We start from the raw sequence: 72089 nt of genomic DNA, 5'->3' as shown, positions 1-72089 counted from the left end.
AGAAAGATTAGAGTTGTGTTTTCCCTGTCACGGATGTAAGCAGCAGGAAAAGTGGATGAATCCTATTGAATGGTATTAATTTAGATAATTTGACAGCTCTGAAAATATTGTGGCCTTTTTCTTTGAAAATTGTGACTCCACCACCATGCTCATGTGGAGACTCTTCCATCTCATAGCAGGTCTGAGTTTGATCTGCAGGAAACATAGTATTAAACCCTGGGAAGACTGAAAGCATTTGGCCGTGCAAACGAATAGAGAAGGAAATAACAGCTTCCTTTAACTTCTCAGTACAACAGCTTTGAATTGGTGAAGAGGTGAAGTTGAAAGGTGTGTCTTTAGGTTTCAGTCCAAGGAATTTCATTTATTACAGTAAGTGTGGTGCATGTAAGATCACTGAATTCAGCAATCACTGAGACAATAGAATAAATCTTCTCAAGCTCATTCATGCAAAACAGATGGAACGAAAATATATAGTTTGTAAATGAGGTAAAAAATATAGCAGTATCCAAAGAGAGACAAAATTAATTGAAGCTTTTTGTCAGTTCTTAGAGCAATAAAAGGCTCCTTGTCATGTACTTTCTTGTATTCTCAGATACAAATTCACATCTGCTGGTGATGAAACAATATGGAAATCTAGAGGTGTATATTGCATACAGCTTCCTTCTACACACACTAAAACACATTATCACGGGTCAGGCTTCTTTAGGTTCAGTAAACCAGAGCCTTAAAAAAGCTATGTGTTTCAAAATGTCAGAATAAGCATTATTACCTTCTAGCAATAGGTGTGAGAGCAATACAGAATACCTACCCTGACTGCTCTGGTTGGTGTCACAGTCAAAATTTAAGTAGCAGTTCCATCATGACTGTGATGCCTTTTTTTCAGGTTGGAGATCTCTGGATGCTGGGTGTGGGGCATGGGGGGCTTTGCAACTAGATTTTTGTTAAGGCTAATTAGAAAAGTGTGGTGATACAGTAGCAAAATGTCCCTTGAGGGACAGATCCAGCAGATAAATTGTTTGTTATTTTAAAAATGTTCACACAAATTAGTAAAATGTTCATAAATTAGAGACTAAAACAGTGTTCCACGTATAAACCACTACATTCTTAACTTCCTGAAAGAAAACTGAAAGGGAAAGCCAGGATGTTTTTCATCTGAGAGCATCTACTTCTTAATGTCAAGTAAAATATATATGACACCACATTTCAGCGAAGCCCAGAAGTATTTCGTCCTTTCTGGAAAATGTTAACATTAAAGAAAACCAGTTTCTGACATTGAACAGTTAAAAATCAAGTCAGTTCCTCACTTCATTCTTTATTTTCCTGCCCAGTTTACATTCTCTAACTAATATGGACTTTATAAATTTTAAAAGATATATGTGGAAGTTGGAAAAACACTTGATCAGAAGAATACTGTGAAAACCAATCTTCCTGTAAAGAGAGAAGTTCACAGCTGTCTAGTAGCTTGTTATTTGATTTTTAAAAATATTTTCAAATTTCAAGGGGAAGATTATGGTCAGATGAACAAGGAAAACCAGATGGAGTAAATGATCATAAGTACAAATGCTGTTATGAATCTTGAAACAATTACAGGAGAGACTGATTTTTTTAGGGTTTTAAGTGTTTTATAAAGGAAGTGGTCTACATCTGTTCTCAAACTTTCTAATTTTTAAGTCTTTTTAAAACAAATTTCTAATTAGGGATGGATGTCACTGTATTTAGATGTACATATTGTAATTGTGTATAATTCATTACATCATATCAATAGATTTTGTCTCTCAGAGGAACAAAATACTACAAAAGTGACAGAAACATAGGAGTAATTTATAAATAATCCTAAACTTCTTGTTATATTTACAGATTTTTCAGGTGAAAAACCTGTAAAATGGCACAATATTCAATATGCCAATTTGCAAGAGGTATGGCTTCATCTGGAGGTGCTCAGTCAGGAGGTGATTCTGGGATTCTGATGTAGATGTGACTTCATTCTTTATTCATGTTCCTTCTTACTTTACACTTTTTACAAATTGTCCTTATAGATATCAAATAATAGTTGTCTTGTGAATAGTGGCCATATATTATCTGATTTTCTCCTTTCTGAGCTCTAAAGGACAAAGGCAGTGAAGAAGGAAGTTTTTTATAGAGCCACGTTGAGATTTCTGTGTTTATAATAATTACTGTATAAAGGCTCTTGCCTCCCTTCTCCATAAATGTGCAGCTGATCTTCATCGCATTCTTGCTTCTGGCATAATCTCTTATTTAGATCTGTTGTCTGCCTTGGTTCTGTGCTCAGTGGCACCCTCTCATTGTATCTATGCATTGTTCAGGAGTCATTCTAGCAACTACTACTGCATCCTGAAGTCTTCTGTTTCCTCATTATTGTAAATCTCTCTCCTGCTCAGTGACCTTGGACTTCTTGCAGTCAAGGGCTCTGGGTTACATTGCCATTGTCCTCTCTTTCTTTAATTATCTATGTTGTGATGGCTGTCCAAGTGTTCTTAACCTTCCCTTCTCCTTTCCACTGCTTCTGTCTATCCAAAACTACCCTTTCCTCCAGCTACAGTGTCCAAGTTCTTTTCTCTTTTGCTGCTATCAGTGGATGGTTTGTTTTTCATATCACTTCAGCTGATTCAAGCTGGTTTTTAAACTCAAAGTTGTCTTTCTGCTCATTTGTGTATGTGGGTAAGTACAGGTGGCAACAACCCAAGCAGTTAAGCTGAGTATCCTTCGTGAAGAGTTAGGAAATAAGAAATGGACTTCCATCTAAGCGGAGATCAAACTGTTCAAACTCTTCAAATATTATTTCAGTCCGAGTGGGACTTTTGGTCAAATACTTAAAACCAACTAAATATAGAGCTGTTATTTTAAATTGTGTAGACAAAGAAAATTGCTTCCCAACTATTGTTGGAGCCAATAGTGTGTTTTCAAATTTGTGCAAAGGATAAACTGTACAAGACAAAAACTGAACATACTTATTTCTGACAGCTGGCAGTGTTAGTCATGAGCTGAAGTTGGAACTTCTGAAACCTATTTAGGAATTTAAAGATATCTGCTTATCTAGATGCCTTTTATGAATATTTTACAAGAAACAATTGACCAACAATTAAAACCTAGGCAGTTAAACTTTATTCATGTGTGCTGAAGCTTATTAATATAGAGTTGTAGTACTTTTGATAACTGATTCTGCTTTGTGGTGTAACTCGCACGTTTCGACCTCAAAAAATCAGACACGAAATGTACTTCAAACAGAGTCAAGAAAACAAAAACAAATTGTTAAAAGTGTCCATGAAGCACAAGAAAAGAGTTAAACTGAATCATAAAACTGTTGGAGACTCTAAAGCTGATACATTTTAATCGTTACATGTATATAGCTAGCTACAATATATATAAGAGAAGGCAGGAACCAGCGTACTCCTGGTGCAAACACTGACTTCAAGTATGAATACTTCACAGGGGCAGTGTGAATATTCATGTGATTTTTAAAAATTCCATTTTAAAATTATCTAATTGAAGAGCAGACAGGAAATACCCAAGCTAACAAATACAATTGCACTTTGGAATTTTAAATATCAAATATAACACGCTCTAGAAGATCAAAGTCAACTTGACCACATTGTGACAGCATATTTTTAGTAGGTAATTTTTTGTAGAATATTTTCTTAAATTTTCTGTGTGAACGTGATAATGTAAATTTTCCTCTATTTTGGATTCTCCCCTTTTTAAGTAGATGTAATGGGTTTTGCTTCTCTGTACCCTTTACTTTCAGATCCTGTCATGAAAGAACTTAGGTGAATTAAAGCAATGAAATAAAATAAAAAGCCTTAAAAAAGTGTTGAGGTAAAACCACAATCCTGAAAACTCAAAGCAGAAAAAAAGCACTTAACAGTTGCACATAAAGAAGATAATTAGAAAATAAGTATGCAGGTGTATTATTACCTTTGACCTTTCTACATATTTGAGTTTATCTGAGTATTATAATAAACAAGAAGCTCAATTTTTAGCGGGATAAATGGGTATGACTTCATTAATTTCCAGGGAAATTTTCCTACCAACATACAGCATAAGTAAGGTATGAAAATTGGAATATTTAGCTGAATAAAAAAAAAAACCTGCAAACCATTACTGCCTGTTTTGCACACTGTAGAAGAAAATAAGAACTCCAGATTAACTTTGATTTAAAATTCTCAACTAGTAAACCCTATTACAACATGGTCATGAATGTCAGCAGAAAATTCAGTATTCCTGAGCCATTTTTAAATACAAAATTTGGAAGTTCAAATTGATGAGGAAAGCTGAAGTTACAGTGTCAGTCACTTTATATCATACCAGATTTCGGCTTTACAAGGCAGCCATATTAGGGCTGTAATTCAGCAAACAACTTTAGCATATGCTTAGGTCTTCTTCACATAAATGAGACTTAAGCATGAGCTTATGCTGTATATACAGATGCACATGGACTTTAAAACTCTGTCAAATTGGGATGACATGTTGAATTAGAACTAAATAATCATTATTCTCTAACATTTTTCAAGTTTTCATTTAAATTATATTTTTTTCTGACCTACATTTTACAAATTATTTTTAGGATGGGCTGATTTTTCTAGCAGTCTGCTAGCAATAACAGTTAGAATCTGATGTCTTTACTTGCACTGAATAGTAGATTTTCTGTTTTATTATTATAAATGAAAAGTCTGACTGGGCTAGAAGTATTTTTTATGGTGTAAGACTGCTGTGCATTTATCCACATGCATTCTATGACTGTCTTTCAAAAAACTCTGCACAACCTATGCAAAATGATATGTAACATAAACCTGTTTCATATAGAGTAATATATATTTTTTTGCTTTATTAGAAAAAAAAAATATAACTGTGTAAATATTTGGCACCTGAACTGCAGTAATTTATACTTTCGTTTTTGTGATCTGTGTTCAGAAGGTATGTATAGGGGCATTGACAAAACTTTTTCAGAGCTATGACTTTTTATAACGTTAGTAGATAATGTAAAGTTATATATTTGAGAGTGAGAAGGGAAGTAAGCCTCTAATATTTGCTCCTACTAGATGTCCTGTGTTCAGTATTAATTGTGTAAGAAAGGTTTTTTATCTTACAAACCCTAAACCTGGATTAAAAAACAAAAAAATACAGTCCCAGTAAATGAGAAAAATATTTTTATTCCACAATGAAATCATAGCTTTAGTTAGCAGTATTAGAATTGACATTTATAACATATCATACTACCTTTTTGAATTAGACTAAATAAATATAATATTTTCATCAATTATACATGTGGTTGTATGGCAGATCTGCTGATTATTCTGCACTTGTCTGGAAAAAACCTTAAGGAAGTTGATATGGAGCTGAAACAGGCATAGAGACAAGTAAATTGCCAAATGTAAATTTTTTTGCCAGCAGCTTCCTTAGTCAAGCAAATCAAGTACCATTCTATCAGCACTAAAATCAGACAGCTTAAGACACTGCTGCCATTTTAAAATTTTCCCTAAGCAAAGACACAGTAGTGGAAAATCCCCAGCTTGGAGGAGGGGATAGAGAAAAAGTAATCATTTACCTATCACCATGTGTGCCTGTAACCAGCACCAGCTTTCCAGGTACTCCAGCCCCCGGTTACAGAATTCAAGTGTGGAAAAGGATCAGAAAAACATGAACTAGAAGATTAGAAATGTGATTTTTTTTTTTTTCCATAAAAGCTCAGAACTGCAGCATAACTACCTTGTAGCCCTCAACAAACAAGATATTGTTAATTTTTGTGCAAGGAGGGGAACAATGAGGTTACTGTGCATGCACCTTTCACTCCCCTCTGTGATGTAGTATTTGGTCCCTCTGAAACAGTTGAGACACAAAGAAAAGCTTTTGGACAAGCATCACTGGGTAAGGTCAGGGCATGACTGATCTCTGTGGCACATTACTGTGACCATGTAGTATAAATACTTAGAAGACCCATCTTGTTAATGCATTGGCTCATTTAGATGGAGGTCCATGCTCCTCTCATGTTCTGAGGCTCAGGTGGTTGCCTTAAGCCCAGAGAGCAGAAAGCGACGCAATGCTACACTGAAGCCAAGGAGTGAGACTCCAAGCAGCACCCATTTCACCATCCTACCCCAGCATTACAGTCCCTTCCCTGTTTTGTTGCTCTATATGTCATACACGCACCTTCTTCATGTTTCCAAATGTGTAGTTTCCACCTGGTGAGATACTTCACGTCTTTTAGTCTCTGTGCTCTACTGAAATAGATATGATATTGAACAAAAGGGGACACCTGAGGCAAAATTTCTCTTATCGTCATGGTCTCCATTATTTCTGGAATTAAATCCCAATATGTATTTTCTTGAGAGACATTTTACTTCACTGGGTTTATCTTCACTGCTGAGTTCATTAGAATCATAAGGCACATCCCTCTCCATTCACTCAGAAATCTTAACTCTTCTTTCAGCTCAGGGTGAACTGGCTGAGAGCTGAAACCAGCACAACTCACCAGCAGCCAACACAGTTGTTCTGTGGAACAGTTAGTGAATCATTTCGTTTGCCATTGCTAGGCCTTCTACCAGTAACGGCATGAGATCTTCAATGGTTCACTAGGAAGGATTGTGTCGAATGGTTTGGTTACCTGTAGTGCCAAGAACGTGGGGATTTCTTTCCAGAAGGGAAACTTCTATGCAAAGGATGGTAGCAGCAGCACAAACAGAGCAGCTCAATGCTTCCAAGTCACAGCCAGACTCAGCTGAAGTAATTGGAGCCATCAGTCTTCTGCTCTGTCGGGCCAACAGAAATCACTGCCTCAGTAGCAGGACTGTTGTTGGTTGCTGAATAGAACTGTTTTATTTTTTTCTTAGCTGCACTAGTCCATAGGCCACTGTATTAACACAGTCACTGACTCAAGTTTGCATTAATGCATGAACTCTGGACTGTGGTTGCTGTGTTCAAATACCAATTGGAGAATTCCTGCACAGCCTGGGCAGCTACAGTGGGGTGTTAGCCACAGCTGGTAAATCCCTTTGCAGCTTCCTCCAGCATACTTAGAGTAAAACCATAACTGATTTCAGCTTTTTGTAGAGCACTGTAGTGACATGAGTCAGCTGTTTTATGGAACAGCTGTTTCATTAACAGTTCAGCCACCTTCATAGCATGAATGGGCCAAAACAAAGATGGAGATAACTTTGTCAGCTTTCTCTATTCATTGGCTTGAGGCCCAAGGTAAGCAAGTTAACATGACAAGATAATCTCATTCTGGACTTTAGCGGGGCTAACTTTGGCTTTTTCAAGAAATTGCTGGGGGAAATCCCATGGGCAAGACTGCTTGAAGGAAAAGGGGCCCAAGATAGCTGGATTGCATTCAGAGATTGCTTCTTCCACGCTCAGGATCAGAGCATCCCCACACGAAGGAAGTCAAGGAAGGGAGCCAGGAGGCCTGTGTGGTTGAATAGGGATCTGTTGGGTATGCTCAAGCAGAAGAGGAGAGTTTACAGGACATGGAAGCAGGAGGTGGCCACTTGGGAGGAATATAAGGCTGCTGTTAGAGGATAGCCAAGGCCTCCTTAGAATTACAGCTGGCGAGAGGGGTCAAGGACAGCAAAAAGAACTTTTTCAAATACATAGCAGATAAAACTAATACCAGGGGCAATGTAGGCCCACTGATGAACGGGGTGGGTGCCCTGGTGGCAGAAGATACAGAGAAGGCAGAACTACTGAATGCCTTCTTTGTCTCTGTCTACTCTGCTGGAGGCTGTCCTGGGGAGCCCTGTACCCCTGAGACCCTGGATGAAGCCAGGTCAATGGAAGAGTTTGCTTTAGTCGATGAGGACTGGGTTAGGGAGCAGTTAAATAGTCTGGACATCCATAAATCCATGGGTCCAGATGGGATGCATCCGCGGGTGCTGAGGGAGCTGGCTGAAGTCATTGCTGGACCGCTCTCCATCATCTTTGCCAAGTCTTCGGAAACGGGGGAGGTGCCCGAGGATTGGAGGAAAGCAAATGTCATTCCAGTCTTCAAAAAGGGCAAGAAGGAGCACCCGGGTAATTATAGACCGGTCAGCCTCACCTCTGTCCTTGGGAAAGTAATGGAACAGCTTATCCTTGGTGCCATCTCAAGGCATATCAAGGATGAGAGGGTTATTAGGGGCAGTCAGCATGGCTTTACCGAGGGTAAGTCATGCTTGACCAACCTCATAGCCTTTTATGAGAATGTAACAAGGTGGATGGATGATGGCAGAGCGGTGGATGTGGTCTACCTTGACTTCAGTAAAGCCTTTGACACAGTCTCCCACAGCATCCTCACAGCTAAGTTGAGGAGGTGTAGTGCAGACAATAGAGTAGTGAGGTGGGTTGCAAACTGGCTTAAGGAGAGAAGCCAGAGAGTGGTAGGCAATGGTGCGGAGTCTAGTTGGAGGCCAGTATCTAGTGGAGTGCCTCAGGGGTCAGTGCTGGGGCCAGTATTATTCAATATATTCATTAACGATTTGGACGAGGGAATAGAGTGTACTATCAGCAAGTTTGCTGATGACACTAAGCTGGGAGGAGTGGCTGACACGCCAGAAGGCTGTGCTGCCATCCAGAGACCTGGACAGGCTGGAGAGTTGGGCGGGGAATAACCTGATGAAATTTAACAAGGGAACGTGTAGAGTCCTGCATCTGGGCAGGAACAACCCCAGGTTCCAGTATAGGTTGGGAAATTACATATTAGAGAGCAGTGTAGGGGAAAGGGACCTGGGGGTCCTGGTGGACAACAGGATGACCATGAGCCAGCACTGTGCCCTTGTGGCCAGGAAGGCCAATGGCATCCTGGGGTGTATTAGAAGGGGGGTGGCTAGTAGATCGAGAGAAGTCCTCCTTCCCCTCTACTCCGCCCTAGTGATACCACATCTGGAATATTGTGTCCAGTTCTGGGCCCCTCAGTTCAAGAAGGACAAGGAACTGCTGGAGAGGGTGCAGCGTAGGGCAACAAAGATGATTAAGGGAGTGGAGCATCTCCCTTAAGAAGAAAGGCTGAGGGAGCTGGGTCTCTTTAGTTTGGAGAAGAGGAGACTAAGGGGGGGCCTGATTAATGTTTATAAATATATAAAGGGTGAGTGCCATGAGGATGGAGCCAGGCTCTTCTCGGTGGCCAACAATGATAGGACAAGGGGTAATGGGATCAAGCTGGAGCACAAGAGGTTCCGCTTAAATTTGAGAAAAAACTTCTTCTCAGTGAGGGTGACAGACACTGGAACAGGCTGCCCAGGGAGGTTGTGGAGTCTCCTTCTCTGGAGACATTCAAAACCCGCCTGGACATGTTCCTGTGCGACCTCACCTAGGCGTTCCTGCTCCAGCAGGGGGATTGGACTAGATGATCTTTTGAGGTCCCTTCCAATCCCAAACATACTGTGATACTGTGTGATACTGTGTAATCACCCTTAACAAGACAGACACAGGGACTGATCTTTTCAAAATATGGCTCCTATTAGCTGCATGAATTTGCAGGCTTGATTGCTGTCCTGAAGACAATATAAGAGCTAAAGAACTGCCAAGATCTATGCTTCAGGCATTTCAAGTTTTACATACACACGGGTACAGTCAGGTTAAAGCCTTTGGAAAAGCAAAGTAATTAAAGTGGTACTGAGCAGGTGCTTTCCAGGTAAACCCATCCCACTATATGTTAAGTTGTGTGTTATAGAAAAAAAGAAAATAACAACAACAACAACAACAACAACAACAACAACAACAACAACAAACCACCACCCCCCCACCCCCTCATCCCCCCGAAAAAACACCAAAAAAAAACCAAAAAAACCCAAAAAAACCACAACCAAAAACAACAACCAAAAAAGGAACCATCAGTAAGCCTGACTTATTACCAGAAGTTGCTGATAGCCATTTCTAAGTGATTTATCAGATCACTTTTCCTTCCTTCACAGCACCTCCCTTGTGAAGAAAGGCTGAGGGAGCTGGGTCTCTTTAGTTTGGAGAAGAGGAGCCTGAGGGGTGACCTCATTAATGTCTATAAATATATAAAGGGTGAGTGCCACGAGGATGGAGCCAGGCTCTTCTCAGTGACAAACAATGGTAGGACAAGTGGTAATGGATACAAGCTGGAACACAGGAGGTTCCACTTAAATTTGAGAAACTTCTTCACAGTGAGGGTGACAGAGCACTGGAACAGGCTGCCCAAGGGGGTTGTGGAGTCTTCTTCTCTGGAGACATTCAAAACCTGCCTGGACACATTCCCGTGTAATCTCATCTAGGTGTTCCTGCTCCAGCGGGGGGATTGGACTGGATGATCTTTCGAGGTCCCTTCCAAACCCTAACATTCTGGGACTCCCACCACCTCAGTAAACTTAGTCTTACTGATGGGTATGACTATTTAGTTAGTTAATGGCAGAGTGTAAATAAACGAGCATGAGACAGGCTTTGCGTCTTTCTCTTTTTCTGATGTGTGTTATGCAGTAGATTCTATTATCAATCAGAGAAGAAATACTTTCCTAAGTTTCTCAGGCATAACCCACAGAGATGTCCTATATAAAAAGCAGTGATATGGAAGTCACATAGAAAAAGAGAGAAATGCTTTGTCATTTTAAGGGTACAAAACAGAATGGCATACAAAATAGATCAGGTCAGATAAAACTAGTGTAGTTACTTAAACTTCAACAGTTGATTTAGGAATAATATTAAGTAGGTATTAGAATTCCTAATTCTCAGCTGAAAATTCTTTAAGTTCAATATCTATTTAGATCCTGTAATAATATGTACTAGTCATTCGATATATACACTGACTTCAACAATAAGCTTGAATAAGTCACTATGTGGCATCTTCTGACCTCCATAGTCAGGAAGACAAGCAATCAGCCAATCAATTAAAATTGCTTATTGCTCCTTTGATCTGCAAAGTGTCAATATGCTTCAAAATATTTGTAACCTTTTCTGACTGGAAGGAGATATCTCCCTGTCTTCACAGATTTGAGCCCCAAAACAGATAGGTTAAGAATGTTATGAAAAGTTCAGTTATGAAAAGACAATCCCAGAGTGTATTACAAAGTAACATTTGTTACATTTGTGTATGTGCTTGAACAGGAAAAACCGTCACAGGACTTCTACTTTGAATGAGCTCACTGTGAGTGATTGATGTTGTGCCTTCTTATATTTAACTGCACGAGTCAAGATTTTTCAGTATTTGAGGCAGCACAAATAAACCATTGTTTCTAGTAATGTATATGCTACCACAATACAGCTGTATCAACAGTCTTGTATTTCTTTGCTTCTCTGTCTTTCATTGGAGAACACAATTACAGAAAAACATGGTGTTATAGATACCTGGGACCCTGGGCAGTGGAAGGCCACAAATCAATACCTTAAGCCAGTAGCAGCTAGAAGGAGAACTGAGGTTGCAAATTCCCAGTTCTCAGCAACAGAAAGTAGTAAAAGAACGTTATTGAAAAATACACTTTTTGGAGTTAAATTTATATGGAGGTCATGTACCCGAAGTTATGCAATAATCTTATTGTGAAACAGTGAATCATCCTGAATTCAAGCAAGACTTATGAGTAGCAGAAGCATGTAAATTTGGCATCAGTTTCTTCCTGTCATTCAAATATTTATATTTGAAAAATAATCAGTAGGCCAGAAGGAAACAGGAAAACATTGAAGATGTTACCTTGGCTCTCTTTATCACTGACATTCTCTGGAATAAACAAAGACACTGGAACTACTGATATGATCAAGGAATAGATATCATCCACATTTATTAAGCACATTCAGCTTTTTAGTTAAACTTGGGCAATACTCACAGGTAACACTGATTCCCTTTAGAGGAACCTAAGTTTACAGGTAGCATTTAGAACCCCATAAATCTGATTAAATGTAAATGACAGAGGAATGATTAAATGAATAGGAAAAAAAATAGTACAGTGAAAGTAGCACAAATGTAAAACTAGTGAAACAGTAATAGTAGGAGAGGTGCATATGAAATCACATTAAAAATAGCAAAAGGAGGGAATTCTTTAATAACTGAGGTTTTCTAAACATATGTGCAAACCTAGGTTGTAGAGTTTTGTCAGAGAACATAAATAGTCGTACTTCACAATTAACTGATCAGTTTTGGTGCCTGTTGATGTCAGAGGGGATTTCTTCAGTGATACCCGAGAGACTTGAACTATTTCCTAAAACTTAAAACTGACAAATAAAATGGATGGTGTGTATTAATGAATGGCAGATCATAAAGGGATGAGTCTGGTAACGATCTTTTGATGTGAATGAAACACTGCTTAGCAGATGTTATAACATATACTTAGAGCAGGTGTTCTATAATACTTCTTTTCCTAATGATTAATGATTTTATTAATATCAAACCACTTTGCAGTTACTACTTAATGTGATTATGGAGACAACTGAACATTCTTTCCACTTCACATGTGGGATACTGAGACAGGAAGCTGATTCACCAGTGAAGGCCAAGAAGAAATGTCAGAGAGGAGCAGAACATAAAATTGTTTAATTTGTTTAATTCTCTGCAGAAATCTCTCTCCACAGGAGTGAGTGAACAAATAAAAATATCCCTCCTTTATGCCCCTTTGAGTTTGTATCTTTTATTGCCCTTCCATACCCATGGGTATCTTTCCTGTAAAGCTGCTCACCTTGCCAACTTCCAACCAGGCAAAAAAAAATACTGGGTTAAATGATAACATTGACTAGACAACAGTTCAGTAAGGAGGGGAAGATGTGGCTGTATGCCATAGTGTAGCTGCCAAGGAGAGCATACCTCAACTGATGTCCTGTACAGACTTCTTCCATTCAGCTGTATTGCTCATTCTTCAGAAGTAAATTTGAGGAACTATTTTTACATTACCTGGGAAAGTCCTTTTTCAATATTGAAGAGCTATAGGAAGGGAAACATTGCCTAAAACTGCTAGTTTGCTACCATTGTGTAGAAGGTCATGATTTAATTCCTCATCTTTTAACACAACAATGTACCATTCTGGATACGGGAGTTTGAAATAGCACTTGTAAGAGCTGTTATGGAGCAAAAGAGATTAAATAGCCTCCCATAAGCAAAACAGTATGAATGACTCAAAGTATGATTCTGCGGTTTCTGGTTGTTATCTAAAAGTCAAATACTGGCAAGCAATCAAGCCCCAATGGTCAAAGCTCATCTATTCTATTGTAAAATAATTGGGACATCTTTGGCTACAGCTAAACTAATGTATTAGATCACTTCCAAGGACTGTCCCAGGGGTTTAAGGCTCTTCCAATTGCCCTAGTCACACCCACACAACACACTGTCTCAAATGCCCTTGGGTGCCCTATTTTATCCAAAAGTAATTTGACCATCTCAGCAAGGCCCTTAAATACTCATCTTGATCCCACTTCATGTGCACATTTGAAAGGTGACAACCTTGTTGTCACATATAAAGAATACTACCTGACTCAGTTCATCTACCAGACTGATGTACCAAAAAGCAGAAGGGCTGGCTCAGCTGAGAAATCAGCCTTCTGCATTCTGCTCCCATCCCAATCTTGTCTGCCATGGCAGACCACATGGGGTAGGACACAATATCAGGAGAGAAAAGCTTTGTTATCTAAAACACACACTTTATTGGTGAGACCCAGAATGTGTTACCGTTATAAAGGACAAAGGATCTTTTCCTCCCATCAGTGCCTACTGTGAGAGCAGAACAGAGCTCTAAATCATGTAAAACAGGTACCAAAGGTGAACATTTCCAGTTGTCTCACTTGAAGTTGGCCTCCAGAGGAAGATCAAAGGCTGCCCAAAAGTTACACAGTTTGGGGAAAACAGTGCAACCAATCTTTAAAAAAAAAAAAAAAAAAAAAAAAAATTACAAATAAAATAAAAAAATGCCTACTAGGCAGGGGACTTCTGCTTGTCTTCCTCTCTTACCCAGAACTCATGGTCCACCTCCATATCAAGTCATCAGATGGAAAGACTTTAAAAACTGCCAAATTTGGTCTACAGAGAAGTTTTCCGTCATTCATTTCAGTCACCTCCAACCCTTCACATTACAGCTGACTGTTTAGGACAGACACAGCTTGCAGGTTCCTCATGGGACCACCAAAAACTCTCAGCAGTGTGTCATTCTCAATCCTATTGTGCCATGCTTTGGGAAGGAACAGGCCACCAAGGCACAGGCAAGAGTCCTTCCAAGACAGCCTAAGACTCAGAGATGGATTGTTTATTAATAAAAGGCAATAGGTAGAGGAAGGAGCATGAGCATGAAGGGGGTAGAGGTTGTTAATCTTATAAGCACCCAGGGAGGGAGGCATCTATCTAGATATCTATGTACCTAGTAGAGATCCTGAAACCACTGGTTGCAAGGCTGAAGTGTCACATCTCAGAGTGCCAAAGAGAAGCAGTGACCTGGCACGCAATATGAGCAGGAGAATGAAAGGGTGTTCACAGAGCAGCTTCTGCCCAAGTTCAACATTCCTGCTCTAGCTTCACTTCCACACAAGATGTGGCTGCTTCCAGGGCAACCTGGAAACCGGGATACTTTCACCTACAGGTGCTTGGATAAACATGTAAGAGGATTTACAGTCCTGCTGACTACCAGCTTCTCATTACCTCGCCCCTTTGTTACATTTGTTTATTTTACATTGTCTTCTTTAATTTCTCCTATTATTTACTTTTTTAACGGTTCTCCCTATTATTATTCTTTCATAACTTGGGTATAAATGTGGTTGGTCTTTCAAATACAAATAACTGCCATATGTTAAGAATTCATATAATGCATAATTATAAATAGTATGAATAAAGATACTGCATTATTATGAGTGTTTATAGGTTTTTAATATTTCTTTATGTACAGAAAGAAATATTTCCTATTTATTTATTTATGTAAGCAGTGAGAAAATAATCTTAACAGCTTTTTCAGTTTTTAGAGGATATACAAGACATCCAGCTCTGGATCACCAAGATATTTGTAAAACTGTGCCTCTACATACGTAGCTTCTTAGGTAGCTTTGTTGTTTGTTTTTTTTTTTAACCGGGTCTCCTCTTCTGTTGTCTAGGTTAAAAAATCCTTTGCAAATTTCTGAAGCCTCTGCCCACTTTTTACTAATCTTTTGTCTTTTCTGTAGTAAACTCCCAATACAAATCTGCTAGATATTCAGCAGACGTTTATGTTATTGGAGTAGGTAATATAAGTAGGTAATATTTAAGAAACATATTTTTAAATTTTATTTTAAGAAGTTTACATTAAAAAGATGAGCCTTCTGTAGAGTTTAAGTATAGACCCTTGATTGCTTTGAAAACTCTGGAGGAAAGATGTCTTGTACATGTATATCCTGTCCTGGGATAAGCATAGTCTGATTTCCAAATCCTACAGTTGAAATGCAAGACAAATATCAACAATGTTATTGTAAAATCAAATAAAAGTGTCTCAATTCAATACTATGGAACTCCTGAGAAGAATAAAACTCATAAATCTCACTGTTTTAATTACCAATAAATATATTTTCATCTTAGGTCTACCTTAGGCTTTTGTGTATGAGCTCATTGTCAACGTCAAGACTGAGTGCTAAATATAGATATAGCAGTGTATTTTTTCTGCAAAGAGCAGTTCTAGTCAGCATTTCAGAATGTAAGGCCAGGATTTCAAAGGAGCCTAACCCAGTCAAAAACTCACCACCCGATGGATTTCAAAGTGTCTTAAACCCCCTGGGGATTCCTAAGGGAACATGAGTACGTCTTGAACAGTTGAAATAGTAGGTCTCTTTGTTACAGTAATAATAATAAGAGTCTTGTTCCAGGAAGATTTACAAACACAAAACATTTATTGTCCACCAACAGTAAGTTTCCTGTTAAAACTGCAATACGAATGAAATTGATTCTTTTAACATTTTACTAGAGAGCTAATAAGTTACTTTAAGACAACCAGGAGCTCTCCTGGCTACCCTTAAAAGCATTCATATGAATAACACAATAACTAAATCAATAAAACAAAATGAACAATGCTACGCAAGATTCAATTAAATCTTTCCTGGCCTTTCAGCAACAAGGCAAACAGAGATTATAAAATACAGAATAAAACTGAATAAATATTTTTCCTTTGCTTATCAAAGCTCCTTAACTTGAATTAAAATAAATTAATTCAGTAAACAGCAAAGCCAGACAAAACTTCCAACTGAAGATTCAATGTAGTTTACACATCCATTTCTTCTGATGAAACTCTGCTCTGGCTCAGTTGTGTGGCAGAATGTCTTGTTTCCTGTGAAAACCACTGTGTTGCTGTGCAGTGCTGCACGTTCTCCTGAAAAGGCTCTGTGCCCTTCTGGGAGGCTGCGATACACTTCCATCACACCACGAGTCAAGGCCACCTTTCCAGATTTACTCTTCTCCTTTCACTTTTGACCTACAGAGGCATGCAACCGTCTTTAAAGCTAAAAATCAAATGTTAAGGGGAGAAGATACTGAAAATACTTTTTAAAATCTCGGAATATTTAAACAGTCACTCCCTTTTTTTTTCTTTTAGGCAGTGGGAGCCAGCAATACTAGTTGGACTTCCCTGGCTCACACCAATTGGAAGGAAGGTGCAGGCTGTGGTAGTTTATTGTCTGTCTGGGAAGCTGCTAATTCTTTTTGCTTTTTCTCATGCTCTTGACTGTCCAGGTGTCTGTGTTAGGGCAAACACAGTATCATTTGTATTTATAGGCAATCCCCTTTCAATGGGAAGAAGATAACAGTTGATGAGATTACAGCATGGATGAAGAAAGTAATTTTGGATGAGAATGCATTTGAAAAGAAATGCTTCTCTTGCTATGGAAATGTTTCAGATCATTAACATTGATTGGAAAGGAAATACAGCTATGAAAGGAAATACAGATACAGGTTTATCTGCGTGAACTACCGTACTCTAAAGACACTAAAGAAAATTCTAAACAAGCAAATTAATGTAATTAAAACAGCTTAGCCATAGCACAGATCTTTGCTGTTGTTGCCATCTCACTGTAATATACTGGCAAGGCACCATGACATTCCATGTGGACACTCAGAACAGGTTCACAAAGCCAGGGATTGGCTGTTACTCTTGAAGACTATGAATGTTGCACTGACTCTCAGAGGTTAATGAAGATTCATAGCACAGTAACAACAGTTTATTTTTTTCTATTTAAGAAATCCTAACCACAAACTATGATGTTGGAAAGGAAGTCAGCAGAGATGGTGAAAGGAAAAAAAAAAAATAGGAGATTCTCCTATAGCTGTGAAAGCATTCATTTAAATGTGGTATGAAGAACGGTACAAAGGATAAAAGGATACCTTGGAATACAAGTGTTTAACAGAAAACTGGAAAGTTAATATAATTTAGTCTTTTAATAAGGTGGCTTAGATGATTCCATGTCTGAAAGTATTAGAAGCCATAGTACTTTCCATCACAGAGCTATCTCTGCTTCAATAGCTGTGACTTTGCTTATGATGTCTTTGGTTAGCATTTCCTTTGCCTTGAGGTGCTGGCCAGCTTTCAACTAATACTATGACAGAGTGTGAGATACCAAATCCCTGTTTTTCTTACCATTTGTTACACTGCTTACTTTAGTCTTCTGCTGATAAATATATATACAGGCTCACCCTTGTACAACTCACTGCTGCATAACATGTGGTATTTGTTCTGTACGGTCTTCTAGACTAACAGTTGTGACTTTTCCATAATGTAGCTGTGAACAGAGAGCACATATTTACAGCAGGTGCACACTCCTAGATCGAGCTCTTTCTTTGTGTTTGCAATGTTGTGTCCAGATGTGACATTGATTAGTCCAGCTTACTTCCTTTGAAGAAGTAAGCGTTTGGGTTCTGAGTACAGATGCACTTCTGCCTCAGAGGAGAGGTGAAAAAGTACAGAGGATGAACCAGGCAAGGACAAGTTCATATTCTGCTCTCATCGAGGAACTGAAGCTGTTAGCCACAAAAGAGCAGTGGGATGCACACCTAAAGAGACGTAGTGAAAGGGTACAACTTATTTCAACCAGGGAGATGCAGAAAGTACCTGCTTGTGTTCTTACTGGGGCTCTGCAAGTATTATTTTCAAAAAGTTATGCGTGATAAACCTTTGGGAATCCTAAATCCTATTTATTTCTCTGGAACTCTTGCCACTTGATGGAGTACAAATTCAGGGCTTTTACATTATGTGACTTTGTTCTCCATTGGATTGAAAGTAGACTGAAGCAGCGGTGCTTAGTAGTTGGATTTCAATCCCTGCCCTTGACCTGTCTCCTTTGCTTGTAAACCTGTAGTTTTCATTCGTCATGTCTTGAATTGTTTTTCTCCAAATCCTTTCTTTATTTCAGCACCCTCTTGTTGTTCCTTTCCCTACGGGTGAATCACTTTTGAGGATGAATGTTTGTGCAGATGGTTTCATCAGTTGTTTTGTCTCCCTCACCTCTTCCCAATCCACCTTGTTGTTTTACCCTTCTACTTAATTATTATCAGGGTATGCTCAGGTCTTTAGTGGAATTCACCTTGTAAATGAAGTCAGGAAATAAATAGTTACAAAATCATAGTATCAGAGGATCCATGTTTTGATTGGAAGCAGAAATAGTTTCTTTATGAGGAAAGACATTTTTTTACTAGCATGTTACTATTCTTGACATCCTGTAGGGAAGTTACACAGCTTCCCAAATTAAAAGAAGTCCAATATTTCATAAAATGCTTCACACAAGTCTAAATCTAGGACTTTATAGAAACCAGATCCTGTTTTAAGGCTGTTATTTTTAGACATATATGAGATAAATGGTTTGTTACTCTGTCCATGAAAGTATAAGAGGAAGGTGCTACTCCATAATACCTCAATGCGGAATTTGTTCCTGCCTCTTGTAAATGCACATGTGATTTATGCTTGGGTCATAGAATGTATCCCTTATTTATTTATCAGTTTATATAATGTATTATTCCTGTATATAGTATCTTCTACACTCTTATTACTATATTGCTAAAAATACGTCTTGTGGCAGAGAGTGCTGTTAGTCCATCCTGGAATTAACATTTTTGCTCAGTTTTAAGTTTTTTATTTGTTCAGTTTCAGGATTAGCTGCTGTTACCTGAGCTGAGCTTCCTGCAGGAACACCTGGCTCTCTATTATACAGAGAGGTAGGTATTCTTTTGACTCAGGACCTTTTCCCGTTTGGTTGAATAGTCAATTGACTGGCTGAACTGCTTAAACGTAGTTGCACAATAGGGTATAACACTGGCCAGTTCTCGTTTCTCACTAGTTTTACACAAGTAAATGAACTCCATCATTGTTTTCAACGAAGTTAAGTCCAGTTACAGGGAAGCAAAGGGGCAGGAAGGGAGGGGGTGGGAACCACAGTTACATGTTTTACAATGCTCTCTTTTTATTTATTCTCAGTAACCGTGTTTTTTATTATTTGCATTTCTCTGGCAACTTATCTCCAGCCATACTGAGGAACTCTGCAATGACTCTTAATGAATTAAACTATGCTGGACAATAGTGAAATCTGACAATATCCACTATTCTTATTATTATCTCAGTTTAACCAAAAAGGAAATGGATAAAACATCTGGGATGAGAAGAGACAAAACTACTTGCCTTTCCATGTTGAACTTGTTCTGCTTCATTTCCTCTCAAAAGAATATAAATGCTTCTCTCTTTCTCCCTGATTTTCTTTTCACTTTCTGATATGTTACACAAAATCCCAAACAAACTCTCAATCCCCACATTTGCCGTCAGTCCCAGTGACTCACTTCAGGCTTCCAGAATTCGTATTCTCTCTAACCTTGAACAGCAGCTTTTGCTTCCAGCCCTCGCTTTGTGTATTATCCTCCTTGGCTCTCTGATTTTCCTGGAATAAAGGATAACAAAAAGCCACCATTTGCAACTTTGTTCCTGTTTGTGTTTTTCTAATGATGAAAAACTCACCTGATAAGTTCACAGCTTCCACTGTAGCAATGTTAATTATAGTAATTTTAATATACTGTATGACAAACTACCACATAAAAACATATATGCATGCAGAGCTACTTCATTTAGGGTCTTGTTTACTTTAAAACACTATGAACTGCCAACTGTGAGTTGTTACCTACTTGGTCAGCTATGAACAAAGTAATATGAAGATGTTGACACTAAAACCAAAACAAAAATACTCATTGATGGGGAGATTATATCAGCACAGTAGCTTTTGTGGGACTTGATGATGTTTCTCTGCTTAGTAAAAGTTTATCCAGAGCAGCAGAATCAGACTTGCGACCTCTCTGTGTCGGCAAGGTCCACCAGCCACTGCTGGATGTGGACAGTGACCTTTCTCTCCTTTGTGCTGAACATTAAGAAACCCTTCAGAGACAGGCAGAGCAGCTGGACTTTAAAGTTGCCACTCCTGTGGTAGCCCTGGCACTTGCATGTTGGGGTCTGCAAAGGAGGGAAGTGCCTGCTGATGTGGTACAGCACTGACTGAAATTCAGCTTCCCCTTTCTGGGACCTGCCTGTTTGTTCACTGTACGCACTGCCATAGCATACAATGCTGTGTGGCTGTTGCACGTCCTCTGGTGGGATCTGGAGCCTTCAAAGGGGCAGTTGATGGCTCTTTAGCACCTTCTGTGCCCCACTGTGCCTGTCCCCACATACACCCCCAGAGGGTGGTACCAAGGTGCTGTCAGTCACATCCTCCCCTGCCCCAGGGCAGGGTGACTTCACCTCCACCAGCTGAGGGGCAAGGGGGATGGGACCCTCGGTCGATTGACAGGGCCCTCAACCAGACCCTGAGTCAATTGACAGGGCCCTCAACAAAGGAGGTGCCAAGAGTGGCTGAAAGGCTTCTGGACAATTTGTAATGACCACAGCCAGATCTGACCAGGCTATAAAATGGGGTCCCCACGGAAGAACCACTTTGAGTGGTCTTCTCGGAGCAGCGGGTCTGTGAACTGGAGCCCGCCCCTTAGACTAGGACACCGTCTAAGGAAATTTTCTGGGGTTGAGTGCACCTCACCTCCTTGTTTGGTGAGTGGTTGTCTTTCTCTGCTGTTTATATCCTTGAGCGAGCCCTCACCGAACCCAGGCGAGTGATTATTTCTTCTGTGTACCCTTGAGTGAGAAGCCTCCGGTTTTGTTGCTTGTGAGTGAATCCGTGCACGCTGTGGAGCCTCATTATTTTTATGTGGTCATCCCCCAATAATCTCCTAAACTGGTATCTGAATCTGTGTTCAACTGTTGTCAAGCACTAAATAATTTGTATAAACCCCGTTTCTAGCCGGTTTATTTGCTATACTTTTCTGACTAGATTAAAGTCTGGTTTGGAACTTATTTTTTGCCTAAATTGACTTTTGGGGTGCCTCTCTGACAAACGCACTCTTGAAATTACCCCCAAAAGGGAAACAAATGGAGGGATATAATAATCAGGGTTATGGAGCAGATCGTCCTGAATGGAATCACACAGCACCTTCAGGATGGACAAGGGATCAGACCCAGCCAGCATGGGTTTAGGAGGGGCAGGTCCTGTCTGACCAACCTGATCTCCTTTTATGATCAGGTGACTCACCTGGTGGATGAGGGGAAAGCCGTGGATGTGGTCTATCTGGACTTCAGCAAGGCCTTTGACACTGTCTCCCATAATATACTCTTGCAAAAGCTGGTATCCCATGGCTTGGACAAGTGTACTCTACACTGGGTTAAGAACTGGCTGGAGGGCCGGGCCCAGAGAGTGCTGGTGAATGGGGCTGCATCCAGCTGGCGGCCAGTCACTAGTGGTGTTCCACAGGGGTCAGTGTTGCGTCCAGTCCTGTTTAACATCTTTATTGACGATTTAGATGAGGGGATTGAGACCATCATCAGCAAATTTGCTGATGACACCAAGCTGGGAGGGAGTGTCGACCTGCTGGAAGGCAGGAGGGCTCGGCAGGGGGATCTGGATAGACTGGAAAAATGGGCTGATTCCAATGGGATGAAGTTCAATAAGGCCAAGTGCCGGGTGCTGCACTTTGGTCACAACAATCCCCTGCAGCGCTACAGGCTGGGCACAGAGTGGTTGGAGAGCAGTCAGACAGAAAGGGACCTGGGGGTACTAATTGACAGGAAGCTCAACATGAGCCATCAGTGTGCCCAGGTGGCCAAGAAGGCCAACGGTATCCTGTCCTGTATCAAAAACAGCGTGGTCAGCAGGACAAGGGAAGTGATCCTTCCCCTGTACTCTGCATTGGTGAGGCCACACCTGGAGTATTGTGTTCAGTTCTGGGCCCCTCAGTTCAGGAAGGACATTGAAGTGCTGGAGTGGGTCCAGAGAAGAGCAGCATGACTGGTGAAGGAACTTGAACATAAGACCTATGGAGAGAGGCTGAGGGAGCTGGGGTTGTTTAGTCTGGAGAAGAGGAGGCTTAGAGGTGACCTCATCACTCTCTATAACTACCTGAAGGGAAGTTATAGCCAGGTGGGGATTGGTCTCTTCTCCCAGGCAGTTAGCAATAGGACAAGGGGGCATGGGCTTAAACTCTGCCAGGGGAAATTTAGGCTGGATATTAGAAAGAAATTCTTTCCAGAGAGAGTGGTCAGGCATTGGAATGGCCTGCCCAGGGAGGTGGTGGACTCGCTGTCCCTGGAGGTTTTTAAACTGAGATTGGACATGGCACTTAGTGCCATGATCTAGTAAACGGACTAGAGTTGGACCAAGGGTTGGACTCAATGATCTCTGAGGTCTTTTCCAACCCAGTTGATTCTGTGATTCTGTGATTTATCAGTTACCATGTGTGAAATATTACACTTCCATTCCACAGGGCTTGTCCATGCTGTTTTTAGAATTTCACTTGACTTAGGCTTAAACAGACCACATTTTACTTTGAGTATCAGCTTCAAATGAACTCCAAAGGGTTCAGACTCTAAAAACATGGAAATATGAATTCCATATAAGGAAATCTAGTCCATAGGATAAGTCTGGGGAATTTAATGCTGCAGGGAGTCATCAAAAAACAGTGTCTGGATTGTGTATATACATTTTATTTTTAAAGGACTAGGTAAATAAACTCTATTTAAGCAAAGTAAAAAAGGAAATAAATAACACCTCATGTTTCACATCACAAAGCAGCCTGGTTACCTGCTGCAAGGAAGCAGAGTTTAATAAATTTAATAGAATTGAATAAGGTTTTGAACTGTTTCTTGTTGAAATCAAAAGTGTTTCTCAACAGAACTTATAAAGTTCTGGCTCTTAGATGCCTCAGACCCAAATTTATATTTCTGTGGAGCATCAGCAGTTGACCATGGCTAGGTAGTTGATTTCATGTATTATATTAACAACAAACAAATCTAGTGCTTTTTAAAAATTACTAAGGAATCACCTTTGAAGTGGAGAAGTGTTTTGCCATCACTCTTGGAAAAATACTGTTTCATTTACTTGGCTGTTTTGTAGTTTTTTGAAATTGAGACTTTTTTTTAATACCCAGATTTTGAAACGTGGAATTAGATTTGGTCAAGGGCACTATACATTTTTGGCTTGATCGTATTCAAGCTTGACTTAATCGCACTGTTACAAAGGGACCTTATGGCTTATTCCTTTTCCACTACATGAGTAAATGAGAACTGAGTTGAAGAATACATCTGCCTGCTTATCATGGGAGCAGTACTACCTATAGCATATTTGAATAACTGAAGTAATACAACTCTTGTACTCAGAAGAGGACTAAGGAATTTCCTCTGAATGTTCTAAGAAGCCAAAGAAGTGAGAAGAGATTGTTCTGCATCTGCTAAAATCTAAGGAGCCCTGACAGCTGGAGCAGCTTTTGCTATTCACTAACTTACAGAATAATAGGTTATATTGCTAAAAGGGGTCATCCTGAACATTTCATGATCTCTTGCATAGCACAGGGAAAGAATTTAGCTTATTCTTGCCCTGTGATTCAGGAAGTCGCTTTGTATTTGCAAAGCACCAAAAAAAAGGCAAATAAAAATACAGTACTATGACACCACAAAACAATTGAATTATTCTTATAGTTCAGTCATTTAATGTGCAAAGAAACAGAAAACAACTGATAATAAAAGCTAGTTTTGCCTGAAGTCTGAAGTAATCATCAAAAGTCTCTGTTCTACTGCATGATAATCTGCTGACGGCTCTCGGCAGCCAAGTTGTAATATGGAAACCCTCCCAGGACCACAGAGGGCGCTATTCTGTCCTTGTTTCAAAATATACGAAGGGTGAAATGGTCTTTATATTGAACACTGTGGTTCTCTTCGGGAATTGCTCCTCTGACATAACAAAGTGGTGAAATATATTTTTTTCTGTCAAATTCATCCATTTGATCTTGTCCTGACAGGTAAGTGAAGGCTTCTACTCTGCATATTCTTGTCCTTAAGATTAATTTTCAAGGCATAATCATATTAGTAGGATAGCCACACCCACTGTTAATCAGCATTATTTTATTTGAAGCTAAATGAAACCTTGTTGACCCCTAGCATTTACTCAAATGGGTACGTATAATTCTAAGACACTCATCTAACTCAGGCATGCAGATGCCTTTCTCTTTCCTCTTCAATTCTTTCAGTCAGCTCAGGAAACAATTTTTTTCTAGCAGTAGGTTATATAAGTAGAAACAGAAATACTCACTGAGGCTTTAAGAAGGCATCTCCCAGTTGTGCGAAGTGTGCAAAAATACCTGAGGAAGCTTTAACCTGTAGAGGAGTAAAATATATTAATCTATGCAGAAATATGTATTCCTGCAACTGTAAAACTTCCCTACACCTCAGTTATTCAGGGCTCATTCTGTTGTTTTACACCATGCTACAGAATACAATGCATGTAAAACTCATCACCAGTATTAAAACCTCTGCAGAACACATGATCTGCCTGTGTTCTTTAGATCAGCAAACCTTAGGACAGACATTGCATTTCATTAAAAATGAAACAGTACATTTATAATTGATTTTCAGATGCAGTATCTGGAGATAAGGATTATCTGTGAAACTTTCCATTAGCAGCGAAATATATGACTCATATGCTTCTTACAGGGTCCCCCACAATATACATCTCTCTAAACTGGAGAGATATGGATTTGACAGGTGGACCGTTTGGTGGATAAGGAATTGGCTTGCAGCCCAGGATGCCGATCATATCTTGGGCTGCATCAAAAGCAGCGTGTCCAGCAGGTGGAGGGAAGTGATTCTGCCCCTCTGCTCCGCTCTGATGAGAACCCACCTGGAGTCCTGTGTCCAGCTCTGGAGCCCTCAGCACAGGAAAGACATGGGCCTGTTGGAGAGGGGCCAGAGGAGCCACAAAAATGACCAGAGGGCTGGAACAGCTCTGCTGTGGGGACAGGCTGAGAGAGCTGGGGTTGTTCAGCCTGGAGAAGAGAAGGCTCCAGGGAGACCTTATTGCAGCCTTGCAGTACTTAAAAGGGACCTCTAAGAAAGATGGAGACAGACTTTTTATTATAGTAGAGCCTGTAGCAATAGGACAAGGGGTTATGGTTTTAAACTAAAGGAGGAGAGATTCAGGCTGGACATGAGGAAGAAATTTTTTATAATGAGGGTGGTGAAACACTGGCCCAGGTTGCCCAGAGAGGTGGTTGATGCCTCACCCCTGGAGACATTCAAGGTCAGGCTGGACGGGGCTCTGAGCAACCTGATCTAGTTGAAGATGTCCCTGCTCATTGCAGGGGAGTTGGACTAGATGACCTTTGAAGGTCCCCTCCAACCCAAACTGTTCTATTATTCTACGATTCTTTGAAGATGGAAAGTTCCACTGTTAACAAAACTAAAAGTTCATTTGCTGAGCCACTGATTTCTGATTTCCAGGATGCCTAAGGAAGATGGATAACCTGGAATGAAAGCTTTATTTCAGAACACATTTTGGCTGGTTTTGGCTTTAGAAATGTACGTAGTTGAAAAAGACACATCTGAAAATAGAAGCGATTTAATAACAAAAAGTGTGCTTTGTTTGTCATCTCATTTTCAAAGTATTTTTATTACACTTACCACTGTCATCGATCAGCTAGTAGAACTTCTATTCACTTCACTCAGCTTTGGAAATGTCTTCTTGAATCTTGATAGGGTGTGGGAACTGAGAAGTGGTGATTAACAGCTTAAGTGTTCCAGGGATCTTCTAGGACACAAACACTTTAGAGTAAAAGCATTTTTGCAGTTAAGTTGATAAACGAAAAAATGCTACATTCACTCAAGATAAAGGTTGCAGAGTTCATAACACAGAATCCAGGAAAAGAAAATATGGTCTTTCTAACACCACCTCTACTACAACTGATCTTTACTTTCTGTTCCTGTTTCCCTGGTGAAATACATAGATTACTACCTTTGTACACCTTGTTTAATAAATTCCAAAACCCAGTTAATATTGCCACTTTTACTTACTGATGAAGCATAGATGTTGTTGTTTTTCTAACATAAACTTTACAGCCTTAAGGCTATGTTAAAATGGCTTCTACGTCCTATACCATTTTGAAGTTAAAGGCTGCCTAAGTAAAAGAGTTTGAAATTATGTGGTTAATAATGATAGTATTTAAACAGTTTAAATTATGTGTGAAAGTGTCTGTTCTGTACTAAGATCACTGAAGGAGGAGTTACAGGATTTTTCACTCTGAAGTGGTTCAGATTTTCCAGACTAGAGTAAGGGGACATAACTGATTTGCTTTTCATAGGGAAAATTTTGTTTTAATTAATTTTTTTTTTCAATAGCATAGCTTGTCCAAAGACTTCATCCCTGGCCTTTAGTATAAGTGTTCCATTTGAAACCATCTGAGAAAGCCTTCAGAAGTATTATCTGGGTGAGAAGGCACAAACCTACTGCAAACAGTGTTAAGGTTTCACTTTAAGACACATTCTTCATAATATTTGTTATTAAACATAAGTGGCCTGTTAAATTTGTGAAGTTTCTGCTACTCAAAAACAACTTGACATAAAATTCAAAACTTTATGGAGATCTCAAATATTACACAAATTACAACATAAGAATGAGACTTACCTGTGGGTCTTGTAGCTCATTGTGCATCTGTATTTGATTAGAGGTCTGATGGTAATGAGCTCATTTCCTATTCCAGGAGGAAAGAGAGTGTAACACAAACAGAGAAGAGAATGAAAACTCAGTGAAAGAGGAGTGTATTAAGCAGACTCAGATACCAACAGAGAACAGAATACTTGTTAACAGCAAGGCACAAACCAGATATTACTAACTAAAAGCACAGTATTTTATAATCAGTTTCAAAGACTTCTGTTCATTACTAGATTTATTAAATATTCATTTAATTTGTCTTCTAATCAGTTTTCTCTTGGTTTCCCAGATGTTTCTTCCTGATTGCTTTTTATTCTTCTAGTTCCAACTCTGGACTAGCTCCTACAGAAGCCTTTGAGGTGGCTGTTAACCTGTCTTGAGGTCAGGCGATGGAGAAGACAGAGGACTGCTTCAAGTTCTTCTCTGGAAGAGCAAACAAGACAGCCCCTGCTCTCATCCTGTCCCACTTAGCACAACAGGAGTTTTTTCCTTCATTTATCCTTCAGTTTTCTTTCAACAATTACTGGAGGCAGGTTAATTAAATCCAAGTCTGTTATACATAGCATTAAGTAATGTTAACAATGTACTAGAATATCTATTACAGAAACACTGGAAAGTTGCCAGGGCATTGAATGGAGCTAATTCTGCTATGTGACCTAGAGCTGAACGTACAGTATTTTAATAGCAACACTGCAGCACAGTGTCCACGATCTGATTTTATACTTTGTAATGTCATGATGCTGTTAACATAATATAACAGAAATTAATTGGATGAGGTAGTAGATGAAGAATACCAAGAAATAAATCGTTATACCTTACTGTTGCACACAAAGATATTCCAGGGATAAATTACTAACAAAAGAAATAAAATCTTAGAATAAGGTTTCTCTGTTGTAATCTACCTCATTTGATAAGAAAAATGATTGTAAGAATTTTAATGCATATGAAAAGCAGTTCTGATTCTACAAATACTTAAAACTCTTGGCTTTTATTGTATTTATGCATAATCTATAGCAAAATGTTCTAGAGACTTCGGAGGGTCAGTTCTCTAAGTGTAAACTATTCAAGATTGTAAAGATTCTCAGGATTTGCATAATTTATTAAATACCAGCCAAAGAGGACAATCTTTACAGAGAAAGCAACCTGTTAGTTTCAGAATTATTTTTAAAGAAACTTGATGCACACATTCTTTTTGTATCCGAACTAAAATACTTTGCCTAGTGAGCTGGTTGTTCTTTGTTACATTACAATGAAGCTTCATTTACAATGAAGTTTGGAAACAAAAGACTTTGGCTTGATTTTCATTAAAAAGCCCTGGTAATATCACTTGATGATGAGTTTCCTAAACTGCTTTTGAAACGTGCTTTACACAGTGAAATTTTCATGTTGAGGATGGGATCCATTCAACCTGCCTGCAGCTGGAGGACATCAACATCCGGGACAATGACACTTGGTTTCCTTTATAGTCTCTGCAGGCAAATTTACATCTCTAGGGCATGAGTCATCTGACCTTTTTCAAACCTCTCTCTTTAAATGACTATACATACAGTGCCACCTTTACTTATTTTTTGAGTGAGAGCTACCACAGTGGGGCTTTGGTTAGTCTTTATGTTACACCTTAAGAATGCACTGCTCCCAGTAGAGTTACTGACCCTACACTTGTGTTTGCACTTGTAAAAATTCGGAGTCTGGCAGTAAACACACTCTCTCCGGCCACTGAAACCAACACCCACTAGCCTATTGACTGCCATGCAAGTACAAATTTCCTTCTATTGCAGGACAGTAAACTCTGATGGGTGAACAGCTGGGAGGTGGTAAATATGAAATTGCCACAGGAACTCTTTTCAAAATATGAAACTCAAAAGCCCTAGCTAGAAAAGCAGTTAGCAGCACAGTAATGTTGGCTCTTAGAAGCAGTGGAATTTTCTTTATCTCTGTTATTGTTATGCACAAGAATAACACATGCTGCACATGCCCTGCTTTCAATATCTGTCATTTGGCTCCAAGGGGTGATGCTCACAGGAGATTCTCACGGATGGTTTGCTGGAGGAGGAGAGAGTACAGAGAAAGATAACAAAGTTTCCCTTCCCCCACTTTGCAGGCTATGTCTACTGAATTGCTTTAAACTAAGCTTTATATCTTTTCATAGATGTGACTTCAACTCTCTCACTTTGGAAACCTAAACGAGGTGTCTGAAGGAAGACCTTGAGACCCTAGGCTCCTTTCACAGTCAGTGTAGGGGGAGTGCCCATTCAGAGGCCATTCAGATCACAGGAATAAATCACCTTCCCTGAGGTATAATGGAGGAGTAATAATGCTCTTAATTTAGATGCCTTACTTAAGTAATCCCAGAACTGGAATGTGATTTCCTTTAGTAACTCCATGCAGTAACACCCCTCACAATTTTTGTTAACAATTCTTTTATTTATTCCTGTTTGAAACCCAGAAATGTGAGTGTTTTCCTAGATCTTCTACTGTATTATATGCTTTGCTGGATAGTTACTCAGGATGCACTCTGAAATGATAGATGAAAGTAAGCATTGTTGTCTTGCAAATTATCATGAGTGATTTAAAATAAAGGTCCAAATATTTAGACTTCAATCATAAAATTAGGCTCTGGAGTAAAAGTTAATAGTACATCTCTGTTTAAATTAATGGTATGGCCCTTGTATATTTTCAAATAAAATTTTGCAAGACTTTTGATTTAGTACTGTATTGTGTCTTGATTAAAATGTTGTACTGTACAATATAAATAGAGCATATGTATACTGAATTAAAAATTGGCTGGTGTTGCTCAAAAAGTAGCAGTCTATAGGGAATGACCAGTGAACATGTGTGGGGTTTTCCAGAGATTGGAAGCCTGCAGCTGTTATACATTTACATCAACAGTGTATGGATGGAACAATGATTTTGGAGGGTTTTGTCTAGATGGCTTTGTAACTCAGGAACTATTTCATGAAAGAATGTTTTAAAATGGCAAAATATAAAGTTAAAGGTCTAGTAGTGGGAATATGCACATCCGCAGAGAGTAGGAAAATGTATAGTGAAGAGCCCTAACCCTGGAAGGACTAGAGGTCATACAGGGTGCACTGGCAATCTGCTTTTAAAGCAGTCCTGCTCTCCTGCCCTGCGTGTCCAGAGGATGTGCTGGAGGAAGTTACAGATGCACTGGAGCAAGTTCAGCACAAAACCATGGAGGTGATCAGGGCCCTGGAGCACTTGCCCTGTGAGGAGGGGCTGAAGGATCTGAGCTTGTTCAGCCTGGAGAAACAGCTTCAAGGTGATCTTGTAGCAGTCTTCCGAAACCTTTGAGGATGGAGCCAGATTCTTTACTGAGGTGCACTGCAACAGAACAAGACAGAGTGGTCATAAATTGAAATGGGAGAGTATCTTTCTTAATGTAAAGAAAAAGAACAGGTTGTCCAGAGAAGTTGTGGAATCTCTGTTCATGAAGGTTTTCAAGACTCAACTGAATAAAGACCTGAGCAGTCTTGTCTGATTTCAGTGTCCATCCTGCTTTGAGCAGGAGGTTGGACTAGATGATTTCCTGAGGTCCTTTCTAATCTGAAACATTCTGCTATTCCGTGATTTTGATACATAATATTTGACATGGAAAACCAAAACAAAATCAAAGAAAATAATGCAAATTATTCAAAAACTAAAAAAATTACTCATATTGACATATATATAGTTTCAGTTCTTTAGTGCAAAATATGTATTACAAATAGATTCAGAAGTGCATATATTCCTTTCACAAATACGTACACAAGAAGCACTGCACATGCACATTCACACAGACACACATCTTTGGAAAATGTGCCCTTTTAACAGAGTGCATTCTCCCAAATCTTACACAGTACTACCAGCAAGAACGGATTTTATTTTTATAATGTCTTTCATTTTTGGACTTAAAAGTCCTTGGAGGATGATATAACAAACATAGAGTTAATTCTGAACTGCCTGTTGTCTCTTAGTTTTTAATAAGTTTGATTTGGCAGCTCTGGCATAAAAAATAGATGCATATGTCATGAATGAGCAACATGCCTCGGAAGTCAGTTCATTTTCTTGAGCTGCTGGTTAGCAGAACACCACATGGCCCCAAACTGTTAAAAATACTTTTGTTTTGTGCTGCATGTTTGTTCTGAAATACCATAGTGGAAACGTAAGTAGCAACTTACTGCCAAACACATCCCCTCTCTAGTTTCAACAGTCTTCACCAAGCTTTGCACCTCCTCCTAATTCGGTGTCAGGCAGCCATGCTGGGTGACCCAGCAGGGCTCAAAGCTTTTTCCTTTTCCTTCGTTGTAACTGTGCCCAAGTTAGGAGCTAGATCTCACTTACCAGCCCTGAGGCTGCCGTAAACATCCGAGCACTAGTTCTCCCCGTCTGTGTAAGCAGCAACTAGAGCTCGCAGCAACTCATGCTCTCCACCACCTTCGTGCCTCCTTCACATTCAAAGACTGAGTGTTTTGCAGCCCCAGCTCTCGCTGCCTTTGTCTTTGGGACAGGTGGAAGGACAACATGCCATGAGGACTCACAGCGTAACTGGCACACACTCAGTTACCTCACTGAGCTCCCAGCTGTTTGGCTGTTCTGCCACACAACTGCAAGCAGGCAGGCCAAAAATTCTGACACACAGACCCCTCTCAAATGCATCACTGGAAGAGATCTGAGAAAAGAAATGTGGGAAGGGGTTAAAAATCAATAAAATGTGCCACTGCACTAGGCCAAACGGAGCAGAGTGTGAACTGCGTTATGGGAAATCAGTAAAGGACAATGACAAAAGCACTAAGAAAGGTGCTTTGTAAAGTATTTATTCATTGAAACTAGATGTCGGCTGTTACAAAAATCTCGTGTTCATTCTTTTGTTGTTTAGATGTGAAGAACAGAAATGTCACAGCTGCAGGGTGCCATTATAGACTGTATTTGTTCATGAAGGTGGGGAGCAAGGTGACAGATATCATATGAATGATATCATCTCCTAAAAATTTAATAAATGGAGAGTGCTTTGAGCACTGGATAGGTGCCTTTTGGTCAAGTGATTAATATACCTGAAAATGTAAAATGACTGTATTGTGCTTGCTTTATTCATATTAAGTAAGGAATTATCTGAGATTATATTTGGATAAGTAGGAGTCATGTGAGTGCATCATGCTGACATTAACAAAATCTGTGCTATCCTTGGAGAAAGGAACAGATCTACAAGGGAGAGTGCCAGTGCTGCCAATGACAGCAGGACACATGCAGGCATTTTCAGGGCTTTAACTGAACACTAATTGCAAACATTTGGTTTTGTTTGTTATAACCGAGCATTCACAAAAATGTTAGACTCAAAATTAGTTTCTAATGTCTTTGGTCTAGAGTTCATAGTTACTTTGTGTATAAAAGAACCTCGTAGAAGCTTGAAGAAATAAGGAATTTATCTTGTGACCTAGCTAAGACTATAGCACAGCTAACTTCTCTGCTTTTTACTTTTATCTCAGTCCAAAATTAATTTCACAAGGATATGATGAAAAACTACTTATGGAGAAGCTAACTGTTGGTTAATTTACATTTTCATGGGTGAAATATGTGTGTTTTTCATTTCCAAACAAACTATTTTGAATTTTTTTTTACTTTTAGTTTACAGTTTCAAATGATGTTTTGCACCCGCTTGGCTGTCACAGTGTATTAAAGATTTTATTATTTGAAGGAGTTCTGCAAGGAAAATGAATACGGTATTAACAGGAGGATGTGAGAATGGTGATGCTGGATTGGGCCACAGCATCCTGTCTCCAGCAGTGTTCAGCAATGGATGCTGAAGCTGAGGACAAGCCAATGTGATGCTTCCTCAGAATATTCAATCCTTCTCCAGCAGCTGTAGTCAGGAACATCTAATAATCCCAAAGGAATTCTATACAATATATCACATGGAGTGTTTTGACTGTCTGGAGCTTAACGATGAGAAAAGGGTTGAGTGTTTGTTGGTAAGAATCAGCGGAAAGGCCAACAAGGCAGATATCATGGTGTCCGTCTGTTATAGACCACCCAGCCAGGATACAGAGGCAGATTAAATATTCTACAGGCAGCTGGGAGAAGTGTCACAATCACTAGCCCTTGTTCTTGTGGGGGACTTCAGCTAACCAGAGGTCTGTTGGAAATACAACATAGTGGAGAGGAAAAGGCCAAGAAGTTTCTGGAGTGTGTGGAAAAGAACTTCCTGATACAGTTGGTGATGGAGCCAATGAGGGGAGGTAACCCATAGACCTGTGAAGGACTTGTGAGTGATGTGACGGTTGGAGGCCATCTTGGGCACAGCCATCATTAAACTGGTAGAGTTTTCTATTCTTGAAGTAGTCAGGAGGGGCCTTAGTAGAACTGCTACCTTGGACTTCTGGATGGCAGTATTTGGCCTGTTTAGAGGCTGGGTTGACCGAGTCCCTTGGGAGGAAGGGCAAAGGAGCGCAGGAAGACTGGACATTCTTCAAGAAGGAAGCCTTTAAGGCGTAGGAGCAGTCTGTTCCCATGTGCCAAAAGATAAGCGGGCAGGGAAGAAGACTGGCCTGGCTGAATAGAGAGCTTCAGCTGGAACTCAAGAAAAAAAGAGTGTTTATGACCTTTGGAAGAAGAAGCGGGGAACTCAGGAGGACTTAAAGAACATCAGAAGGTTATTGAGGGAGAAAATAAGAGGGACCAAAGCCTGACTAAAGCTGAGCCTGGCTACTGCTCTAAAAGAGAAAAAACCCTGCTTCTGTAAATACATCAGCAACAAGAGGAAGGCTACGGAGAACTTCCATCGTTATTGGATGCAGGGAGAAACACAACGACAAAGGGTATCGAAAAGGCTGAGTTACTTACTGCCTTCTTTGCCTCAGTCTTTAATGACGAGTTGTGTTCTGGGTACCCAGCCCCCTTAGCCGAGAGAATGGGACATGTAGAAAAATTAAGCCCCCATGGCCTGCTACACCATTTGCACACCCATACGTCTGTGGAGCCAGACAGGATCCATCCAAGGGTGCCTAGGGAGCTGGTGTAAGTGTACAACAAGGCACTTTCCAACATTTATCAGAAGTCCTGGCTAACCAAGGAAGCCCCAGTTTACTGGAAGTTGGCAAATGTGACACCCATCTACAAGAAGGGCCAGAAGAATCATCTGGGGAACTACAGGCCTGTCAGTCTGACCTTGGTGCTGGGGAGGGTTATGAAGGAGATCATCCCAAGTGCTGTCACATTGCACATACAGGACAACCAGGTGATCAGGCCTAGTCAGCATGGGTTTATGATAGGCAAGTCCTGTTTGACCAACCCAACCTCCTTCTATGACAAGGTAACCCACTTCATGGATGAGGGAAAGGCTGTGGATGTTGTGTACCCAGCCTCCATTAAGGCCTTTGACACTGTTTCCCACAGCATCCATGTGCAGAAACTAGCAGCTCATGGCCTGGATGGATAAAAAACAGGCCAGATGGATGGGCCCAGAGAGTTGTAGTGAATGAAGTCAAATCCAGCTGGCAGCTGGTCACGAGTGGTGTTGCCCAGGGCTCAGTATTGGGGCCAGTTCTGTTTAATCTCTTTATCAATGATCTATATGAGAGGGTCGAGTGTGCCCTCAGTAAGTTTGCAGACAACACCAAGTCAGGTGGGGGTGCTGATCTGCTTGATGGTAGGAAGGGTCTACGGAGGGATCTGGGCTGAGGCCAACTGTATGAGTTTCAACAAAGCCAAGTGCCAGGTGCTACACTGAGGTCACAACCACCCCAGGCAGTGCTACAGGCTCGGGGAAGAGTGGCTGGAAAGCTGCCTGGAGGAAAAGGACCTGGGGGTGTTGATTGACAGTGGCTGAACATGAGCCAGCAGTGTGCCCAGGTGGCAAAAAAAGCCAACAGCATCCTGGTTTGTATCAGAACTGGTGTGGTCAGCAGGACCAGGGCAGTGATCTTCCCCCTGTACTTGGCACTGCTGAGGCCCCACCTTGAATCCTGTGTTCACTTTTGGGCCCCTCACCACAGGAAAGACATTGCGGTGCTGGAGAGAGTTTAGAGAAGGGCAATGAGGCTGGTGAGGGGTCTGGAGCACAAGTCTGATGAGGAGCAGCTGAGGGAACTGGGGCTGTTCAGCCTGGAGAAAAGGAGGCTGAGACCTTATCACTGTCTACAACTACCTGAGAGAAGGTTGTAGTACGGAGGGTGTTAGTAGTCTCTTCTCCCAAGTAGCAAGTGATAGGACAAGAGGAAATGGCCTCATGTTGTGCCAGGGAAGGTTTAGATTGGATATCTGGAAAAAAAAAATTAACGGAAAGGGTTGTCAGGCATTGGAACAGGATGCTCAAGAAAGTGGTGGAGTCCCTGGAAGTGTTTAAAAGACGCATAGATGAGGTTCTTAGGGACATGGTTTAGTGGTGGACTTGGCAGTGTTAACGGTTCGACTTGATAGTCTTGAAGTTATTTTCCAATCTAAATGATTCTGTGATTCTACTGCAGTAGGGATAAAACAGCACACTTCAGGATTTATGCCTACACAGACTGAGGGAAAATTACTCAACATCTGCCTGCTCTTGGACTTCTTGAAGCTTTTTATGTGCAAAATCTGTCACTGGCTGTGGTGAAACTAGATTAGACTGGATGTATGGTTCTCACGAACTTTTAGCAAATTACTACCTTTTTGGTTTGAACTAATAGGATTAGAGGCAGTTCAACAACAGGCTTGCAACATAATGGCCTGAAATCGCTTGCACGTGAACTGAAGAATTTCAGACTATTATCATTTGAGTGAACAACAGGAGACACAGGCCTGGCTTGTTGCGCACTGCACTTGCTACGCAGTGCATGTGGAAGGAGAGGACCATAACAGCTTTTTCTGGGTGACACTACATTTTGTTCATGTCAGCCTGCTTTGCTTGATGCTTCGTCTTCTATTTGAAAATAAAAATCAATACCAAGTGCAGTATAAATGGTGCTAGGCAAAACCTACAGTTTCTTTAGAGGGGAGAACACAGGTCCTTCGTGATGAAACCGCCGATGAGGGCAGCAGCACCGGGGCTTTCAGAGGGGTCGGCTTTACTGAGTGCACTTCTATGCCGTGCCGTGTGTCGGGCGGCCGGACAAAGGCGCAGGTGGTGGGGCTGGCACACAGACGCGCTGAAGGGCAACGCGGCGGTCGCTCCTGCTGCTCGCTCCCCGCAGGCCGCTGTGCCCCGGGCCCGACTCCGGCCCGCGCCGTCACCCGCACCGGAGGCAGCTGCCGGCCCTCAGCCGGCCTTGCCAGGGTTGGGGGCGGTGGTGGACGACAGCGTTCTGCCCTCACAACCTGCCGAAAACCTCGAAGGGTCCGCTCCCTCAGTGCCACCGGGCAGCGGGTGGGACCCCGGCGGCCTGAGGAGCAGCAGGGAGCAGCCAGGCACCGTCGGCGGAGAGGATCCGAGCCAGCCCCGGCAGCGCTTTCCCTGCGCCGCCACGGCAGCCAGCCCCGCCCTGCCCCAAGCCTCAGCCGCCGGCCGGCACTAACAACCCCGCCAGCCGCGGCAGCAGCCAGCCTGCCCCCGTGGACCCTCACGCCCCGACCCCCAGAAGGGTTCGCGGGCGGGCCCACCCCTCCCCGCCCAGCACACGGCGCTGCGCCCACCCGCGAGTAAACCCCCCGCGTCCTGTCTGCCCTTGCCGGTGAATACCACGCAAGCCACTCCGACCGCTTCTCCGACCGCCCTCTTATGTTAATCTTCCGGGCTTTACATATCCCCTCCCAACGGCCGGCCCCGCCAAGCGCTTTCCCCGGGCTGTCACCGCAGCGGCGGGCGCTCTCGCTCCCCGCTGCAGCGCGGCCCGCCAGGCGCTGTCCCGCGGCGGCCTCGGCCGTTGGCGGCGGTTACGGCGCGGCCGTTACCGTTCGGGGGCAGCCGCGAGGGCTGCTCGTTCCCGGGCCTCGCCTGCCCCGTTTTGAAGGCGCGGGGACGGCCTAGGGAGCAGCTGATAAGGCTATATCTCAAGTCTGAGACCCAACTACGGCTGTTATACATACATATATGTACATCTGACGGCCTCATAATGAGAAACCAGCCAATTCCCGCTTGCGAAGGTTCTGCAGGTATACGGCATTCCTATGCAGGTGATGACTTCTCAGTCGAAGCTGGGCACAGTGCGAAGGCTAAGCCTGACCTTCCTGAAAGAAGAGACTGGTCCAGTGACCCCTGGGCTCTACACCGAGCTGCTCGCCTCCAAGAACGGAATGCCCACGGGCCTTGTAATGGCAAGTTAAATCCCGAGGAGGAAGGCTGTACAGGTAGGTTTTGTTGGCTAATATATTTTGCATGTCTCCTCTGTTCCCCCTGCAAGGAAGTGTCTGGGGAAATGGGATGAACACAAAGAATGCACACAGTTGGTAACAGCATTGGGGATGATGCAGAACAAGAGCTTGGCTGGCTGTAGTTTCTTATTGCAAGCTTTTAGTAGCAATGTGTCAGGAATCTCCAATTTGTATTTTAGCTGAAGAAAAGACATTACCAGATAATGAATATTTGGGGGTTTAGTTGTAGAGCATCCCAAAGTGGTCTCTCTGTGTTTATTAGCCTGTTGACTTCCCTGTCATTTAAACTTTCTGCAGGTTTCCAAAATGTGTGGCCTGACAGCAGGCAGAGACAACACGGGTGTTCCTGTCCATTCCTGCCCTGCCCTGCGCAGCTGGCACTGAGTGCAAAACTGGCTCAGTCTAGGATGCCTGACTACAGGGGTGGACAGCAAAATCCTTTGTCATCTGGGTAGCGAGAAGGGCTGACAATTGCGAATTATTTACATGAGATTGTAATAGTAATGTTTTTTAAGAGCATGCGTAAATAAACAAGTGCTAATATTAAGGACATTTTGCAGATGATGCCATCAACCATTTCTTGCCATGCAGGTTGATGAGCGAACCCAAAACAGCAAGAGGAAGCATGCACTTTCAAGGTCTAAACCTGACGCTGTGACAGATGTAGTTTGGAGTGCCCAAAGTTAATTTATTGGTCAACCAGCCTTTCAGTTTGTGCTTAGTGTTGAGCACATATAGTCTAATTTACCTCCATGGCTAAAATTCAAGGATGTATGAGTGTTGTTGGATCACAGTCTGATTACTTGTATAGTTCCATTTCTGCACAAAAAACTGAAGTGTTTCTTCTATGCTACTTCACAGAGATTTATGAAATGTAATATCTGTACAATGCCCTACGAATTTTATTGCACTTGTATTGAGTATTTTACAGGCTTTTATGATAGATTAAAAATGCTGAGCACTGGAATGTTGGAAGTCTCTAGTGTTAATAAAACAATTTTTGATTCCCTATTTCAGCATAGTACTCGTGGTCTAGTGACACAGTTACTTCTGGCATTGCATCACTGCTAGAATTACATTGTAGTGATGAGACTCCCAAAATATTTTCTTCACTCTAATGTTTGAAATAGAGCCAACTGGGTTTCATTTCTGTCAGAAATGATGTTAAAGTATTGCCGGGACAGAGATTTTTCTGTTGTTTTAATGCCTGTTTATGTGTTGCCACATAAAGATGAGGCTATGCTCTACAGAGATGAATGGGCGGGACATATGCTGTATTTATAAACACTTCTGCAGGCTGTCAGCTTGTTCTTTTTTTGGTTGTTTCTCCATGGATAATGATAAGTATGATAATTTGTAAATCTTATATGCTGTTATATAAATCCATCACGGAAGCTGGGAGTAGTAAATGGAATTGTTTGGGTAAAAGAACCCTTTCCACAATGATCAAGAAATCTGTTATTTAGAATGTGTGGCTGAAGTGAGGGTGAACGTGCTTCAAAAAATTAGAGCCTGATTCTACACAACTGTGCCTGGATCAGGAAGCCTGGTTCTCATAACTGGCCTCACTGATAACAGTGAAATTATTGGTGTGGATTATGAACTATTTATATGACAAAGAATGTACAACATTGGCATCTAGCAGTACAGTAAAGCCGTCTAGGACAAATTCTTCCATAAGTTTTATTTTGCAATAGTCAGTTGGATTAAATATTTCCTTTCCTGAGTACAGTGAAATGGAAACTCAGTTCTTTGACCATGCACTCTCTGTTGATCCAAAGAGGGATGTGTGAAGTTATTCATCACTGCCCCAAACTCCATTTACAGGATGCTATCTGAACCCAAGATAGGAAACATACACTTCATATTTTATACAGTGTTTAAAGAGCATGCAATGCTGTGTTCAGCAATCTCTTCATGAGTCACCGAAGGACCTTTACTTCTGTAGCAAGCACAGCATGTGGCCAAACATCTGTTGTATATGTTTAAGTTCTCTAGAAATAAAATTCTCAAGAATGTTGTTTTTAAAAAATTGAAAGGCTTTGTCCAAAATTTCATCTCAATATGTTTAAGGTACTTTAATAGTGCTGAAATTATTTCTTCTCATAAAACACTTCAGCGTGATTTTGGACCAATTATTTAGAACAATTCCTATTGAAGATTTTTGGAAAATCATTATTCATGAGAACTTGCTGCGAATTTATTGATTCACTGACACTTTTCAACAGAGGAATATTGTAAAAGAAAAAATTCAATTAGCTTACAAGTCTGGAAGTATGATTAAGGTACTGAACTTGAAAATTTGTTGCCTGTATAGCAACATGCATCTCTGGTACCTCTGCATATGGAAGACTCTTCTGATAAGCGTAAGAGATTTGACCATATTAGACTTTCATGTGATTTATGACCCTGATACATTTTCCCATTTTGTTTTTATTTACCAGTTAAAAAAACCCACCATGTAGGTATAATGGATTTCGATGCAAACAAATGAATCAATCTGTCTCACAGATTGCAAAAGCAATCTGTGTCTTAGCAAAAAGAAAAAAAAAAGTAAATTTGCTTGGAAAATCCTGCTGTCCTGGCATTAAAACCGATCTCGATTTTTAAGGGAGTTGTTCTAGAAAGCAGTGATTATGTGTCATAAGCAAAAATCAAAAGAGTGAAGGGTAATAAACATGAACCAGAAAGCAGGTTTCCAGGTCCATATTTAGAGCCTTAAATCAGTGACCTGATTTTTTTAAAGGTGCTGAGCAGCCAGCTGTGCGCGTGCATTCCACCGGTGCTCTCAACTGCCCAGTGCTTCCACAAACAGACCTGTTAGGATCAGCAATGCAATATTCTTGAAAACTTTTCCTGTATGTCTTAGAATTGGTCAGTTTGATTAAGTTGGGTGTCTAAAGTACTGGTTTAGGACAACCCCTTTTTGGCTTGTGTCATCTTCCTAATTTAAGTTTTGGCAGAGGAAGGCCTGGCGTATGTAGTGAGGTCACTGAGGGACCTGAGATGTTTGCTGGCAGCCTTGTTGCACTCTCGCTTGGCTGTGAACTGACTATTTTTATGTTGTGGAGTTCAGTGAGTATTTATAAAACAAAAGCCATGATTCTTCTGTAGGTTAGGCAAATCCTGTTCTTAGCCAGAAGATTTTTATGACACTATTCTTTCACCTCTTTTTAGATTAAAATGATCCATCTCTGAAAATACTGACAGATGTCTTTTGGTAGGAAAGAACAGAAATAATATTTAAACATGAGTCCGAAACTGGATAGCAAAGTATTTTGTTATTTTATCCTACTGCATATTTCCATTATATGTTTTCTCTTCTGCCTGCTATTGCAGTTCTATTATCTAAGTATAGGTAGTTTTCTGTGCTTTCACAGCATATTGAGCAAAAGTCCATCATATTAGTACACAGTTTGATTCTGATGGTCCTTGAGGCAACGCGTTAATGGAGAGATGATCAGCTAGCCTAGTCAAAATAATTATTTTCTTTTTTATGGAACTATACTAATTTCTGGATCTATGCCTTCTACTTACATGCTAGTCCATTGTTACTTTCTTTTTCTTCATGTATATTGCCACAAAATACCAGGCACAATATTTTATTTCAGTGTTTTTTTCAAGTAATGGCTATAAACAGCATATATTCATAAATGGAAGAGGCAAAGCTCTCCCTTGCTTCCCCCCCCCCCCCCCTTAATATTTTAGTAATGTAAAACTATTTCTGTGGATGTAAAAAACTCTTTTCTTCTCAACATCTGTCCCAATGGCATGATCCCATTGAGCTAATTTGTCTGTGAAATAAACAAAATGGCAGTGTTATATGCAAGAATTTGGTTTTATTGCTTTACTTTATTTGGTTTGATTTCTGTGACTTGGGAACCAGCAATATAGGCTGTAACAACAGAATTTAGAAGTGTTTCTGCTTTGATTTTTGCAATTTATAGCAGTAACATACAAAGCTAGTGAAATTCACAGTATAGTATATCTCAGAGCACAGAAACTTGCTAATACTGCATCATAGCTTTATCTCTTGACAGGATAAAATTATAACCTGGTTATAGATTTCCATGTAGTAGTTTTTTTGTGTTGTATAATGCTTACTAGGAGGTTGTGAGGGAAAGCTGGATGCAGTTAAGTTTTGTAATTCAATGATATTATTTGGAGATTGTACAATCTTCCAGAATCTTATTCTGTTTGGGAAAATAATGTTTGATTAAGAAGTATTTGGTTGATTGGTTTGGTTTCTTTTTACCACGTAAAGTAAAAATTGTAGTTTCTGTTTTAGAAGTAAAAGTATTCCTATGAGGTGTAATCGGATTGCTACAAGAACCAAAGAGGTACAAGTTGTTATTTTAATTTAAGAAATTATGAGAAAAATGTTATTTTTTACAAGTCAGCTTTTGTTATCAGTGTTACATCTTTGTTGGCAGCTATGAACTACTGGGTGGGTTTTTTTTCAGATTTTTGTGAAGGATTTAATTTTGTAGCTAAACCAATCTGAAATATCTGTCTGGAGGATTGGTAGTTATTTGTAAAGAGTTGTATAAATTATACATAAAGTTGTGGGGACAGTAGAACCTCAGGCAAAATCCACTGGATTGGCATTAGGTCTTTAAAGAAATTCTCCGTATGAAGCTGTTGAAAGAAAGAAGAGAGACATGAGAATCCTGCCTCTTAACTGGTCAATGGCACTCAATTGATAATTAGAATAAAAAATGCTTATTGCCAGCTATGTGGTGAAATATTTTAAGTACAGTTTTTCATATGTGTCGAGGGTTAAGATTGTGGGGTGACAATAAAACCCTGGCAGATGTATTATTAACCCTCTCTCCCCACCCTGACTTCCCCCTTTTGCCCCTCCTTCTCCACCCGTCCCACTCAGGACAGGCGATCGGGAGGGAAAGAAGGACAGAGAGAAGAGAGTTGGAAAAATTAACAATGTTTTACTAATGCTACTAATAAGAATAGAGAAAATAATACAAAATATACAAAACCAATCTTTAAAGTCTCAGCAACTGCAGAGCCGGCAACCAAAGTCCTGGATTGGACTCTGCAGCCAACTGGAGCTGGATTCAGTCTCTCACTAGGCCTCAGTTCGCAGGGACCTACTAGCAAGGTCCTCTCCTCATGTCGGCCATAAGCAGAAGGGAAAAAGCAAAGGCAAAAGGAAAGAGATCCTCGTGATCTCCCACTTTTATATGAAGTATTCACGTGAATGGAATGTTATACACAGTTGGTCAGTTTCTTGGTCACTTGTTTCTCGTTGCCCCTCTCGCGAGATGTCCATCCATGCTTATCAATAACTTTGCATTCCATTGCTAGGTTTACCAAAACATGTGTCTGGTTCTCCAGGAAAATGCAGTTAATGTGAAGGCTTTAGCTGACAGGCAAAATTCACTGAAAGAGAAACTTTTTTTTAACAAAACCAGGACAATATGGCTTTCAGCTAGGCCTAATTTTAAAATCTAATACAAAGAGGAACACTGTGTAACGTGTCTAACCTTACATTTTATTAGGCACTAGGTTAATTTACTAAAGTAATTACAGCTTTATTCAACACTGACTGGCTAGTCCCTGAAGAAGATGTTGTTTAGTCACTAAGCTTGAATTAAAAAATGTGCCTGATGTATTGCATAACTCTGATATGACAGAAATCAGTTTTGTAATTAGCTAAAGGGGATCACTACCCAATGAAATAGATTTGATCAGAACACAAATTGAATGAGAAAAATCAGTTTCTGTATGTCCTTTCTACAATAGTGCTAAGGCTGGAGGAGAACAATATTATTCACATGTAAGAACTGTGCTGTCATACTCTGATGCCTGCTTTTTAATACTTTAATGCATGTATAAAATCAGTTTGATTTTTAGATTTGATGGATGCTCGCAACTTTAACTGGAGTCAGCCATCCTGAGTCATATGGAACATTCTACTGGTATTTCTTATAGATGTAGGTTTCTAACTTTAGTTACAAAAATGTAAAAGTATTTGGTATGAATATGAATTAAAATGTTTTAAGACTTCTGCGAAGTTTGGTAGAGATGAATATGCAATGGAATTTATTTTCTTTTGAATCCAAAAATGTAAAAATTAACTGTTTAAAAGTCAGCTTTTGCTGAAATAATAGATTCCTATGTTATCCTCTTAAAGATCTGAGGGTTTTTGGCTTTGCTTTGGAATGACTGTCAGCCACTTTTAACCTATGACTTCAGGCATATGACGGCATGAACACTGGAGAGAGATTTGGGGTCATATTCTCTCCACTGTGTCCTTAGCTCTCAAAGCTTAAGGATCTTCAATCTGTTCTCTAGGCAGGATGGAGCAGGGGTAATAACAACTCTAAAATTTTCAAAACCATCAGTGTCCTGCTTATTTTCTAATATATATATTTTGTGAAGTTTCTACAACTTTAGGAAAAGCAATAGCTATAGAAGTGAAGACTGGAATGTCACAGCAAACTCTGTAGGACCCATACATTACTCACAGACAATGCTGGCTTTTGGAATACAAATGAAGTTGATGAAAGCAATTTTACATTATTTCTTGCACATCTTTCTGACTAGTGCTTTCTTGGCTTAGGCAGCAGCCAGCAATTAGTTTTCCACCCCTGCATTTTATTTTGAATGGAACTCTATAAATGCAGCCTTCATCTGGGCATTGAACAATTGCCATTTGCCAGTTGCCCACTTGAACAGTGCTGGGCAGAGCGCTGAGCGGAGTGCTGGAGCCAGGATGTCCATGCTGTAGAGTAGAACACACCGGGCACCAGGCCTGAGACCCACGTGTGTTCCGTGCCAGGGAGCTCAGGCTGGAGCAGGTTTGATAGTGCTTCTGTGCAGGCCAGGAGGCTGGAGCCAGGTGGCCCTGCAGATAAGATCTCAAACAAAGGAACTGCACGTTTCTAATGTGTCTTCTGGGGAGGTGCTTATTTTGAACTTCAAATGCGGCAAACATTAGGCTAAACCCTTTCTAATTCAGCAGCTTGAAGGGAACTGTGGGGAGGAAAAGAGGGTCCAATTTTTGGTGATTATTCACAGGCAGGCAGACAGGTTCTGTCTGGACTCTTGACTGAGGCTGGTGGATTATTCCAGTCTCTGCAGCCAGAGGCAGACCATTTGGCAGGTTCTTCTGGTAATTCCTCCAACAGCCTATTTTATCCACAAGTACCAGACTGCTGAGGACTGGAGTGGCCCAGTCTCAAACTGGCACTAGCCAGCCGTGTCTCTCTGTGTCCCGTTGGTGAGGAGGAGGAGCAGCTCCTGCCCACCCTGTTTCTGTCCTGCCAGCCTTGGCTGCTGCTGCTGCTGCTTCCCTGAGACAGTCAGGCACTGTCTGGCTGGGTGTCCCCCACTGCTGCTAGGAGACAAGGGTGCAGAAGGCCTTCTTCTCCCAGCACACAGCCACCTACCCTGGCAGACACAGCCTTAGGGCAGAGAATGACAGAGAAAAATGCAAAGTTGCTCACCAGTGTTAAAATTATCACATTGACACAATTATGGTAACTCCTTGATGGCCTCGTGTTACATCCACAAGTAATTCTGCATTACTTTTTCTGTGGGGATTCATGCTTGAATATCTGAGAAGTTTTAAATGTAATTGGAAATGGATGCAGAGGATACACGTTAACATATCATATTTTTTAAACTGTTATGAATGCTCTTTTTGAGGAGTGAACATCTTACTGATGAGCTACACTGAATACTTTTCAGGAATTACAAAAGGTTTTATTGATTTGGGTAGAAGCAATACGGAACTGTAAAAATTATAAATAACCAAGGCAGCATCATCAGCAGCTGAGTAAATCTACAGATGACAAGTAAGATTTCCCTTTGGCTCAAAAGCAGTTCATGGGATATATCTTTCTTATTTACTGCAATATCAAAATATGGCTATTTATCTTTAAGAGGTACCATTGTAGCCTAGCTTCACATATTTCTGTTAGTAATCAGCCAGTTACAAAATTTTCTTCAGGAACTTCTGGGTTTTAAAGTATTGCTGGAATTTTGTTGTTTAAATTGTAGTGAATTTTCGTAATTCCTTCAAACTCCCTACAGCCTTTTAGCTCCAGCAAAAGTTAACTCTGTGACAGAATGTCAGTTCCTTTTTCACAGCAATTCACTCTTAGCTAATTCGATGCTTTGAAGTAGTCAATGTACCTTTAAAAATATTGCTAACTACTGAGGCTTGAGAGGTACTGTAGAGAATATGAAGGCATCTGTAACCATGCTTTAATTTTTTTTTCCTTAATTCAATAAGAAGTATATTTTTAAAGGAGACAAGAAAAAAGCTTATTATATTGAATAAATCATATTTCAGTGAACTACTATTGTCTATGTGTGCCACTCCCCTCTAGTGAATAGAAGTGGAATTGCTCCATTTCATGCCATGCCATGGACCCACAGCTGCAACTAGACTATGGAAATTTTCTTCAGCTTTCAGTAACAGAGAGTTACCTTTTTTGGAGCTGAACAATGTGATTATTTTTCTGCTTTTTCTATCAAGGACAAACCAGACCTTTATTGCAAAGCATACCAAATTTGCTAAATTCAGTCCTTTGGACACACATAATGCCCAAGTAAATATAAAATAAACTTCAACAACAGCAAAACTGTATTAGTTATTACTGCTGTGTCTGTATATCACTGGGTTTCAGTAATAGTTTAATGCTTCTTGCCCCTGTTTACATACAGGCAGTTTTTATTTTAATTTAGTCATTTTAACTCCTTCATGATAGGTTGATGTTTGCTTTATTAAAACATTAAGTAATTGATACCAATGCTAGAGTGGTTTGGTCAATGACAGGTGTGCAAGCCAAGATAAAAATATATTCTCATGTGGACAATTTTGTTGAACAGGTAACAGAGGAAGCCAGCATTATAAAAATGGTGTGTACATGACAAAAATTCCGTCAAATGTCAATTTACAAGATATCAAGTGTGGGATTTCTCTGGCCAAAAACCAGTCATGGAGCTTGGCAGTTACTGTGGTCTGTCTTTATCACCCGTGGAGAGAAATGCATGCATTTAAGTCTCTATTAATCTCCTAATGTACAGAACTAAAATATATTCATGTTCAGAAGCTGATTGTGTCTATTGACTGCACATTACAAACATCTCAAGTTAGCATGAGGTGAATCCTGTATGCGATAGTCTAAAAAAATTTATGTGTCTGCTTCTTGCTCTTTAATTTTGACATCTATTGGCAAAATAAAGGTGTCATTAATTGATGGTACTGGTGAAAACAGCTTATTTTTTTACACTGACAACCAAAATTATGTCATTATTGCTGCACAGGCAGTGAAGGTCTCATTCTTAGCAAAGTAAGTAGCCCGAAGAAGTCAGGTAAGACATAGTAGTGAAACCTAAATTAAGAAAAAAATTGATGCGAGGCAACTGAAATATGTTTCATTAAAAAACAGAACAAAACAAAACAAAAACCCAAACAAACAAAAACCACTACACACAAAACAAGAGAACACAGATCCAAATTTGTTTTCAGTCATACCTAAAAAATGCAGAGGTATGCTTCAGAGTAGAATTTGCTATACAGAACTTCATATGCTTATATATCATACATTGAAACTGACACTAGGCATTCACTTACCTGAAGCCTAAGTAATGGGCAGTGTGAGAGGCCAAGTGCAACACATTTTCTTGCTTTCCTTTTGGAATCACTTTGCATTTCACATCCTTGCACTTTTCTGAGAACCAAAGCTGCAGTTCACCCTTGTTCTTAAAAGTATGGCAGATATTTGTAAAGGCTAAAAGCACCTATTTTTTCTTTTTTAACTAAAAGAAGTGTAAAAAAATGATGCCAAACCATGCAGCATCTAATTATGCAAAACTCACTCTAGGATTTGACAACTTTAGCATTTTTTTTTAATTTTATGCACTGTGCTGTACATGACTGCAGCTCTATATTTTCTTCCTTTGTATAATAATAAAAGGATAAAGTCCTGCTTGTTATTGCACAGCACTTTGAGAACTGTGGTTAAGAAGTGCTATTACAAAATTGTTATTAAAAATGATATTTTCTCTTTTCCAGAAAGATCAGTGATTTCCCAGCCAAAATTTGTTTTTGAAAAGAAGGTCTGTCCTTTGAAGGTAAAAAGCCATTTTTTTTTTTTCCATAATTGATAAAAAATGCTTAGAAGTGAGAATTCGGTAGACAATGATCATAAAATTAATAAAATATTTTCACCCAAGTTAAAACTTGTAATAAATGGTCCCAAAATAGAACAAGGAAGAGTAGAAACTAGAAACAAGACTGCTTTTGATGCATATATGCTGGATTGATATACTTCGTGTCCTGGCCTAGAAAACGGCTGTGCTATTCTCTCTGAACTTTCCACACTTTTTTTTTTTTTCCAGCGGCCAGCAGAACACCCAGTTTGCGAAGCTGAAAATGGTAATAAACACTTCGTTGAAACAGTATAAAAATACACTGGGTTATTCACAGGTCTGACTGTTGCCTGTGAAAATAGTATTTAGACCCTTACTTTGTATAAGCAGGGACAAACCCCTGTTGGTAGATTAAGACTATGTGGCTTGCAGAGCCACCTACTACATCCTAATATACATGTCCCTATGTTACCTTGAGAATTCTTCCATCTTTCTTACATATTTACCAGAAAGCCAAACTCCATAAGTCCTGAAAAGTGGCCAAGTATTTTCTTCACCTGTATGAGTTCCTGTCTGCCCTTTTCTATTTGTTTAGGCTACATTATAATGCAACTTCTCATTCTTAATGTCTTCCAAGCCTATGGGCTATTAACTGATTCTACATGGTTGATTTAGGTTCCCTGACATTAGCAGAAATAAAGAAGATTCTTTAGGCTTTGTGCCAGGTGTTGACTGAGATTCCAAAGCCTTCTTACCCTTAGGTACTGCCTTAAAGCTGTTCTGTAAGTCATTCCTAGAATTTATTGTGTTTATGGTTTAGTTCTATATCATAACATTGTGTTGAGAGCTCCTGCCAGTCTGTCCCTGCAGAACATTATATTTACTTTTCTCTAGATTTCCTTAGTTGTTCGAGAAAGCGTGCAAGATCATCATCTTTTACTTTCCAGAAGTCTGACTCTCGGTCTAACACAGGTATGCTGTTTAGCTCGAGTCATGTTTTAAGTACTCTATTTTTTTATGTAAAAATATATTAATTTTCCATACTTACATAATATTGCATAAAGTAGTAAAAAATCTGTATATTTCATATCATTTCCTTGAATTGCTCACACAGTCAAGGGAGGAGGAGGGCTGGAAAGAAATTAGATTCCCTGGTTTGTGGAAAAGATCAGTGTTTCCTGGTCAATTCCAGCAGTTTCCAGAAGGGCATCTCCTTCCAGCCCACCAACAGCTGACCTGTAAGACCCATTAGGGACTGTGTATTGCTTCCATGGGAAATGCACACAAGTCCCTGAGGCTACTGTGCAGAAGGGCTGATCTGTTTCTTACAGTGTTTATTTAACATATACATGGGGCCAGAGAATTACTTCTGAATTTAGGCATTAATATACATACACTATATTTCATTTTATCTCGTTATGTGACACACATGAATGTAGCTAAGAGGGTTTAAGATAAGCTAAGTTTGGTTTACTCCGAAAATCATACTGAGATCATGCACAAAAAATCATAGATATGGTAGAAAATGTAGGGTATTCCTATACCAAAAAATAAAGTAGCATGCAGATGGAAGCTTGAGTGACTGACATCTTGATCATCCACACTGCTTAACTGACAGCTCACTCCCTGGTTCTATTTTGAGTCTCTTCAACTGATGGTCTCCAAGACAGAACTGTTACAAAGTGGACTAGCCACAAGCAGTGTGCCTGAGCCAGGCTGTGCCCCTTGGCCTCAGGAGACCTCTTCAATTTACCAGCATGGGCATAACCTAACAGTCTACTTCAGAAAGCCAGTAGCTAAGAGATAATAATTTATTCTACTGCCAATGAAGGCATGACATCAAATTGGCTAACCTGAAAATTAATATTTTTTTTCTTTTTTTTTTTGTCCAAGCAAATGGTAATTTCAGTCTCTTGTCCTTTCAGATACAACTCTTATTCAGAAAAGAGGGAGATCATCTTCCTTTTCCATCCTTCCTACCTTCCCTCCCTTCCAGCCAGGTAATTTAAAAACCAACCAACCAAACAACAAACCAAATAAATATTTATGTGGAAAAGTAGGTATTAGCTAAAATAAAGAGGTGTACAGAAATGCTCTTTCTGCAGGACAGGGCTGGAGTGCATTGGACTAGGCTGGCATCTGGACAGAAGAAAGCAATATCTTAGGAGGAAGACTGTCAGTTCAATAGAGTGAAACTTTTGCATTTGGTGTTAGGGAGTCCTGCAGTGCTGGGGAGGAAGCTTTGAATGATTTGCAAATAAGTGTTTACACAGTGTGGTACAAATTATACTATAGAAAACAGAATGGAATTCGAGTTACTACATGAATTAGTTTACTTGCAATTTAATGCTGATGGTTCCTATAGGAATATCATTTTCTAGTCTGGGAGCCTAAGCAGTGTCTCTCAGAGTATTTTCCCACTTACTAGCAATGGGGACAAAAGAGTGGTGTTGAATCCTGGTTGATGTCTCTTACCAGAGACAGGTCCTTGACAGATATTGGCACAGAGGACTTCTAAACAGTCTTATGAAGACTCACATTGTTACAGCAACAAATCACACTCCATCTGCAATGACAAGTAGTGATGGTGTGTAGAGTATCAGTTGTGTCATTTTATGGGATGTGGTACATGGTCACTATCACTTTATGGCTCATGTTTGGCATCTTTATTAAAACAGTGAAAGCATCAGTTAGTGCACTGCCATCATTACAGTTACTTATGAAAGCCTCTTCACCAGAACAGAGCAGGGTACATTTATTTATTCCCACGTTCTTGGTCCTAATTTACTCATCTTAAAAGTGCCTAAGACTGGATCAGATAACATTGCCATTTCAATAGCTTTTGCAAACAAGCAGCACCTGGTTTTCAAAGCTGATGAAAGATTTTATGAGTTTAAAAGATCCATTAATATCCGAAAGACATCTGTTTGACATAGCCAGAAAACCCATGGTTATTTCTGTGTCTAAGTCCACCCACCTGTAAAATGGAGACAGTGATAGTTACCTTGAAGATCTTGTTTAGATGGATAGGTTGGAATATTGCTAAGGTACTACCAAATTAGAAAGGGGTTACAGAAACATGAATGTAAAGTTTATACATAATGAAACTTTGCTTTTACTCATTATTAAAGTTTGAATTACTTGTTCTGTAGTAAAGAAGAATAACATATTCATGACCTCAGCTCTTCTTCAAAGAAACCCTGACTTGATCAAAAGTACAAATGGAGGTAACTGTCATTGCAATATTTGTTTACTGTAGTTCCACAAAGATGTTCTTAACAGACACAGAAGACACAAAAATGACAACTCCTCTCTATGCTGAGTGATAGGGTAAATATATTTGTGAGGTTCATGAGTTCTTTTTATGACACTGTAAATATCCTGTGAGTTCTGTTCTGAGCCTCTGTTCTAACTACTTAATTCCTCAGTGGACTGTATATAACCTTGAATAGTGAAATTCCACATTTATGACTGAATAACTGCTCCTGAACAAGGCAATGAAGAACCTTCTTGGTGTCTGCAAGAGCAAGATTAAATTTGAAATATCAGAAGACAGGTCTAACACAAAGCAATAAATATAAATACAAATATATTTTATAAATATAAATATGTATGCACATAATGCATAACCTTTTAATTCTGATAGCATAACAGGGGCTGGTGTCACTGCAGAGCTGTGTATTTTGGAAAGGATTTTTTCAGAATATGTAGCAAGTAAACAACAACAAGCGTTATTTCAATATGCTAAGAAGCTTTCAGTTAAAGAGGCTAGACACATAGGTATGAAATAAATGTGAAGAAAAACACTCTGTTTAAATATTTTGTCTTTGTATTTTGCAAGGAGCCTTGTCACAAAGTCAGTTGCGGAATGTCATTAGACCTGCCATTTTACAGCCCCCACAAGGCCTGACCTGTCCTGAAAATCCTGTACTATCTCTAGTGACTAAGAAAGAAACACATGTTCAGGTAAAAAAAAAAATCATAATTTTACTGGCTAATGTATGTTTAGAGCTCAAATTAAAACAAAACAAAACAATATTGTTTTAAAGCAGTTAATTATTCCACTGCATGATTTTCAAGACAGTTTCTGTACCAGTTTCAGTGGAATCAATGGATCACACACATGGTGTGAACTGTCGAACTCAAGCTGACTGTGTTTGGAAAGACATGTCTTCTGTGGACAAATCAGCTTTGGGGGGGTCTTTTAGATTTTGTATATTTACAAAGTAACATTTTAGCATTTTGGTTAAGGACACTGGCTTAGTACACAGCTAGAGCAAGCTCCGCCAAGTACCACACACACGCATATATATATATATATGTGTATATATATGTGTATATATATATATATATATATATACACCCCCCAGTGACTCTGGACTTGTAGCAGATGTTTATTGCAGAAAATATGTTTGGCCTAACTAATTTGTCTGGTTTTATTATCCCTAGCTATCTGAAGACAGCTATTATTCCTCAGCTGAGAATTCAGAAAGTACTGAAAGAACAGTGAAGTCATCTACTAGCATGGATCTTTCTAGCTCTAAAATAACACAGTAAGTTTTTTGTTTATTATATTTCTAGAACATTTTGTCACTGGGCCTATGGCATGCCCTTTTGTCATACATGTCTAACATGGTACTAAGCCAATCCTATCTATGCCCACACAGTGTTCACTGGTGTTTTTGGGTGGTGGCAGGATTTGTGGGTGCTAACATGAGCTCTATACACCATAAGAAGTAGATGGCTTCTGGGAATTAATCTTTGTGGGACAGTTTGTTTCTCATTAGCAATGCTCAAGCCAGAAACTATTTGCCATCTCCTGCAGCTTTGGCAGTTCAAAATACATCCTGGTTTTCAAAGTTTACAGTTATTCTTGAGTTGCTTTGGAGAACTCTTTTCTGATTGCGTAGCTGCTGTGTCTCATAAACGAATACAGAGAAACTCAGGAATTACCAAAATATGCTGGAATTACCAGCATTTTGGACACAGAAGACATGAAGAAAACTGTACAGGACTGATTTGGAAAACAAGGTGAATGCTGCAACTGATGCTCTACTTCCACGTACACGCCAGAATTTTTGGCATAAACATCTAGCTGTGATAACTGCGATAGGGTGGTATCTTCGTGCAGACATGGGCTGACCAACATGGACCTCAGAATTTCTGCATGAGGAATCTGACTTCCTTGGACTAGGACATTGTTCCATGCTCTTGCCTCTGTATATGACTGGAAGAGCTCATGCTGGTCCAAAAGGAAGCTATTGCCTCTCTCTGCAGGCTGGCTAATTAGAATGTTAGGTCTGTGGCTAGCTGGCAGGTTATCTTGTGGGTATTAATACTGCTTGCTGATGGTTGAGGACGGTTTTTTTACCTGGAAGTTGTGAGCAACAGGAATACACTTGGTATAAGTTAAGGTGAAAGAATGGCAAAATCGTTGAAGTCACAGATAGCACATTTATGATGTTGACTCCTTTACCTCTCCCACTCAAAGAGGCCAGAGAACATCTTAACTGTGAAGGAGTCTATTCCAGTCTTCTTCACAGCTGTATGGGCCACAGATAAAGGTTCCTGCACACAACATTTGGGATGCACCGTGCCAGGTTCTGAGGAGATTTGGGATTTTTAGATGTACAGACAACATAGATTCTTAATCCTTATCAACAAGAGTATCACTAGAGGACAGGCATTCACTGTGATTTTGGAAGAGACAGTCTGTCCTTTTCTATCACAATTAATGCTATGATGATGACCTGTAAGGACAACATGGAGCCACACAGCATGCTGGAATTTTAGCAGATTTTGAATGATGGTAATGCACATGATGGAAAAGCTAAAGGGAAGATACCAATGACTTAAAAATCAGTTGGTATTGATATTCATAGTCTATTTACCTTCTGTCACCTGCACAATATCTAGGAAAAGATAGGTTACTGGCTTTCTGTTGTGAAGTAGATGGATAATGAAATGCAATGCAATGTTTCAGTGCTGACAAATTACAAGATTTAAAAGTGTTTATGGTATTTCTTATCCTTTTTTTAAAGAGGAATTGCCAATCTGCTTGGGGTATTTGTGCCTTATTAATTCTGTATATTACAATTGTAGTAAATGTTGGTTTATTTGACAAGTTGAAAATTAATTTAAAGACTACTAGGTGCTTACTTCTCTTCTGAGATAGTAGGGGGGCATAAGTGCTATTCTACTTGTCCATATTAAGTGTCTGATGTTCTAAAGTACTTCAGTAAAGTCTTTTTGGCATAGCTATTTGCTCATACATAACTTGACAAGTATTCAAACAAACAACTATTAAATTCCATACGCTTGCTAAACAATATCAAACACTGCAGCCAGAACTGATCATTACTAAGAAAATAATTTTCTACATTTGTTTTTAATCATCAATCAAGGTGTAACTATTGACATTTATTTACAAAATAAAATGCAGAAAGCCTAAACAGCAGCAATTGCTCCTGCCTGCGAACATCCCTTTTACTTTCCCTCCTCTTCCACCTCTTATTTTCTGTGTGATATGGTTCTATATAGAGATGAATGACAATGGTTTTTAGCCCCCTTCAGTTGCTGCAGCTGTCCATGTTCCAGGAAAACACCAACAGTTCCATTTCCTGAACTGTCTGTAATAATGAACTGAAAAGGAGAAACTTGCAGTTTCTTGAGTCTGATTAAAAGCTTGGAAATAAGATTGTATTCCAAGTGACAGAAATATAATGCTGGGAAAACACAGGCATCTGGTCATTCATTCAGCTTTGCAAAAGTGTTTGCTTGGAAAACTGCAAAGGTTCAAGGCCAGCACTGGAACTGGCAGCTAATCAGACCCTTCTGGACACAGAGGAGGACAGTACTGAATCTACTCCCTTTCCGTAGTTCCTTTCCAGTATCTTAACGACATTTCTGCTTCTCCCATTCTTCCTTGTTAGAAGTGATTTCCTGAATTCAGTGCCTCCATTTCACATCTCCATGGCAATGTCATCCCTGGCACACGTTGTTCTTGCCCTGCAGTGACATAAGAGTATTGAGTTTTTAATAAGACTTTAAGGCTGGCACTTTCAGTTAACTGTCTGGAAGAAGAAAGTTCCTGCACTGATTAGTTTTTCCTTACATTTCTGAAAATAATCAGAACCTGTTTCCCACATTATTTCTTTGAAACAAGGCTCTAGGTTTTGGTTTTTAACTCCTCAGGAGTGCTATCCTTACCGATTTGCTACTGGTGCAGTCTAGAAGTAGCAGATGAAATTTCAGAATGGAAACTGATCACAGTTCGGTGAATTTTAGTGAGGACTTTTCTTAATGATAAGAAACTCATTTAAACATGCTTCAGATTCCCTGTTCATGGCCCAAAACACATATGGAAGACTACAAGGCTGAAAAGAGACAGGTTTTCTGATTTCTCTTTCTTATTTATTCTTAGTCTTAGCAACACATCAAGCATAAGAATGTTAAGGATATTTTTTCTTAAGTGTAAAATGGAGACAGCTTATACTTGGAATTCCTTTATCCTATGTGAGATTTCAAGCACCACTCTAGTTGTGAACACAGAAACTAAGTTTCTAGAGGCAATCATCAACAGCTTATTAACAGGAATATCCTCTGCATGATGTAAGTGCCATTAAGTTCTCCCAAAGGCGATAACTGATCTGGAAGAGCAGATAATGTGCTGAAGTATGCAGTTTGTGATACAGCATCAGATAATTTTCCTGCCAAGTCATCCTTCCGGAACTGAAAGAGACAAGAATTTGGATAGTTTTGCTGTTGCCAGCAAGAGATGCAGTGATTAAGCTCTACAGAACATATGGAAAACCTATAAGCCGTTTGTCAAAATAACCTTAAAACCCAGCAGCAAGAACAACTTCCACACTGAGAGGTTTACAAGGACTTTTCTAGCAACTTTTATTTAAAAAAAAAAAAAAAAAGTAGCTATGTATTTAGCAGGTAAAGTCACAACACATATCAGAATATTCTTGAATGCAATCCACAAGTCTTATATTTTCTACAAGTTGTAAATTGCATCCACCACGTTTTCTTAAATCTTCCTGAGAAGTAAGAGCCTAACAGACAGTAGTTAAACTCAGGGTGGAAATGCAAAAAAAGTGTTTTATCTGGAAAACCTGAGACACTATGAAGAAAAAAGGGACAGAAGAGAAGAAACACTTTTGTTTTTTTAATGCAGCTTTTGCCAAAACCAGTCACACTCAAGGAACTCAAGATCCTAAACATAAAATTATTTATCTGCTGTACAAAATTTTCTCCCAAATTTGTATCCCTGAACTATAGTTGGCCAATACAAAAGGCTTCCAAGTATTGAGTTTTCTTCACTTCTTATTTTAAAGGTAGCTATGGAACAGGTAATTGAAAACCAGAAAGAAGATCTTTCTTGCCTGTTTTAGTTATAGCTCATCATAAACCAGCTGCTATCATACCTTTACATTTTTGCAGTATGTATGTAAATTGAAAGTGTGAGCCTTTCTGCCTTTCCAAGATGCTAGGTGGATGAGCAAGGAGGCCTCGTAAGGCACTGGGGAGTACCAGTGCTACATGAACATGAAGGGATAATTGTTAATTGTTGGTAGTCTTTTGGTGGAGCATAAAGAAACAGGCAAACAAAGGTAATTCATTAAAGTTTCTGGAGTAAGACACTTCCCTTAGAAGCAGGAGGCATGTTGTTTTGCTTCTTGTTCTTTGCTTTTAAGGAATGTCCTTGATAGTATTCATGAAACATAATATGATACTCTAATCTCTGTTCCTTTTGTGAAATGTTATGCAGAGAATACTTTCAAATTCTCTTGAACAATTTGTCTGATTGCTTAAGTGGTCATTTTTGTTTTTCTTTAACATAAGATGTGGTAGGGTAAATGCATGAACTTATTTATATTCTTTACAAAGTTCTAAATAGTTCTAAACCACATTCTTATGTTATTTTGTTCCCACAGAAGTCAGTTGTTGGTGGACAGAAGTGTACAAAACAGCAGCAATTCTGATTTTGTGTTTGGAGAAAACATGGTTGAGAGAGTTTTGGTAAGATTTGTGAATGCTGGCAGACGTTTTACCAAGGTTAATGTCCTTATGAATAAAATTTTTTTCAGAGACTGATTCTTTTTAGCTCCTCCTGTTCTTTTAAAGATGTGAGTAAATATGATTCCAAGGACTGTTGATGAGAAAATAACTAAATATTTACTATAGGAGGGGTAGGCATCCCTATCTTCCCTATTCTAGATAAGTACTCTAATTACTAACTTATACCACTATTCACTTCTTTACTTTTGCTAATTTTTTGACCTGAAAAAGGTTTGTTTATATATTCCATGTAAAGTACGACAGTCACAAAATGAGATAAAAGAATGTGGTTCCCACCGCTCTAATGGTTTCCATCATAACTGTTAAGAGACTGGAGAAATCAGTATGCGGTGAAAACTGAACACCCATCCTAGATGCTCTCCATTGTAAAATACATTGTGCAAGCTGTGAGACAGCGTAGTGGATCAAGTCCTGAGGGAAAATCAGACAAAAATGTGGTTCCCAAGCTAAAGACTACACCATTTAAAATGGAATTGAAACGCAGTTTCTAGTACAAGTAGAAAGAAAATAGTATGCATATCTTACAGTGTAAAAGTTTGGCAAAGGTAGGTCAGGGTTATGACTTCTGACCAGGATTTAGTTATAAGGTAGCATTGAACCACTGAGCATTGTCAGGAGCCAGAAGCATTTATTTATTAATAGACATGCCTAAGAAACTTTATCTGCAAAAAACTGAAGGTCGTGGGAATTTTTAGTTCCTCTGAGGTTAAGTTTGTGGTCTCTGGGAGTTTTAAACTATTTTTCTGGGGCTTAAGTGCTTGAACTGGAAATTAGATGGTAGTTAAACATCTAAGTCCTTCAGTGGATTTAAGTCCTAGTCCAGGATCCATACAAAGAGGCCATTCTTCTTGTGGAACAATGATGTACCCGTTTTAGGACAATAAAATTACTTCCGCTAGAGACTGAAATTGTATCATCAGGGTCAGTTTTTACACTGATGATATTACAATTGCTAATATTCAGCCTAGCATGCATTAAATGATTGAGTGTTCTGTTGGATAGGAAGTAACATTACCATTTTATTTAAATAGGAATTTTTATTTCCCCTGTTTTTCTCTAGAGTCCTGAAAAGCATCCCAAGCCATGTAATGAAGTTGATTTATACAAAGGAGAAGTAACATCCATGCACATAGAATCTTTTTATGTCAGTCCACAAACAAGTAAGCATAGTTGGCAAACAAATACAGCTTTATTATTGTGTTTCACTGTGTCTTGGAGGATGTCAAATGAGTGGTGGTCAATAGTTTTCATCTATTCTTAAGTTATCCAGTCAATAACACACTTGCAGTGTGTACCAAAGTCTGTGTTCCAGAGGTAGCTACAGTTTGATATATGAAATCTGAACTGGACTAACTTGAGAATGAATTATCTAAGTTACTCAGGAAAGGACAGAGTTTTACAAATTATTAGTATTTATTACAGATTATTATTATTTATTATTTGAAAAAAAATGCAGTGAACTTTGTGAATGCCTTTTGGACAATATTTTTGAACAATTGTAAGATGTCTGCTGATTGTATTTTGTTATTGCGCATGTAAATTACTTTGCCACAATTTCATCCTAATTGCAGGATTGCAACTTCTATACAGGCAGATTTCAGGGATTGTTTGTGACTTGAGTGTCAGCTTTTCTATTAGGAAAGCCACGTAAACCTAGGCTGTGAGGGAATCCCAAACTGGCCCATATCTTGAGCCCTCTTGCCAAATTTTGCACCTCCTTTTAGCAGTGCATGTATTGTATCCTCTTAGGTTATATGAACATTCTTATGAGTAAAAAAACCACAAATAAAAGCCTGTGGAAAATCTATATGGATTGTGCAAATATACACAATTTTTTAGCAATTTTGTTCCTTTCAAATCCTGTCCTTTCATGTGACTTTCAAATATTCATTGTATATATATTACTATTCTGAATGTTGAGACATGTGGTTTTCGTTATTTATTAATCTGCTCAGCAATGTGACAGACCGGTCTCATCTAGAAAATCAACTTCTAATTATTCAGGGCTTGTTTCTGCAAGTTGTACCTTGGGGCAAACCCCTGCAACTGCAGAGAATCCTGTTCAATTCAAAATGTGCCTAAACAGGTGAGACATTTTGCAGTATTCCAGCCTTTTTCTTTTTGTGTTTTATTTGCTGCTTTTGTCAAAAACTTACTAATAACACTAAATAATATCAGACAACGCAGGAATTACTGAAGTCACAGGCCATCCTCTGTGCTAGTTTTGTTGTCCCGAAAATACATGCTGCACAGAAGGGATTTCCTGTCTGTAGTCTTTTTGTTGTTGTGGTGGTGGTTTTGTGTGTGGGCTTGGTTTGGTTTTTATGTTTTGGTTTTGTGTTGTTTTTGTTTTTGTACAGCTTTGTTGAGGAATGCAACACTTACTGAATCAGCAGCTGCTTTTATTTCCAAGCCAATGGAGAAAATTCTGTTAGATAAAGTTGAAGTTATAACTGGAGAAGAAGCAGAACACAATGTATTACAGGTGTGTATTTCATAAAGCCTTGACAGTGAGCAGTTTTGTTGTTGAAAAGATCTATTACAGATTGCAACAATCTGAAAATAACCTGTTGACATTTAAAGTTTTCTCTTTTTTAAGATATGCTTCTGCTAACCCATTTTTCTGTAGGCTGATATTTTATTTTTCATATGACATTTATTAATTTTATAGTCCCTTTCAGTAAGTGACTGCTTCAGAACTCCATTCTACAGCTATATTTTATAAGCATGTACACAGTATACCACCAGTAAATAAAACTTCAAAATTGGAAGTGATTTAGGAATTTTTTTAATGACAACATTTTTTTGGGAAAAAAGCAATGTGTTTTCAAAGTAATTATTTGTATAATTCATCTTAAATATTAATTATCTTTCTGGCCCAGCAGGCCAGAATCTTGCTATTCTTCAAACTGTTATAGTCTCAGAAAATAGCAATGATGTAATTGATTTAAAAAATCTTAGCATTGAAGTTACATTATTTTATCATTGATTAAATCTTCTGCCTTGTCAAAACATGACAGTTTTATTCTCTTTGAAGTACCACTCTCCTAGTAGTGGTACGAATATTCTGGGCTTCATCCTTTTTCTAATGTGTGAGGGAGTAAGATTGTAGAACACTTGCAACAAATGCTCCTGTGTTAGTGGATATCACAGATGAAGAGTTAATGAAGATGAAATAATTGAAAAAGTAAACTGGGATGCATGATGAATGTTTTCCATGAGGAGCAGAAAGTTTAGAACAGATCTGGGAGCCATTTTGATTTTAAGTAATAATGGTGACATAGCTCTATAACTATCTCATGCATACAGGTGTATTGAAAGCAGTATCAAAAGGTTTAAAAACATAAAGCATTAGAACTGATACAATTAACATTGGCTGGCAATTTCCGTCCTGTATTTCTCTTTCAGATCAACTGCAAGCTCTTTGTATTTAATAAGCTTTCCTTAACCTGGATTGAAAGAGGTAGAGGATCCCTGAGGCTTAATGACACTTCTAGCAATAAACATGGAATGTTGCAGTCAAGGCTAAGTAAGAATTAAAGACCAAAGTAACACATCTGCAAAACACTAAAAGACTTGTACTATTGCTGACCAGAAAAATCATAGAATCACAGGATGCTCCGAGTTGGAAGGGACCCACAAGGATCAGAGTCCAACTCCTGTCCCTGCACATGACAACCCCACAGTTCACACCTGTGTCTGAGAACATTGTCCAGTCTTTTCTTGAACACTGTCAGGTTTGGAGCTGTGACACCTCCCTGGGGAGCCTGTTCCAGTGCTCCAGCACCCTCTGGGGGAAGAACCTTTTCCTAATGTCCAACCTAAACCTCCCCTGGCACATCTTCCTGCCATTCTCTCTGGTTCTGTCCTTGGTCACTAAAGAGAAGAGATCGGCACCTGTCCGTCTTCCTCCCCTTGTGAAGAAGCTGTAGCTGTGGTGAGATCTCCCCTCAGTCTCTTCCAAGCTGAACAAACCAAGTGACTTTAGCTGCTCCTCATACAGCTTCCCCTGCAAACCCTTCACCAACTTCATAGCCCTCTTCTGGACACTCTCTAGCAGCTTAATATCTTTTTCTATCCTGTGGCACCCAGACCTGCACACAGTGCTCCAGGTGAGGCCGCACCAGTGCAGAGCAGAGCGGGACAATCACCTCCCTGCCCGGCTGGCAATGCTGTGCTGGATGCACCCAGGACACAGTTGGCTTGTTTATTCCAGAACATTTTAAACCAAGTACCTAGCTTTATTGAAGCCAAGTTTCTGGGAGTCTTTTTAACATTGCCTGATAAAGTTAGCTGTGTTATGGATTGAGGTACTGGGCATTTTTCACTCAGTTTGTACACCCACACTTGTGTATGTTTTTATGTTCTGTGTATTTCTACTGCAATGTATTTCTAGCTCAGTCACCAGTCTGACAGTTCGCTCTTTTTTGATTCTGCTTTTCTAAAAGCACTGTTTCAAGTCACTTCTGGAATGATGCTTTTACTCTGCTGTCATTTTTTGTACTGTATTGCACAGTTTCAGCAGATTATTTGCTTTCTGTGGCAAATGTATTGAAAGAAACTAATACATTTTGGTATTTAAAAGAACAATAATTTAAAAAAATCTCACTATGTCAAGTTTTAAACCAAACTGAAAAGTATAACTAATTAAAATAGTAGTATACATGTGCTAGAGAAAACTGCTGAAGTATAAATAAAGATCGTTCCAATGACTTATCATATAAACCTTCTTATTTTAGTTATGCGAAATCAAGGCAATTTAAGACTGATTCTCAACACTCGACTCTGGGATCAAATGGTTATAAAACGAGCAAACAGAAAGAGCCTTTGCTTCACTGCAACAGACCAAGAGGACCACTCGGTTCAAGTATTTCTAATTCAGGTAAGCAAGAGATGAAATCCCCACCCAAATCACCATTTCATCTAGGATTTTAAAGACGTGCTGGGACTTTGGCTTTAGCAAATGGCCTTTTATGTTCTGACAGGCTGTGCTTAGCTTATGGCTTTTATTATGAAATAAACTAAAAGTGCTGTCCCTCGGTATTTCAAAAAAATACGTGTGAAGATGGGATATGGCCTTAGGACAGATATTTCTTTCACATTCCAGTCATATGCAGCACTTACTCTTTCTTAGAGAAGCAACACTGTAAGCATTTCTACATGGGCAGTTACATATTCATAATCTACTTTGGTACAAGCAGCAGCTTTCTGCCATGGTTTTCAACACAATGCTTGCAATAATCCATCCAGTGTAGGACCTCCCTTTCTCAACTGAGGAAAATACAGATTTTGCGATGTCACCTTTTGTAAGACAATAGTCTTGGGAATCCTGGTTTTCTTTGAATGGTCTGTTCACTTCATTGGCCCCCAGCATCCAAAAGCATTGTATAAGGCACATGAGAGTTCCTACTTGTTTCTTATATACCTGCTTTATGAAATAATTGTCCCCGACTTTTCTAATTATTTTTTTAAAACTTTTATTACTATATTTTTTGCCTGTTGTTTTTAGGTTATATTGTCTGTCCCTACTCGCTCTTAAGGCAGCAAATTCTAGGAGTGTACCCTAGTGCATTTATTGTGTGGTCTGATGAACAGCTATACCATATTCAGTTTATCCACCACTTTTATACTTTTGAAAACCCTCCTCATCCTTCTCTTCAAACCGAAGACTTTGGAGAGGTGTGGATTTGATGAGTGGACTGTTCAGTGGATGAAGAACTGGCTGGCTGGTCACACCCCGAGAGTAGTGGTCAATGGCATGATGTCTGGATGGACACCAGTAACAAGTGGTGTCCCTCAGGGGTCCAGACTGGGACCAGTACTGTTCAATAACTTCATCAATGACACAGTGGGATCAAGTGAACCCTCAGCAAGTTTGTGGATGACACCAAGCTGAGTGGTGCAGTTGACACTCCTGAGGGACAGGATGCCATCCAAAGGGACTTGGACAAGCTTTAGAAGTGGGCCCATGTAAACCTCATGATGTTCAACAAGGCCAAGTGCAATGTCCTGTACCTGGATCAGGGTATCAATACCCTGGTATCAATCCAGGCTGGGGAATGAAGGGATTGAGAGCAGCCCTGTGGAGAAGCATTTGGGGGTACCAGTGGCTTAAAGACTGGACATGAGTCAGCAATGTGCCCTTGCAGCCCAGAAGGCCAATAGTATCTTGGGCTGCATCAAAAGAAAGAGCTTGGCCAGCAGGTCAAGGGAGGTGATTCTGTCCTTCTGCTCTGCGCTGGTGAGACCCCACCTGGAGTCCTGTGTCCAGCTCTGGAGCCCTTAGCACAGGAAAGACATGGACCTGTTGGAGAGGGGCCAGAGGAGCCACAGAAATGATCAGAGGCTGGAACAGCTCTGCTGTGAGGACAGGCTGAGAGAGCTGGGGTTGCTCAGCCTGGGGAAGGCTGCAGGGAGACCTTATTGCGGCCTTTCAGTACTTAAAAGAAGCCTATAAGAAAGATGGGAACAGACTTTTTAACAGACTTTTTAACAGACTTTTTTTGCGACAGTACAAGGGATTATGGTTTTGAACTAAAAGAGGGGAGATTCAGGCTAGACATGAGGAAGAAATTTCTTACAATGAGGGTGGTAATGTACAGGAACAGGTTGCCCAGATAGGTGGTTGATGCCCCATCCCTGGAGACATCCCAGGCCAGGCTGGACGGGGCTCTGAGCAACCTGATCTAGTTGAAGATGTCCCTGGTCATTGCAGGGACCTATAAAGGTCCCTTCCAACCCAAACTATTATCTGAATTCTTCGTAAGGTGCTGCACCACACCTTTGCTGAATTTTGGTGCACTTGTTTTTACTTTATTTAATTCTACTATTGACCAGAATTGAACATAGTACTCGGGACATGTCTGTTAGAAAGTGTTATGCACTGACAAAATGCTGCCTTGTCTACTCAGTACCCTTCTCGATGATGCTTATCTGTTCAACAGTAGCAGCGGAATCCATGGTATCTTTAAACTTTATAATCACATATATTTTTTGTAGTTAGGTCTAAAAATTCTTATTTATTCTGTAAACCAAAATGAAATACATATATTAACATTTCAGTACTTTATTACTTCTGGAATAATATTCAGGAATTGTCTAGACTCTAGAGTATCAAATACTCAGTACATACTGAGGCATTCTTCAGGGAAAATAATAATTTTTAAGCTTATGTTTGTTGCAACTACAGAGAAAATAATCTACAGCTACAATATAAAACTCAGACCACTTAAAGAAACCTTACAGTATTTATATTTAAATTTATTTCTGAAATGAATTATTAAATGTAAATCTTAAATGTATTCTTTTATTTAAAAGGACGAAATACAGCTCTTTTGAAAACTTCTAAGCCACATTTTCTGTGGAAAATAGAGATTCTTCTCAGTGAGTTTGGACTGTATGCATTTTATGTTCCGCAGGCAAGCTCAAAAGACACTGGATGCCTGTATGCAGCAATACATCACCGCCTTGTGGCACTGCGAAGCTCTTCTGAGCAAGAGACAGATGCTAATCAACTAGACACAGAATCAGAAATAGCTTTTCAGCCATTAAACTGTGATAGTGATGATGATGATGATGAGGAAGTAACTCAAGTGAGCAGCAGTGGATCTGGTAAGCAGAAATTTTCCTGGGAATGCTGTAATCCTTTCAGGGTATTTTCTTGTAAGCAATGAAAATTGTACACTTTTTTCCCCCATGTTGCGTGCAACTTTTATCTGTTACACCTGTTCAGGTATAAGAGGGTAATTCTTTTTAGTATTTTAACTTACTACTGTTAAAATGCCAGGTTTTGCCAGATCATGTATTTACACATCTTTATAGCAGTGAAATACTCTTTTGACAAAAGGTTGAGGGTTAAGAAATTTTAATATTATCAAGCTTTACCTAAAGGTTTCTTCAGTATATTTCAGTAGAAATAACTACGGGTATTGAGATACTAGTTGTTACTTGGGCAAGTGCAAGCTGAGTCCACTCACATCAGTGCTTAGTTACTAATGGCTTCAACCATAATGTGTTTGCTAAGATATTTATTATGCAGTGGTTAACTTGATTTAGAACACTGATTCTTGATCAGCTGTAACAACTACCTCACTAGGAAATTTGCAGGTCAAGATTTGCACAGCAGTTTTGCCAGCTTTCTTCAACATAAGAAAAATGTAGGCTCCTCAAAGGGAAGAATGCAACTAAAAAAAGATAATAAGGGGCAAGCTGCTGACTTAATCCTACCCGAGAAGTGGTAAATACAGCTCTCAAGGCTGAGTTCACATTTGCAGAAAGCAAGGCAGAAACAGCTGTCAGGCTTAAAAGCTTTTCTGTCTTAGCTAAAGGCAAGTCACATTTATGGGGTAAAGTCACTTGTTTGTGCTGAACTATAACATTGGATACAGAAGCTGTGAATTATGTTCAATTTTCTAACAGGACTACAGAAGTCTTGTTTGAGTTGTTGCTCATAGCGTTAGTTTCCCTCTGCAACTCAGTAACATACTGTCCTTATATTATAAACTCTTCCATTTAAAAACTATTCAGTAAGAATCAAATCATGTATGAGTAACAGCTATGAGTGACTGTTTTCCTAAGGAACCAAGTCTTTTTCCTCTTGAGGAAAACAGATTGCAGCTTACAGTGTTTATTCCTGTTATTAGTTGTGATTTGACTACATTTCAGTAGCATTCAGTGGTCTAAACAAAACATGATGCTCTTATAAAACATTTTCTCACAAATACCTTTTTTCTGTTTAGGAAATGGGAAAATTCTTAGCTGTGAGAAATCCCTGGATTGCTCCCAGATAATGAAATATTCTCTCTGTAATTCCTAAATAGTCTCTTTTGACTTTAAAAAGAGTTTCTGGTAACTTGGATGCTCTGGATGGAGCTTGATTCCGTTCCAGAATTACTGATGATAAAAACTCTTTGTTCTTTTAGGGTAAAAAAAAAGGGGGGGGGGGGGGGGGAGCAGGGGAGGAAATATCAAACCAGTGTAGGAGCACATATTAGCAAGTTAAAGATTTATTTTGATTTGCAGAGACTTCTAATACAAATATTTGGATGGCAGCCAGTGAACAGATTGTGAGATGAGTGTCAGGTGATGTTTTTTCTTGACCTTTCAGTTAGTGTCTTTCATTCATGTCCAGTTACTGGCAGCAGTTCTAGTAATCCCTTTCAAGCGATTTTCAGTGACTTCTAGGATTTCCTTCTTATCTTAATCACTTCTATTATTCTCAGAGCCATGAGATTTTAATTTTGTATAGATTTCAGATACTGATATCTAAGTCCCACCTCACTTGCAGCCATTCTTATCTTATACATGCCTCTCCCTGGAACTCCCATTTCCAAAACAGGAAGAAAAATATACCTGATGGTTTTGGAAAGGGTGAGGTCAGTTATAAATATCAACATAAAAATGTCAATTTGGCTGCAACAGATCAGATCCTGCATATTTAAGCACCTTTGTTTAAATCTTTCATTCTTATGCTTTCATTTTTATTAACAGATGTGTGTAAATAACTTTTTTTTTTATGTAACTCAGTTTCAGAGATTGCCTCTCCTTAAGACTACATAAATGTTAAGAAGCATAAGTTCTCAGCAATTGTTTCATTATAATAAATAGAATTAGAAAGTATGCTTACATTTTGTTTCATTCCATTCTACCTGTTTTATCTCAAAAACCCAATGACAGTTCTTTCTTTTCTTAATGTAGGCAATTTCTTTCTCGTTAAACTCAACTAACACAGTTCCCTAGATTATGCTACATATTTCATGACACTGTAAAGGACATGAAAAAATAGACTAGAATTATCTTTAGTGCCAGAGACTGAAGAATAAAGCAAATATGTTATACACAGTAAGTGAAGCATTATGAACATTAAAGTGATTTTATATGTTTGCAAGACATTCTTGCAAGAATTTTTTACACAGAATTCTTCACATCCACATAATGTTAATGCTGATTAAGGACAGTGTATAAGGTAGTAGATATATTTGTACCATTTTACAAAGTCAGTACAGACATTTATTCCAATATTTTTAAAATTCTTAATCAAATTGCTTTACTTTCAAGTAGTTATATTAATTTCATAAAGTCTACAAAGAATAAGTTGCTGTACCTGATATTTTATCAGATCATATTTCACCAGTTACAGCTTGGATATTTTTACCAACAAATGGCTCTGTAAATCCAAATGGAGAAAAACAGAACAATGCATCTTTAAACAGATTTTGAGAGTGGATAGGATCAATAACTCTCTGGGAAGTATTTATCTTTTCCCACTGACTACAAAGTGAGCTGAGGAAATGAATTTAGACTAGACAGCAAACTTCAAAGCTGACCAAAGTCAAGCAAATCTCCTCTTCTGTTTCTTTCATTGCTAATCACTTCACTGCTACGTATTGTAACTATGTTTGCCTCCAGTTGTCTTTGTAATATCTAGCTGAGAAAAGATCAGCGGAATTCTCTATTACACATGTGAAAAATTTTCACCCTAAATAATTTAACAAATAAAACAGAGAAAAATGCTAATATGACAATTTGGGAATGACTGGACCAAGAGTGCTCTCTCTTGAGGGAAGTGCCACTGGCCTCAGACACTTGCATGACTCTCCCATTTTTGCTCTCCTTGGCATTGTAAACCTTAAACCCTTTCCTGTGTGGTAGATCTGCTTCAACAGAGCAGAGAATTCCCCTTAGTCAGGCATATAGAATAGTCTGGTAAGGAAGTATGCTCTCCTTCCTGGTAGGCAAGAAGTTGCACCAGGTCTGTGTCTGGCGCGCATTCTGCAAGGAGGAACAGTGTCAAACTGTTGCCACTACTGTCTCTTCCTTTGCTAACAGATTTCAACTGTATGTTTGGGGCTTTCCTGTCTGTTGGCAGACCTGTATCAGGTATCTGTGCAGACAAAGTCTTCTGGTCTTGTTTTCTAAGCACCTTGACTACAGGCAGTTACAAATTCAGCATGTGGGAGTACTGAGTGGCACTGCTAATATGCATAAATTCCATATGTAGTTACTGGATAGGCAGTTCTCTGATGTAGACACTGTTCAACTCTTGCAGGGTACTCATATCTTTCTATTGGCAGCGAGAACAACAAAGAGTCATGCTGCCAGATCATGGGTCTGTTATCGCCTCAACACCTAAGCCTGCCATTGGTAGCAGGTGATCTGCTTAGACCCATAATTGACTAAGATGTCTCTGAAAATGTTATTCCTTGGATTTGACACTTCTAAGAGATTTTTCCATGTTTTCTTCATAGCCATAAGGAGATTCTGTCCTTGCTTCAAAATAATGTGTTTTGTTTACATTTAGAAATAAGTGCTGTTTCCATCATGGTCATCAGAAATAGTGAAAGTTCCTTAAAAGTGTTGTAACCCCATTAACTATTTAGAAAGAACAGTTATTCCTTGAGAGACATAGGGCATTTCTTTCACAGGGGATTAAGAAATGTCAGTTGCAGGAGTGGAATAGCAATAGGCAGGGTGGTTCCTATGGTTTCCATCCTTTTCCCTTTACTCATTTTGCATGATTTTTTTTTTATTTTTATCCCTGAGTGGGTACACAGAACCTGGAAAAGTGCATGAGAGGGACAAGGATGACAGTGTCACTAGGCAAAGAAATGTTCTGTGCACAGTATCTTATGCTGCACCGCACTAATGACTTTCTCAAACCTAACTTCATCCTGATTGAGAGATCCTCTCTTTGACTGAGGTGCCCTCTGTTTCCTGGCATGGAATTTTATTTTAGAAGCTGGTAGGGTGAATTCAAAGATGCTGGAGTTTAGAACTAGGTAAGTCCCAAGAAGTGTCTCCATACATAGCCATAGAACTTAAGAGAAAACCATAGTGTGCAAAGACACAGTGTGTCCCATATGGGTCCACAAAGAATTGCATAGATTTTGGAGACTACTGGAACTGAGAGCCAGACGGTATCATTTCACAAGTGTGCAACCTTTATTTTATTTTATATACATTTTCTAGTCTCCTATACATAACACCTCCCATGTTGGCCTTATTAGGACTCATCTGCTGGTGTTTGTCAAGATTAAAAATGTTACAAGAGCTTGTTCTGTTTTCAAGTAAAATACTTTTGAAGTTCTTAAAGGAACTACTGTTGAGCAATACCATAGGAACCCCTGAAAAACTGCCATCTGTGTTTGACATTTCTTGTCAATTTAATTTAAATTCTTAACAATTGTTAAGGATTCTAATTCACAAATCTAACACACACACACAGACACACACATACCTGATAGTGATTAAAACCGATTAAAAGTTAAGAATTAACTTCTTTGTTCGAGTCCAAGTTTCTGTATTGTTTCTATCAGATATCAGTAATGTCTAAAGCAGAGAAGAAAAGACAACTTCTGATTTTCTTTGAATTCTGACATATAGGATAGAGAGGGGGGAAACAGATTTACTATTCTGACAAATGGGAGGCCTTTCATTTCACCTCTAAGAGGTTTAAAACTTTTTGTGAGAATATAGCACGGGACAGATGGTAGCAGCAATTTTTAAGCAGATACTGAGATAGTGATATTAAGGTGTCTTGACGTTAGTCAGTTAAATCTACTTTCTGCAAATGATCAAAGTTGTAGATATTATAACCCAAAACCACCCCTGGTTACTTCGTAATGATAAATGAGTTATTTGAAGATACACTGGATTTCTCACAGTTTATTGAGCATCTGTTGTGAAGTGTTAGGACAGTGTTCCCTGTACACAGTGAGATACATTGCCCTCTCTAGACATCTGAATCCTTAGTGCTTATGTGCTTGTCTTTATTGACATGCGGGGGTCACAGTCTTCATTCACTATTCACATGCTCAAATATTTGTCAGTAATCCTGTGTTATCTAGTTAGATTTTACCTAAACCACAAACTGATCATATCCAAACTTTAACCTATTGCTTTGGTATTATGAAATGCCAAGTTGTTTCAAAACATGAATACACTCACAAGATTTTTTAAAAATTCCTTTTCAGATCATTCTAGATGGAACCGCAGGCAATCTGTAGTCTGCTTATGACACCTACCAGAGGTTACAACAGCATGGCTGGGAATTCATCTTCCCAAAATACCTAAGCTGACTCAGGCTGCTGGCAGGAAGAAATCAGGTGCATTTTGCTTTATGACTTTTAACTAAAGATTAATTTTAGGGACAGCTTAAATTTAATGCATTGAGAAAGAGCTTACGGTGCAGTTTTGAGGATTCCTCTTGGTCTGCGTTGCACTGAGATGGGACTGACATAATGGCTTCCAACATTCAAGAAGTGTTACAAAGGCTTCAGATTTTAGAACTAAATATATTTAGATGCATTATTAAAGTTAGGAATTTTATATGGAATAAATGCTTATTCATCATATTGATGGATAAAACCACATAACCATGAACTAATAACATAAGTGAAAAAATATTTCTTATATTTCATCTGTTATTTAAAAGATAGATTTGGAAAGAGTTAAATCGGACTTCATTGAAAACATTTATTTAAAACTGTGGTAATGCTCAGCATCCTGTTTGTAAATACATACAAGCAGAATTGGGAGTGGCAGTTTAGCATAACCAAGGCTTATAGAAACCAGCCTTCATAAAAAAGGGGGGTTTTGTTGTTTGTTTTGAAAATATCTGGAGTTGTATATAAGTTATAGAATTTTGTTAAAGTGCAAAGAACCATGATCTGCCTTTACAGCCACAGCACCAGGAGAATTCACCGTGAAGAACTGCAAGCCAGTTCTAGAGGGCATATGAGCTTCAATATCTAAAAGTGTATCAGCTTGCACTCATGAACACCTTTTCAGTTCCACAAAACAAGCACTTGCACTGTTAATGGTCCACTTGACATACACAAATAAATGCATGCACATTATAATTGGATATCTGCATAAAAATTTATCTTAAATGTGGGAGATTATCTGTGATTACTTCTGCCTAAACTGTAGCTATCTCTAAACAGCATAATTCCTTGAGAGAGATGAACGTTACACATCCTAATGTGTGCAATAATCCAAACAGTGCCCAAGACACTCTGTAAAAGTGATTCCACAAACTACTGCCTTCTACCTAACCATTCTCATGAGTGCAGACACCATTTATGCTGTGTTTTCTATTCATTCTGTCAAAAGATAAAGAAAACAGTCTGTAATAATTCTGCTGCAAGTCTCTGCTGCCTGTGTGTTGTTGGTTACCAAGTATTATTTCTTTGTCATCCTCATAGCTGAAGAAATGTTCTGAAATATCTTAAGTCCCTTTAATTAAGGCAATTTTAACAAATTCTCAGTCTTGAAACTGCATCACACCTGAAGAGTCAAAATACAATCTAGTTTTCCCATCTGAACACATGTATGAAGTTGGAAGAAAAGCAGCTTCTTCCTGAATTCTCAGCGCCCTGCCAAGATTTAACATCCAGATGAAGCTGAACTGGCATCTGGATTATGCTGAGTCCTAAACAGCCTGCCAAAATTAGCACTTGTCTGACGTTGATTTAGCATCTGGATGACAGTAAGCTTAAGTGGGACTGGATTTTTGCCTTCAGGAAAAGGAGAGTGCTTCACAACAGAGCACCAGTATCAAATATTGGAGCACTGGAATTCTGTTTAACTCTTCAGTATGCTGGTTACAAAAATGTTCTTCCCATAAGTAGCTATACATTGTGTCCTTTTCTATCAGCCTCATTCCTGACCACAATAATATGTGCCTCACGAACCTTCATATTTCATTGCTGCAACTGATACTCAGGAACAAAGCTCCATGCTATAAAAACTTCAGCAGTTGTAAACCACATCAGCCCTATTTAGCAACAGGTCATGGTGATAACTTTGCCCTGGAGTTCAGCTGGCTTTGCACTAAATGCAGAGTTTGATTTCAAAGTCTGTCCTGATAATCAAAGCCTTCTCTGAAACATAATTTAAGCACTTAAGTGTTGTGATATCCCTCTAAATTCTACTATAACTGTAAAATCCTTGGCAAATGAAGGAGAGCTCCAGAGCAGGCAGAACAGAACTTTTGCAGACACAGGACTTAAACTTTGTCATTTGCTCCCACAGCATAAGTAGCAAGGCTTATGATCATTATAAAATAAACCAACCTTTGATCTGCCTCTTCCCAAAATCGTTACCTGTATACACAAGTATACACACAAAAACACATAACCATGCACACACAAACATGAAACAGCATTTTCTAAAAGCTGAGGAGGAAAAGAGATGTTTAATTACTTTGAAGAGTTTGGATACTGTGGTAATAGAGAACATGTAAATGCATGTATGTGCAGACCTATTTATAGTATGAACTTTTACTCTTGAGATAATAATACTTTATTTTATTTAGTCTCATTGCACTAAAATGCATTGTTTCTCAAGGCTGGAGGCATGCTAACATGTAATATAATAACTTGGTTTTAAAAATGTAAAATTTGTCATTTTATGACAGCCAGAGCAACAATTTCTATGCCTGAAAAAATAAACAATTTTCTTACAGCTGTAATTTCCATCTAACTAGTTGTCTTATTTTGTGTCCCAGTTAATGTTTCCTACAGACAGTTCATTCCATGCTGCAGAATTTCAAGCCTGTTTTCCTAAGAAAACAAGAATTAAACAGTTGTGTACTCAGTCCATCTACCTGTCAGTCTGTTCAGTTTCAGAAAAACTGGATGGGAGGTAGAAAGCTCAAAGACAATTTAAGTGCTTAAGGA

At 39.3% G+C, this 72089-nt stretch overlaps 1 protein-coding gene and 1 long non-coding RNA gene across 6 annotated transcripts; one reads left to right on the top strand and one right to left on the bottom strand.

The window, feature by feature from the left end:
* Nucleotides 1–15749: 15749 nt before the first annotated feature.
* On the bottom strand, nucleotides 15750–36454 carry LOC110361219 (uncharacterized). The gene is made up of 5 exons (XR_010469270.1): nucleotides 31484–36454; nucleotides 26893–30261; nucleotides 25893–26033; nucleotides 24526–24590; nucleotides 15750–19788 (listed from the first exon to the last, which is right to left on the bottom strand). It is a non-coding gene; the product is annotated as an uncharacterized LOC110361219 (long non-coding RNA).
* A 25-nt stretch (nucleotides 36455–36479) lies between these two features.
* Nucleotides 36480–71881, top strand: RANBP3L (RAN binding protein 3 like). 5 transcript variants are annotated; one of them, XM_065047560.1, is made up of 15 exons: nucleotides 36480–37173; nucleotides 47246–47304; nucleotides 47572–47608; nucleotides 48217–48294; nucleotides 49248–49322; nucleotides 50475–50549; nucleotides 51164–51288; nucleotides 51772–51875; nucleotides 56265–56385; nucleotides 57470–57569; nucleotides 58770–58894; nucleotides 59818–59872; nucleotides 61149–61291; nucleotides 63828–64020; nucleotides 69381–71881. In XM_065047560.1, exons 1-15 carry the CDS (start codon nucleotides 36939–36941, stop codon nucleotides 69422–69424), a joined length of 1569 nt encoding a protein of 522 aa, XP_064903632.1. In that variant the 5' UTR covers nucleotides 36480–36938; the 3' UTR covers nucleotides 69425–71881. The 5 variants fall into 5 exon arrangements, with proteins under 5 accessions (XP_064903632.1, XP_064903634.1, XP_064903633.1 ...); XM_065047559.1 differs by having other exon boundaries at nucleotides 36498–37173; nucleotides 59818–59938; XM_021292284.2 differs by having other exon boundaries at nucleotides 36531–37173; nucleotides 56265–56349; nucleotides 59818–59938.
* The last annotated feature ends 208 nt before the right edge of the window (nucleotides 71882–72089 follow it).

This window comes from Columba livia, chromosome Z, assembly GCF_036013475.1.
Source record: "Columba livia isolate bColLiv1 breed racing homer chromosome Z, bColLiv1.pat.W.v2, whole genome shotgun sequence".
Classification (NCBI taxonomy): domain Eukaryota; kingdom Metazoa; phylum Chordata; class Aves; order Columbiformes; family Columbidae; genus Columba; species Columba livia.
This window is presented reverse-complemented; position numbering and strand designations above follow the sequence as displayed.

Bases quoted from the DNA above. Each gene is read 5' to 3' on its own strand.
- RANBP3L (XM_065047559.1), top strand. From the start codon at position 36,939: ATGAGAAACCAGCCAATTCCCGCTTGCGAAGGTTCTGCAGGTATACGG. The intron at 56,386-57,469 runs GTTAATGTCCTT...GTTTTTCTCTAG, and splicing joins CTGGCAGACGTTTTACCAAG to AGTCCTGAAAAGCATCCCAA. The intron at 61,292-63,827 runs GTAAGCAAGAGA...TATGTTCCGCAG, and splicing joins TTCAAGTATTTCTAATTCAG to GCAAGCTCAAAAGACACTGG.